This window comes from Arachis ipaensis, chromosome B7, assembly GCF_059453495.1.
Source record: "Arachis ipaensis isolate K30076 ecotype BB chromosome B7, ASM5945349v1, whole genome shotgun sequence".
In the NCBI taxonomy this organism is placed as follows: Eukaryota; Viridiplantae; Streptophyta; class Magnoliopsida; order Fabales; family Fabaceae; genus Arachis; species Arachis ipaensis.
Genome location: NC_142442.1, coordinates 8025396 through 8097484, shown reverse-complemented (window position 1 = coordinate 8097484; position 72089 = coordinate 8025396). Strand labels below are relative to the sequence as shown.

At 34.6% G+C, this 72089-nt stretch overlaps 3 protein-coding genes, 1 long non-coding RNA gene and 1 other non-coding gene across 5 annotated transcripts; 3 read left to right on the top strand and 2 right to left on the bottom strand.

The window, feature by feature from the left end:
* Nucleotides 1–7393: 7393 nt before the first annotated feature.
* LOC148550271 (small nucleolar RNA R71) lies at nucleotides 7394–7501 on the top strand. The gene has a single exon (XR_015893270.1). It is a non-coding gene; the product is annotated as a small nucleolar RNA R71 (small nucleolar RNA).
* Nucleotides 7502–32180: 24679 nt separating this feature from the next.
* On the top strand, nucleotides 32181–33487 carry LOC148550270 (uncharacterized). Its single transcript, XM_088492607.1, has 5 exons — nucleotides 32181–32279; nucleotides 32361–32576; nucleotides 32675–32767; nucleotides 32843–32944; nucleotides 33053–33487. The coding sequence occupies exons 1-5, from the start codon at nucleotides 32181–32183 to the stop codon at nucleotides 33485–33487; spliced, it is 945 nt and encodes a 314-aa protein (XP_088348733.1).
* Nucleotides 33488–35160: 1673 nt separating this feature from the next.
* Nucleotides 35161–36053, bottom strand: LOC107608557 (uncharacterized). Its single transcript, XM_016310320.3, has 2 exons — nucleotides 35915–36053; nucleotides 35161–35518 (listed from the first exon to the last, which is right to left on the bottom strand). Exons 1-2 carry the CDS (start codon nucleotides 36006–36008, stop codon nucleotides 35316–35318), a joined length of 297 nt encoding a protein of 98 aa, XP_016165806.1. The 5' UTR covers nucleotides 36009–36053; the 3' UTR covers nucleotides 35161–35315.
* Nucleotides 36054–46784: 10731 nt separating this feature from the next.
* On the bottom strand, nucleotides 46785–48309 carry LOC107610134 (uncharacterized). The gene is made up of 2 exons (XM_016312215.3): nucleotides 48113–48309; nucleotides 46785–47897 (listed from the first exon to the last, which is right to left on the bottom strand). Exons 1-2 carry the CDS (start codon nucleotides 48279–48281, stop codon nucleotides 46963–46965), a joined length of 1104 nt encoding a protein of 367 aa, XP_016167701.2. The 5' UTR covers nucleotides 48282–48309; the 3' UTR covers nucleotides 46785–46962.
* An 18595-nt stretch (nucleotides 48310–66904) lies between these two features.
* On the top strand, nucleotides 66905–68021 carry LOC107609829 (uncharacterized). Its single transcript, XR_001613282.3, has 5 exons — nucleotides 66905–66970; nucleotides 67077–67116; nucleotides 67202–67314; nucleotides 67421–67789; nucleotides 67891–68021. It is a non-coding gene; the product is annotated as an uncharacterized LOC107609829 (long non-coding RNA).
* Nucleotides 68022–72089: the final 4068 nt, after the last annotated feature.

The window sequence follows — 72089 nt, the reverse complement described above, 5'->3', positions numbered from 1 at the left end:
TTGAATTACAACATATGTCCTTCTCCTCTATTCTAAGTGGTTCTTGAAATTCTCATCCATTGGTACCTTTAAGATTAATTATGATTCTAGTTATCCTGATTTTGTTGATAGTGTTAGTTTTGCTTGCATTATTAGAGATTGTAAATTTGTAATGGGAGTTGGCAAAGGGGGAGTTTGGAAATGATTGAGAGTAATAGTATTTTTCAAGGAGAATTATTTGCTATTTGGAGAGGATATCTCTTGCCTAGAATGTGGATCAATAAGATGTTCTTTATGAGACGAATTGTGTGGAAGCGTTTAATCTTGTTACTAATCACCAAGATGATTTTGAGTTTATTGATCTGTTGGTGCTCAAAATAACGAATATCATGCATTGGAATTGGCGTGTTAACTTTCGTTTGATTATGAGAGATGCAAATATGGTGGCAAACACCATGGTAAAGATGGTGATGAGGTTACAACTTCATCAAGTGGAGCATCCTTCTCCTTGCGAAGAGTTCAAAAGTAATCTTAAACGGGACTGTCCCTCTATTTAAGCAGTTCTTTTGTTTTTCTTGATTTTTTTAGCTTATTTAAGTCACCAAAAAATAGGACAAGACAAGTAAATACTGAAAACAAGATACAAAAGACAGAGACACAAATGATACAAACATAAAAATTAGTATTGTATTTTATTCGGTGATAAATTAGAACAAATTACGAAAATTCAATTTATTCTCATTTTTTTTCATTCAAAAATTAAAAAAAAAAATTATAAAAAATTAACAAAAATATTTAAAAAATGAGTTGTATTTTTTGTTAGTATCTTTGTGTCTTTTCTGTTAAGATGAACACAAAATATACCAATTTAGTGTTTCTACTATCTATACACAATGTTTCTATTCATGTCTCATCTGTCAAATATGATTTTGTGTCTCTGTGTCTCTATTTTTATGTCCTGTAATGCAGTTTTAGATGACTATTCTCACATTACAATCTTAGATGACTATTTACATATTAATTGTTTAAAATAGTTATTTTTGCAGACATAATAATACTTATTTATATGTGTTGGTGGGTCCCCAACCAAGTGGGGCCCACAACTTTTAAAACAAAAAAAAATAAAATAAAGAATGAAAGAAAGTGGCGTATAAGCCACGGAAGAAGAGAGAACGAAAATCTTGCTCTCTCATTTACAAAACAAAAGAAAAAAAAAAGGGAACAGTGCGGCGTCGAAGAGAAGAGAAAATTGGGAGAAAAGAGCAAAGCTATTTTGATTCGATTGTACTGGTAAATTTGCTCCATTTCTTATGAAATTTTAGTATGTTATTCCTTGTATAGAGATGAACATTAGGATATAACATGCTAGTTGTATTGCCTTCTCTTTTGCTTGATTTGAGATACCCACTTTTGTGGAAGGTTTATGTTGATTCCATCAGTTTTGATGATGTATTTTGTTGATTATTGAGATGCCCTAGTGTCACTAGGAAGACTGTTTATGTACCCATTATTCTGATAGTGAAAATATTTTCTGGACTAGGTCCTGTGGGTTTTTTGTCCCTCTTTTGGGGGTTTTTCCACGTTAAAATTTTGGTGTCTGATTATTTAATTTCTGCCATTATAATTGTTGCTTGGAGTATCTTTTGGTATTGCCTATTTAATCGCACAGGTTGTGGGAAAATTATTTGTGGTACTTCCGCTGTTAGATAGGTTCTTATTTGAACCTTTATAGAGTTTTTCCCAATAAAGTGGTATCTAGAGTTTTGGTTGTTTATCTCTGTGCTGATTAAATGGAGGAAAATATTCATGGACCGAACATGGTCAAATTGAATTCCCAAAATTATTCAATTTGGAAGACTCTCATGGAAGATATGCTGTATAGAAAGGACTTGTATGATCCTGTGGAGGGAGATAAATCCAAAGGTACTAAATCCGATGCTGAATGGAAGAAGCTTAATCGGAAGGCAGTTGCATTGATTAGGCAATGGCTTGATCTTAGCGTGTATCCATGGTGTGCGAAATCGTGATCATTCCATTCCTTGGTAACGGTGCTAAAAACTCAATACGCACGTTCATGATCTTATATCTGTTTCACAACTTCGTACAACTAACCAGCAAGTGCACTGGGTCGTCCAAGTAATAAACCTTACGTGAGTAAGGGTCGATCCCACGGAGATTGTCGGCTTGAAGCAAGCTATGGTCACCTTGTAAATCTCAATCAGGCGGATTAAATTGTATTAAGAAATTATAGTGGATGAAAATAAATAAAATATAAAATAGGATAGTGGTACTTATGTAATTCATTGGTGAGAATTTCAGATAAGCGTATAGAGATGCTTTCGTTCCTCTAATCTCTGCTTTCCTGCTGTCTTCATCCAATCAATCCTACTCCTTTCCATGGCAAGCTTTATGTAGGGCATCACCGTTGTCAATGGCTACATCCCATCCTCCTGTGAAAATGGTCCAATGCGCTGTCACTGCATGGCTAATCATCTGTCGGTTCTCGATCATACTGGAATAGGATTTACTATCCTTTTGCGTCTGTCACTACGCCCAGCACTCGCGAGTTTGAAGTTCGTCATAGCCATCCCTTCCCAGATCCTACTCGGAATACCACAGACAAGGTTTAGACTTTTCGGATCTCAGGAATGGCCATCCATGGGTTCTAACTTATACCACGAAGATTCTAATATCTCGGATTCGGTCCTCTGTATTAGATATCCAAGAGATATCCATTAAATCTAAGGTAGAACGGAAGTGGTTGTCAGGCACGCGTTCATAAGTGAAAATGATGATGAGCGTCACATAATCATCACATTCATCATGTTCTTGGGAACGAATGGATATCTTAGAAGCGGAATAAGTTGAATTGAATAGAAAAACAGTAGTACTTTGCATTAATCTTTGAGGAACATCAGAGCTCCACACCTTAATCTATGGTGTGTAGAAACTCTATTGTTGAAAAATACATAAGTGAAAGGTTCAGGCATGGCCGAATGGCCAGCCCCCATGATCTAAGAACTAAACGTCCCAAGATGTAAACATAATAGTAAAAAGTCCTATTTATACTAAACTAGTTACTAGGGTTTACAGAATTGAGTAATGATGCAGAAATCCACTTCTGGGGCCCACTTGGTGTGTGCTTGGGCTGACCTTGAAGTTTACACGTGGAGAGGTCATTCTTGGAGTTGAACGCCAATTTACGTCGTCAATCCTTATTCAAAGTATAAACTATTATATATTGCTGGAAAGCCCTGGATGTCTACTTTCCAACGCAATTGAAAGCGCGCCATTTGGAGTTCTGTAGCTCTAGAAAATCCACTTTGAGTGCAGGGAGGTTAGAATCCAACAGCATCTGCAGTCCTTCTTCAACCTCTGAATCTGATTTTTGCTCAAGTCCCTCAATTTCAGCCAGAAAATACCTGAAATCACAGAAAAACACACAAACTCATAGTAAAGTCCAGAAATGTGATTTTTAATTAAAAACTAATAAAAATATACTAAAAGTAACTAGATTCTACTAAAAACATACTAAAAACAATGCCAAAAAGCGTATAAATTATCCACTCATCACAACACCAAACTTAAATTGTTGCTTGTCCCCAAGCAACTGAAAATCAAATAGGATAAAAAGAAGAGAATATACTATAAATTCCAAACTATCAATGAAACATAGCTCCAATCAGATGAGCAGGACTTGTAGCTTTTTGCCTCTTGAATAGTTTTGGCGTCTCACTTTATCCATTGAAGTTCAGAATGATTGGCATCTATAGGAACTCAGAGTTCAGATAGTGTTATTGATTCTCCTAGTTCAGTATGTTTATTCTTGAACACAGTTACTTTATGAGTCTTGGCCGTGGACCTAAGCACTTTGTTTTCTAGTATTACCACCGGATACATAAATGCCACAGACACATAATTGGGTGAACCTTTTCAGATTGTGACTCAGCTTTGCTAAAGTCCCCACTTAGAGGTGTCCAGGGTTCTTAAGCACACTCTTCTTTTGCTTTGGACCTTGACTTTAACCGCTTAGTCTCAAGTTTTCACTTGACACCTTCACGCCACAAGCACATGGTTAGGGACAGCTTGGTTTAGCCGCTTAGGCTAGGATTTTATTCCTTTAGGCCCTCCTATCCACTGATGCTCAAAGCCTTGGGATCCTTTTTATTTACCCTTGCCTTTTGGTTTTAAGGGCTACTGGCTTTTTGCTCTTGCCTTTTGGTTTAAAGAGATTTTGTCTTTTTCTGCTTGCTTTTTTCTTTTTCTTTCTATTATTTTTTTTTGCTATTTTTTTTCTTTTCTATTTTTTTTCTGCAAGCTTTTGTATTCACTGCTTTTTCTTGCTTCAAGAATCATTTTTATAATTTTTCAGATTATCAAATAACATGTCTCCTGTTCATCATTCTTTCAAGAGCCAACATATTTAACATTTATAAACAACAACTTCAAAAGACATATGCACTGTTCAAGCATTCATTCAGAAAACAAAAAGTATTGTCACCACATCAATATAATTAAACTAAGTTCAAGGATAAATTCGAAACTCATGTACTTCTTGTTCTTTTGAATTAAAACATTTTTCTTTTAAGAGAGGTGATGGATTCATAGGACATTCATAACTTTAAGACATAGTTACTAATGATCATGTAATAAGACACAAACATAGATAAGCACTTAACATAAGAAAACGAAAAACAGAGAATGTAAGAACAAGGAATGAGTCCACCTTAGTGATGGTGGCGTTTTCTTCTTGAGGAACCAATGATGTCCTTGAGCTCTTCTATGTCTCTTCTTTGTCTTTGTTGCTCCTCCCTCATTGCTCTTTCTCTAATTTCATGAAGGATGATGGAGTGCTCTTGATGTTCCACCCTTAATTGTCCCATGTTGGAACTTAATTCTCCTAGGGAGGTGTTGATTTGCTCCCAAAAGTTCTGTGGAGGAAAGTGCATCCCCTGAGGTATCTCAGGGATCTCTTGATTTGCAGTCAAATGTTCTACCACTGAGCTATAGACCCTTGATGGAAGCTTTTGTCTTCCCTTTCCTCTTTCTAGAGGTTTCTCTGGCCTTAGGTGCCATCAATAGTTATGAAAAAACAAAAAAGAACTATGCTTTTACCACACCAAACTTAGAATGTTGCTCGCCCTCGAGCAAAAGAAGAAAGAATAGAAGAAGAAGAAATGGATGTGAGTGGTGAAGGGGTGATGGGGAAGAGAGATATAGGATTATGAGGAGGGAAGGTGAGTGGAGGTATGTGGGGATCCTATGGGGTCCACAGATCTTGAGGTGTCAAGGATTTACATCCCTGCACCAATTAGGCATGTAAAATTCCTTTGCATGCATTTATGGCGTTTAAACGCCGAAGTGATGCTTGTTCTGGGCGTTCAACGCCCATATGCAGCATATTTCTGGCGTTGAACGCCAGCTCCATGCTTGTTTCTGGCGTTCAGCGCCAGCTCCATGCTCTGTTCTGGCGTTGAACGCCAGCCAGATGCTCCTTACTGGCGTTTAAACGCCAGTAAGTCCTTCCTCCAGGGTGTGATTTTTCTTCTGCTGTTTTTGATTCTGTTTTTAATTTTTTGATTTATTTTGTGACTCCACATGATCATGAACCTAATAAAACATGGAAGAACAATAAAAATAAAATTAGATAAATAAAAATTGGGTTGCCTCCCAACAAGCGCTTCTTTAATGTCAATAGCTTGACAGTGGGCTCTCATGGAGCCACACAGGTGATCAGGTCAATTTTGTAGACTCCCAACACCAAACTTAGAGTTTGGATATGGGAGTTCAACACCAAACTTAGAGTTTGGATGAGGCCTCCCAACACCAAACTTAGAGTTTGACTGTGGGGGCTTTAGTTGACTCTATACTAAGAGAAGCTTTTCATTCTTCCTCTCCATTGTTACAGACGGAGATTCTTGAGTTTTAAACACAAGGTTGTCCTCATTTAGTTGAAGGACTAATTCTCCTCTGTTAACATCTATCACAGCTCCTGCTGTGGCTAGGAAAGATCTTCCAAGGATGATGCATTCATCCTCATCCTTCCCAGTATCTAGGATTATGAAATCAGCAGGGATGTAAAGGCCTTCAACCTTTACTAGCACATCCTCTACTAGTCCATAAGTCATTTTCATAGATTTGTCTGCCATCTCTAATAAGAAATTGGCAGCCTGTACCCCAAGGATTCCCAGTTTCTCTATTACAGAGAGTGGCATGAGGTTTATCCCTGACCCAAGGTCACACAGAGCCTTCTCAAAGGTCATGGTGCCTATGGTACAAGGTATTAAGAACTTTCCAGGATCATGTTTCTTCTGAGGCAATGTCAGTTGATCCAGATCACTCAGTTCATTGATGAGCAAGGAAGGTTCATCTTCCCAAGTCTCATTACCAAATAATTTGGCATTCAGCTTCATGATTGCACCAAGGTACTTGGCAACTTGCTCTTCAGTAGCATCCTCATTCTCTTCAGAAGAAGAATACTCATCAAAGCTCATGAAGGGCATAAGGAGGTTCAATGGAATTTCTATGGTCTCTAGATGAGCCTCAGATTCCTTTGGTTCCTCAAAGGGAAACTCCTTATTGATCACTGGACGTCCCAGGAGGTCTTCCTCCTTGGGATTCACGTCCTCCCCTTCCTTGTGGGTTCGGCCATGATTGATATATCAATGGCCTTGCACTCTCTCTTTGGATTCTCTTCTGTATTGCTTGGGAGAGTACTAGGAGGCGTTTCAGTGATTTTCTTGCTCAGCTGGCCCACTTGTGCCTCCAAATTTCTTATGGAGGACCTTGTTTCACTCATAAAACTTAGAGTAGCCTTGGACAGATCAGAGACTAAGTTTGCTAAATTAGAGGTATTTTGTTCAGAGTTCTCTGTCTGTTGCTGAGAAGATGATGGAAAAGGCTTGCTATTGCTAAACCTATTTCTTCCACCATTATTAAAGCCTTGTTGAGGCTTTTGTTGATCCTTCCATGAGAAATTTGGGTGATTTCTCCATGACGGGTTATAGGTGTTTCCATAAGGTTCACCCATATAATTTACCTCTGCTATTGCAGGGTTCTCAGGATCATAAGCTTCTTCTTCAGAAGATGCCTCTTGAGTACTGTTGGATGCAGCTTGCATTCCATTCAGACTCTGAGAAATCATATTGACTTGCTGAGTCAATATTTTATTCTGAGCCAATATGGCATTCAGAGTATCAATTTCAAGAACTCCCTTCTTCTGAGGCGTCCCATTACTCACAGGATTCCTCTCAGAAGTGTACATGAACTGGTTATTAGCAACCATGTCAATGAGTTCTTGAGCTTCTGCAGGCGTTTTTTTTAGGTGAATGGATCCACCTGCAGAAGTATCCAATGACATCTTAGCTAATTCAGACAGACCATCATAGAATATATCCAGGATGGTCTATTCTGAAAGCATGTCAGAAGGACACTTTTTGGTCAGTTGCTTGTATCTCTCCCAAGCTTCATAGAGGGATTCACCTTCCTTCTGTCTGAATGTTTGAACATCCACTCTAAGCTTACTAAGCTTTTGAGGAGGAAAGAACTTGGCTAAGAAAGTCGTGACCAGCTTATCCCAAGAGTTCAGGCTATCTTTAGGTTGAGAATCCAACCATACTCTAGCTCTGTCTCTCACAGCAAAAGGGAAAAGCATGAGCCTGTAGACTTCAGGATCTACTCCATTAGTCTTAATAGTATCACAGATCTGCAAAAATTCAGTTAAGAACTGAAAAGGATCTTCAGATGGAAGTCAATGGAACTTGCAGTTCTACTGCATCAGAGAAACTAATTGAGGTTTAAGCTCAAAATTGTTTGCTCCAATGGCAGGAATGGAGATGCTTCTTCCATGTAAATTGGAATTAGGTGCAGTAAAGTCACCAAGCATCCTCCTTGCATTATTATTATTTTCAGCTGCCATCTCCTCTTCCTGTTCGAAAATTCCTGTAAGGTTGTCTCTGGATTGTTGTATTTTAGCTTCTCTTAGTTTTCTTTTTAGAGTCCTTTCAGGTTCAGGATCTGCTTCAACAAGAATGTTCTTGTCCTTGCTCCTGCTCATATGACAAAGAAGGGAATAACAAAGAAAATATGGAATCCTCTATGTCACAGTATAGAGATTCCTTTGTGTGAGTAGAAGAAAAGAAGAGTAGAAGAGAAAAGAAAGGAGAATCCAAACAAAAGGGTGAGGATAGGAGCAGTGATTTGAGATGAAGAGAAGTGTTAGTAAATAAATAAATAGAAGAAGATGAAAGAGAGAAGTTTTCGAAAATTAATTTTTTAAAAAAAAAGGGTTGATTATTTTCGAAAATTAAAGGATTAAAATTAAAAATTAAAACAATTAATTAATTAAAAAGAATTTTTGAAAAAGAGGGAGGTATTTTCGAAAATTAGAGAGAGAAGAGTAGTTAGGTAGTTTTTGAAAAAGATATGATTGAAACAAAAAGATAAGATTGATTGAAAAAGTTTTGAAATTTGTTTTTGAAAAAGATATGATTGAAATTTAAAAAGATATGATTGAAACAAAAAGATAAGATTTGAAAATTAAATTTGAAAAGATAAGAAGTTAGAAAAAGATTTTGAAATCAAAGTTTTGAAAAAGATTTGATTTTTAAAAATCAAAATTAATGACTTGATTCACAAGTAATCACAAGATATGATTCTAGAACTTAAAGTTTGAATCTTTCTTAACAAGCAAGTAACAAACTTGAAATTTTTGAATCAAAACATTAATTGTCGATAATATTTTCGAAAATTATGAGATAAAATTAAGAAAAAGATTTTTAAAAAATATTTTCAAAATTTTTGAAAATAAATAAGAAAAATGAAAAAGATTTGATTTTTGAAAAAGATTTTGAAAAAGGTAAGATTTTTAAATTGAAAATTTGATTTGACTCATAAGAAACAACTAAATTTAAAAACTTTTTGACTAAATCAAATCATATTTTCGAAAATTTTGAGTAAAATAAGGAAAAGATATTTTTTTTATTTTTGAATTTTTAATGAAGAAAGAGAAAAACATGAAAAAGACTCATAACATAAAAATTATGAATCAAAACACACAATGCATGCAAGAACACTATGAATATCAAGATGAACACCAAGAACACTTTGAAGATCAAGATGAACATCAAGACTTATTTTTGAAAATTTTTAATGAAAGAAGAACATGCAAGACACCAAACTTAGAAATTTTCAAACTTTAGAAACTAACAAATTAAAAATGCATATGAAAAACAAGAAATGACACAAAACAAGAAGATATGAAGATCAAACAAGAAGACTTACCAAGAACAACCTGAAGATCATGAAAAACACTATGAATGCATGAATTTTCGAAAAATGCATAAATTTTTAGAAAGAGAAAAAATGCAATTGACACCAAACTTAAAAATTGACTCTAGACTTAAACAAGAAACAAAAAATATTTTTGATTTTATGATTTTAGTAATTTTTTTTGGATTTTTGTATATTTTTTTTTTGAAAACATATAGGGAAAAGGAAGCAATGAATTCAAAGTCCTCAATCAAGATTCCAGGAATCATACCAGGTTAGTCTAAAGCTTGATGGCCAGCCAAACTTCAGCATACCATTTTAAAACTTTAGAATTCATTCTTAAAAATTTAGAATAATTTTCGAAAACAAAAGGAAAAGAAATTTTTTTGAAAGATTTTTGAAAACAAAATTATTTTTTGAAAATAAAACAAAAAAGAAAATTACCTAATCTGAGCAACAAGATGAACCGTCAGTTGTCCAAACTCGAACAATCCCCGGCAACGGCGCCAAAAACTTGGTATGCAAAATTGTTACTCTGAGGTTGTAAAATTTGTTGTTCGTTCTCTCCCCGGAAACGGCGCCAAAAACTTGGTGTGCGAAATCATGATCATTCCATTCCTTGGTAACGGCGCTAAAAACTCAATACGCACGTTCATGATCTTATATCTGTTTCACAACTTCGTACAACTAACCAGCAAGTGCACTAGGTCGTCCAAGTAATAAACCTTACGTGAGTAAGGGTCGATCCCACGGAGATTGTCGGCTTGAAGCAAGCTATGGTCACCTTGTAAATCTCAGTCAGGCGGATTAAATTGTATTAAGAAATTATAGTGGATGAAAATAAATAAAATATAAAATAGGATAGTGGTACTTATGTAATTCATTGGTGAGAATTTCAAATAAGCGTATAGAGATGCTTTCGTTCCTCTGATCTCTGCTTTCCTGCTGTCTTCATCCAATCAATCCTACTCCTTTCCATGACAAGCTTTATGTAGGGCATCACCGTTGTCAATGGCTACATCCCATCCTCCTGTGAAAATGGTCCAATGTGCTGTCACTGCATGGCTAATTATCTGTCGGTTCTCGATCATACTGGAATAGGATTTACTATCCTTTTGCGTCTGTCACTACGCCCAGCACTCGCAAGTTTGAAGTTCGTCATAGCCATCCCTTCCCAGATCCTACTCGAAATACCACAGACAAGGTTTAGACTTTCCGGATCTCAGGAATGGCCATCCATGGGTTCTAACTTATACCACGAAGATTCTAATATCTCGGACTCGGTCCTCTGTATTAGATATCCAAGAGATATCCATTAAATCTAAGGTAGAACGGAAGTGGTTGTCAGGCACGCGTTCATAAGTGAAAATGATGATGAGCGTCACATAATCATCACATTCATCATGTTCTTGGGAACGAATGGATATCTTAGAAGCGGAATAAGTTGAATTGAATAGAAAAACAGTAGTACTTTGCATTAATCTTTGAGGAACAGCAGAGCTCCACACCTTAATCTATGGTGTGTAGAAACTCAACCGTTGAAAAATACATAAGTGAAAGGTTCAGGCATGGCCGAATGGCCAGCCCCCATGATCTAAGAACTAAACGTCCCAAGATGTAAACATAATAGTAAAAAGTCCTATTTATACTAAACTAGTTACTAGGGTTTACAGAATTGAGTAAATGATGCAGAAATCCACTTCTGGGACCCACTTGGTGTGTGCTTGGGCTGAGCTTGAAGTTTACACGTGGAGAGGTCATTCTTGGAGTTGAACGCCAGTTTACGTCGTCAATCCTTATTCAAAGTATGGACTATTAAATATTGCTGGAAAGCCCTGGATGTCTACTTTCCAACGCAATTGGAAGCGCGCCATTTGGAGTTCTGTAGCTCTAGAAAATCCACTTTGAGTGCAGGGAGATCAGAATCCAACAGCATCTGCAGTCCTTCTTCAACCTCTGAATCTGATTTTTGCTCAAGTCCCTCAATTTCAGCCAAAAAATACCTAAAATCACAGAAAAACACACAAACTCATAGTAAAGTCCAGAAATGTGATTTTTAATTAAAAACTAATAAAAATATACTAAAAGTAACTAGATTCTACTAAAAATATACTAAAAACAATGCCAAAAAGCGTATAAATTATCCGCTCATCAATCCACATGTTGACACCGAAACGAATGCCGAGAATATGTGGAACAAATTGAAGGAGTTATATGAGAGAAAGAATGTGCAAAACAAAGCATTCTTGATTAGGAAGCTTGTCAATATGAAGTATGTTGAAGGTAAATCAATGCCGGAGCACTTGAGCATTTTTTAGGAGACAGTGAACCAACTGACAAATAATGAAATCACTTTGAATGATTAGTTGCAAGCCTTGTTGTTGTTGTTGAGCTCTTTGCCTGATAGTTGGGAAGTTCTGGTTGTGACACTGACTAACTCAGCTCCAAATGGGAAGTTGACGTTAGCAATGATTAAAGAGAGCATATTGAATGAAGAAGCTAGGAGAAGAGAGCGAGGTTTGACTAATGCCTCTTCCCAGTCAGAAACACCTGTTTCAGAGTCACGGGGGGAGAAGTCAAAGTAGAAAACCTCACAGTTCTGACAAGTCAGAGAGTCGAAGCAAGTCAAGAGGAAAGTACAAACCAAGAAAGGAGTTCATTTGTCACCATTGTGGCAAGCCGGGGCATATCAAGAGGTATTGTAAGTTCTTGAAAAGAGAACAATCAAGGGGAAGAAACAAAGACAAAGATAAAGATAGTGATAAAGAAACTGCTGCTATTGTTTATGAAGATGTTCTTATCACATATGATGAAAATTATGTGAATCTTGTCTGTGATGATTCCACTTGAATTATGGACTCTGGTGCCTCATGTCATGTCACTCCGAGGCGTGAATTTTTCACTTCTTATACTGCTGAAAATTTTGGCAAGATCAAATTGGGAGATAAAGGAGTGTGTGATATCATTGGTATGGGTGATATGTGGCTTGAAACTAACATGGGATGCAAGTTACAGTGAAGAATGTTAGGCATGAGCCAGATATGCGGTTCAATCTCATTTCAGTGAAGGCATTGGATCAAGAGGGGTATTGCACTTCCTTTGGTAGTGGGAAATGCAAGATTACCAAAGGAGCTCTCATTGTTGCTAGAGAAGACAATAGTCTCACTACTCTCTACCGGTTACAAGCAAATTTGTGCAAAGAAGATGTGAATGTAGCTGATGATTTCTCTTCTGATTTGTGGCACATATGTCTTGGTCACTTGAGCGAGAAAGGACTAAGCGTCTTGGCCAAGAAGCACTCACTTCCCGTGAAAGGTACAACTTTAAATACTTGCACTCATTGTTTTATTGGAAAGCATGTTAGAGTATCATTTCATAATTCTGAACCTCATAGGAGATCACATGTTCTAGATTTAGTTCACATTGATGTTTGCACTATGGATGCTAAGACACTAGGTGGTGCATCATATTTTGTTACTTTTATTGATGATTGTTCTCGAAAAGTGTGGGCTTTTATTTTGAAATCTAAAGACCAGGTGCTCGGTATCTTCAAACACTTTCATGCAAGTGTTGAAAGAGAAATAGGAAGGAAATTGAAATGTGTTCGAGCAGATAATGTTAGTTAATACAGGGGTCCGTTTGAAGAGTATTGTAAAGGACATGGGATCAAGCTTGAGAAGACGGTTCCTAAGACTCCTCAACATAATGGGGTTGCTGAGAGAATGAATCGTACTATCAATAATAGAGTCAGGTGTATAGTCTCTCATGCAAAGTTGTTTAAATCTTTTTGGGGTGAAGCGATGAGGACTGCAGTAGATCTGATCAACCTTTCTCCTTCAGTTACACTAAATGGTGATGTTCCAGAGAAAGTTTGGAGAGGGAAAGATGTCTCCTATAGTCACTTGCGAGTGTTTGGCTGCAGGGCTTTTGTTCACATTCCAAGAGATGAAAGGTCCAAATTGGATGAAAAGTCAAAGCAGTGTATCTTCATGGGTTATGATCACGAAGACTTTGGTTACATATTATGGGATCCGGTGAGAAAGAAGATAATTAGAAGCCGAGATGTGATTTTTCTTGAATACCAAACTATTGAATATCTTGAGAAGACAGATAAGCCAATAACTATTAGATGTTCTATTGATGACGAACCTAGTCCTTCCACTAGACCTCCTGTTGATAGGGGAGATGTACAAGTTGATAATGATGGTGATGATTTGCATGATGAACCTACATCTCAACCTAAGGTACCAGATGTTGAAGTTCCACCTGAACCACCAGTTGAGCCTGAATTGAGAAGGTCTACTAGAGAGCATCATCCTTCTCAAAAATACTCTCCTCATGAGTATGTGATGAACACTGAGACTGGGGAGCCAGAGAGCTACCAGGAAGCTATATCTGATGAGCATAAGGAAGATTGGTTGAAGGCCATGCAAGAAGAAATGAAATCCTTGCATGAGAATCATACGTTTGAATTGGTGAAGTTTCCGAAAGGTAAGAGAGCATTCAAGAATAAATGGATGTTCAAGTTGAAAGCGGATGAAAATGTCTCACGAGCAAGGTACAAAGCTCAATTGGTTGTGAACGTCTTTGAGCAAAAGAAAGGTATTGATTTTAAGGAGATTTTCTCTCCAGTTGTGAAGATGTCCTCTATTCGAGTTGTGCTTGGATTTGCAGCTAGCTTGAATTTAGAGGTTGAGCAGCTTGATGTGAAGACTACATTCCTTCACGGTGACATAGATAAAGAAATTTATATGGAGAAACCAGAGGGTTTCGAGGTCAAAAGAAAGGAGCACCTTGTATGCAAGTTGAAGAAGGGCTTATATGGGCTGAAGCAAGCGCCGAGGCAGTGGTACACGAAGTTTGATTCCTTCATGGAAGGTCATGGGTATAGTAAAACTTCTTCTGATCATTGTATATGTGTTAAGAAATTCTCTGATGGTGATTTTATAATTCTCTTGCTTTATGTTGATGACATATTGATTGTTGGTCATGACACTAAGAAGATTGAAAGTCTTAAGAAAGACTTGAACAAATCCTTTGCTATGAAGGATTTGGGGCCCACAACTTTTAAAACAAAAAAAATAAAATAAAGAATGAAAGAAAATGGCGTATAAGCCACAGAGGGAGAGAGAACGAGAGTCTTGCTCTCTCATTTACAAAACAAAAGAAAAAAAAGGGAACAGTGCAGCGTCGAAGAGAAGAGAAAATTGGGGGAAAAGAGCAAAGCTATTTTGATCCAATTGAACTGGTAAATTTGCTCCATTTCTTATGAAATTTTAGTATGTTATTCCTGGTGTAGAGATGAACATTAGGATATAACTTGCTAGTTGTATTGCCTTCTGTTTTGCCTGATTTGAGATACCCACTTTTGTGGAAGGTTTATGTTGATTCCATCAGTTTTGATGATGTATTTTATTGATTGTTGAGATACCCTAGTGTCACTAGGAAGACTGTTTGTGTACCTATTATTCTGATAGTGGAAGATTTTTCTGGACTAGGTTCCCTGGGTTTTTTGTTCCTCTTTTGGGGGTTTTCCCACGTTAAAATTCTGGTGTCTGATTATTTAATTTCTGCCATTATAATTGTTATTTGAAGTATCTTTTGGTATTGCCTATTTAATCGCATAGGTTGTGGGAAAATTATTTGTGGTACTTCTGCTGTTAGATAGGTTCTTATTTGAACCTTTATTGAATTTTTCCCAACAATATGTATATATAAATTTTTTTATCTGTTAGTGCAATAAAATTAAATGTAGATAACAACAACAACAAAGCCTTGTCTCACTAAGTGGGGTCGGCTACATGAATCAAACGACACCATTGTGCTCTGTCATGTGTCATGTCTACAGAGAGACCATTTACATGTAGATCTCATTTGACCACCTCATGGATGGTCTTCTTAGGTCTTCCTCTGCCTTTCGCCCCTTGTCCATCTTCCATCTCATCCATTCTCCTGACTGGATGTTCTATCGGTCTTCTTCTCACATGTCCAAACCACCTAAGACGCGATTCAACCATCTTTTCCACAATGGGTGCTACTCCGACTCTCTCCCTTATATCTTCATTCCTTATTTTATCCAATCGCGTATGACCACTCATCCATCTCAACATCTTCATCTCTGCCACACTCAGCTTATGTTCGTGCTCCCCTTTAGCCGCTCAACACTCCGTACCATAAAGCATAGCCGGTCTTATAGCGGTACCTTTAAGTTTTAAAGGCATTTTTTTGTCACATATAAAACCAGATGCACTCCGCCATTTTGACCACCCTGCTTGGATCCTATGATTTACATCCTGTTCAATCACTCCATTATCCTGTATGATGCACCCAAGATACCTAAAACTTTTAACTTTTCGTAAGGTGTTTTCTCCAATCTTCACCTCTATATTAGGGTTTTCCCTTCTCGGACTGAACTTACATTCCATATATTCCGTTATGCTACGGCTTATGCGCAGACCATACACTTCTAAAGCTTCTCTCCATAACTCCAACTTCTTATTTAGGTCTTTCCTTGACTCTTCCATAAGGACGATATCATCGAAAAAAAGCATGCACCATGACACAGGCTCTTGGATGTGCTCTGTGAGTACTTCCAAGACTAATGTGAAAAGGTATGGACTTAAGGATGATCCCTGGTGTAATCCTATACCAATAGGAAATTCCTCTCTCACACCACCTTGAGTCTTCACACTAGTTGTGGCCCCATCATACATGTCTTTAATTGCACGAATATATGCGATTCTTACCCTCATCTTTTCTAAAACCTTCCATAAAACCTCCCTTGGTACCCTATCATACGCTTTTTCCAAATCAATAAACATCATATGTAGATCCCTTTTATTACTACGATACCTCTCCATCATCCTTCTTAAAAGGTATACCGCTTCAGTGGTAGATCTGCCTGGCATGAATCTAAATTGGTTCTCTGTTACTTGTGTCTCTTTTCTCAACCTCTGTTTTATCACCCTTTCCCATAACTTCATGGTATGACTCATAAGCTTGATCCCTCTATAGTTTTCGTAACTTTGTATATCCCCCTTATTCTTGTAGATAGGTACCAAGGTGCTGTTTCTCCACTCATCATGCATCTTCTTTGACCTTAAAATCTCATTAAAAAGCTTCGTTAACCAGTTGATGCCTTTTTCTCCAAGACCCTTCCAAACCTCAATCGGGATATTATCAGGTCCTACTGCCCTGCCATTTTTCATCTTCTTTAGAGCCTCTTTTACCTCGAAGTCTCAAATTCTTCGATAGTAGTCAAAGTTTTGATCTTCTTCCCTTGTGCATAATCGACCAAGGCTCGGAAGAGTCTTCTGTCCCTCATTAAATAACTCGTAGAAGTAGCTCTTCCACCTTTCCTTAATCTTCTCCTCTTGAGCCAACACCTCTCCATCCTTATCCTTTATGCACTTAACCTGATCCAAATCTCTCGTTCTTCTTTCACGGATCTTTGCGATTCTATATATACATTTTTCTCCTTCTTTTGTGCCCAAAGACTGGTAGAGACCCTCATATGCTCGTGTTCTTGCTTCACTTACAGCCACTTTTGTCTCTTTCTTAGCCGCCTTATATTTTTCCCAATTATCTGCGTTGCGGCATAAAGACCACTCTTTAAAGCATTCCCTTTTTATCTTTATCTTTTCTTGTACACTGGCATTTCACCACCAGGACTCCTTGTCTCTTGGTCCTATTCCTTTAGATTCACCAAAGCTTTCTTTTGCTGTTCTTCTAATAACTTCTGCCATTTTCCTCCACATCTCTTCTGCACTTCCATTTCCATCCCACTTTGGCTCTTCTCCTACTCGTCTTAGGAAGCTTCTTTGTTCCTCACCTTTCATCCGCCACCACCTCGTCCTTGGGTTCTTCGTATAATGTCTTTTCCTCAACTTTTGTTCAACGCAAAAATCCATGACGAGCACCCTATGTTGTGTTGTCAAACTCTCTCCCGGGATAATTTTACAATTAATGCAAAATTTCCGGCCGACTCTCCTCAACAGGAAGAAGTCGATTTGAGAGCTTGTTATGCCACTCTTATAGGTTATAAGATGTTCGTCTCTCTTTTTAAAACATGTATTTGCGATAAGAAGATCAAAGGTTGAGGAAAAGTCCAAAATAGTTTTACCCTCGGCATTGATCACCCCGAAACCATGGCCTCCGTGAATACTCCCATATCCAGTCACTTATCTACCAACATGGCCATTTAAATCTCCTCCTAAGAAAATCTTATCTCTCAAAGGTATGTCTTGAACCAAACTCTCTAGATCCTCCCAAAACCTTATCTTGTGTTGTTCGTTCGAACCCACTTGCGGTGCATAGGTGCTAATCACATGGAAAGCACCTCCTTCCACCACAAGTTTGATAGAGATGATCCGATCTCCCACCCTCTTGAAATCCACTACGTCCTTCTTCCACTGCTTATCCACAATTATTCCAACCCCATTCCTATTCTTCACTTTTCCTGTATACCAAAGTTTGAAGCCAGAAGTATCCAACTCCCTAGCCTTCGCACCAACCCATTTTGTTTCTTGTAGGCACATAATGTTAATCTTCCTCCTTGTCATGGTGTCCACCACCTCCATGGATTTTCCTGTTAGAGTGTCTATGTTCCATGTCCCAAATCTCAACTTTCTGTCGCTCCGACCTTTACCTTTTACTTTGTGAACTAGCTTATTTACCCTCGTCCGTTCACGAAAACGCGAGAACCCTTGCTCATTTAACACTACATCCGGGCACTGATGCAGCGGCTCTTGCTCATTTGACACCGTACTCGAGTCATACAGCGCGTTACTTCCAGGCAACGACCTAGCTTTAGCGCAATAATGTCTTTGATTCATCATGGGGTTCGACTATATTTTTATGTTGGTTGTCGAAGACCTAACACAACCCTCCTCCTCCTCCTAAAACAATAAATTTAATTTTTAGTCATCAAGATATTAAAATTAAAAGACTTGGATCCACTCTTGGAATTGACAATTTTTTTCCTTATATTATATATATATGTAAAAATGAACGACATTTTAAAGGGAAAAAATACAAAATTTTTTATATCCCTATGATATATAGTAGAAATAGATATTTCAATCGCGCATGAATGGTAACAAAAATATGAATTATTAAGTTGAAGACAGTGTTGTACGAATCGGACCAAATCGGCCAGTTCAGCTGAAAAACTGGTAAACCGGTGGTTTGGCTGGTTCGATTAAAGCTTTGGACCGAATAAAGATTTAAACCACTTAAAATCGGGCGGTTCGTTACAAACTGGACGAAACCGATCAAAATCGACCGGTTCGATGCGATTCGTGAACTGGCCAGTCTTATGGTGCTCCCAACAAATGCAGGTCTTGGGTGCTCCAACAACATTAGAATATTGGATCCAATATTCAAAAATGCATGCAAGGAGTATCGAGTATCAAACCCAGCGCCACCAAGCTAATGTGTTTGTTTGTAAATCTATGTGCTAATTATTTTATAAATTATATACATACACAACTGAATTATTTTATATTTATTTAATTTAATTTTAGTTTTATACTCAATTTTTTTTAATTCTTTAGAATTTATAGAATTATAAAATAAGTATCAAATATTTTAATATTTACATTTACATATTAAAATATTAGTAAGGATATTTATTTTAAATTTTTTAGAGTATTGAGTTAGTAGGTCTTCGAAGATTTCGACTTAGGACTAATTAGTAGGGACATATAAGCATCACCACTAAATTTCACATGATAAATTAATGGAGGGACATAATGTGTTCATCGTTTACTATCTTGAAGGACCAAATTGGTACTTTATTTTTTTTTCAAGGGCTAATTAATTTGAAGTCGAAAATTTTAAGGACCTAATTGTCACTTTATTCAAATTTTTACTATTTTATATTTTTTATTTACGTACGACCGGTTCTATCGGTTCAACCAGTAATCCACCGGTTGAACCAGTAATTGAGTGACTCAGTAATCTGACCGGTTCAATCATCGGTTCGATTCTGACAACTATGGTTGAAGAGGCAAACTTTTGTCACAAACATAAAATAGAAAATTTTGTCCATATAGGTTGTTCCACCTTTAGGTACATTGGATTATACATTGTAATTATATTTAGTGTCTAGTTATGATGTATGGATACAGACACAGAATACGATACGATACCATACGATATAAGACACGTCAACACATGAATTTTAAAATATTATAAAATATAAGGACACACATATATATAAAATATAAAGTATTTTTTTAGATAAATCATAATGATATTTTGATATTTTATTAATATTAAAAATAATTAATTTTTTATTATTTTTAATATCTTATTTTAATTACATAAAATATTTAAAATATTTTTATTTTAATAAATAATAATATATATTATTTTTAAATTTATTTCAATAATACATATTAAAAATAAAACTGAACACATTGACATATAATAGTATTTAAGTATTTTAAACGTATTTAAAATATTTTTTATTTTTTAATTTTTATTAAGACATATTTAGACACAACAAAAAATATATATTACGGTTAAAAAACACTTGAACATTTAGTGTCAAAAAATTAGTGGGCCCACATAACTGTTTACATAAATAATAAAAGAACTTCCTTATTCATTGCATGAATCTTGGCTTTTTATCTCCTTATTTTCAGTTGACTTAGTTAAAAGTTTTTAACCTTTAGTACGTACTTTGCGGAGTGAACATATAATTCGATTTTTTTCTATCTTCACAAAACAAAATTAATGAGATCTTTTAATACAAAAAAAAAAAGTCACTTTAAAACCCTTAATCTTATTATATTAAGATAATGTGATCTTCCGTTAAAAAGTCTATCAAATTTTAATAGAAATTAATTTTGTAAATGATTTTAAATATAATAGTTGGGGTTTTAAAATTTAAATCCCATTTACTATTTCCGTTACATCTTTATCATCGTAACTTTATTTTTGAGTAAATAGTCAAAATCGTCCTTGAAAGATACTCCGATCTCCATTTTCGTCTCCAAAAGACAAAATTAATCAAAAGCGTCCCCGAAAGTTACTCATATTGATCGAGTTCGTCCTTCCGTCATCTCAGTTGCTGATGTGTCTAACGTTTGCTGAGCTGGAACGTTAAGTGCTAGTGTGACAGAGAACAAAATAGCGTAGTGTCAATCCTCCACCCCCAAATCAATGGAACGACGTCGTTTATTCAAACGTGGGATATTCAAACCTTCTTCCCATCACTCCTCTCATAACAACCCTCTTGAACTTTCGCTCCAAAACCCCTCGTCTTCTCTCTTCTCCGAGACTCTCTGCCCTGAGATACTTGCCTTTGATCAGAACCTCGTTGTGTACTTGACGATTTCTGTGCGTATCAAGGCTTGTGGAGGAGTTGGCGCTACTACATTGGAAGGTTGGAGGACCTCGCGGAGAACTTACGCTGTTGGAGGAAGGAACAGTAACTGCCATAGGGTAAGATTTAATTTTTTTGACAGTTTTTGTTGATTTTGCAATGTTGGTGTGCGTTGGTTTATGTTGACGTAGTTCTAAGAACCATCTATTGAGACTATGGTTCAGATTAGGAAGAACATGTTCTGTATGCGGTTGCTGTTAGGGGTTTCCTGGTTATTATGTCGTGGGTTATTCTGGTGTTTGGTTTTAATCGAGGGTTTGCGATGATTGTAAGACCCAGAACTTTTGAAAAGTCTTATTATGATCAAGTCTCAAATCATATGGTTATTTATAGCCTTAATTTCAGAAATTATTTTATTAAAGATAATCAAAGCAAGTTTTGATTTATTGAATTTGAAATAAGTTATAGTTATTATCCAATTTTACAATTATTGGATTAAATGAGTAATAATTTAAATATTATTACTGCTATTTTGGAAAATGAAGAAATTAAGTATATTATTTCTAATTATTTGATTTGAACGTTTTATTTGAAAATAATTTGCGAAAGTGATGAACAAATAGTATTTTCTATATATAATTAGGGTTGGATTTAATTGAGTTTTAATTACTATATTATTCTCAATTTTATGTGAAATTACTATAATACCCCTAACCCTAATTTTGCTAAACCCATTCCCTTCCATCCTCCCTCCACGCTGCGCAGCCCAACCCCTTTCCTCACTGCCTTTGCTGCGCAGCAACAACAACACACGCAGTTTCCTTTGTTCTCCAAGAAAGAAAGAAATAAAGAGAAAGAGAGATATGAGGGGGAGTAGAGGAGACCGGAAAAGAAAGGGGGAAGGAGGCCACGTTGCTGCCGCTGCTACCAATCCGCGCCGCCAGGGTCGTCCCGTCCACGGAGCCATGAGTCACGCCATGTCACTGAGAGGAGAAGGGAAACTCACCGCGTCGCTGTCACCTATAAGCCGCGCTGTTGCCCGTGCCGCCGCTAGTCCACCTTGGAGCCAACGTCGAGCTCGCGGGTGTGGGGGAGACACAGCGCCGCCGACTTCGCCAGTCTTTCGCCGTCAAATCCTCCTTGCCGCCGCCGTTCGAATCGCGATCCGGAGAGGGAGGAGATGCGAGCCATGGCCGGAGGAGAGAAGACACCGTGTCTGGAAGCCGCCGTCGTCCTCGGCACAGGGTCAGCCGCTGTCATGTATGGCAGAGCCAAAAAGAGAGAGTTCGGGAGCAGAGCAGGCGAAAGAGATCTGAGGCTGGGCTAGGAGTCCAACCACCGCGTCCAGCCGCCGGCGCTGCCTTCGCCGGAGCTGCCACCGTCAGAAAGGGGTTTTGACCGCCACAGGTGTCATTGCCGGAAAAAGGGAGCTGAGTCTCTGTGTTTCTGACCGCCGGGAGTGGTTCTATGACTTCCGGGAGCACCGTTGGAGCCTTTGGCTACTTTTGCTGTCGCCGAAAAATTCTATCGGTAAGGGTTTTACGTTGGTTCTCCTTTCCGTTGAGTTTCTGGGAACCTCGTTGTCACTGCATATGGTTCAGGTCATCGCTGCTGCTTGAGGTGGCTGTCGGGCTGCCGCCGAACCAGTTCGGAGACCGCCGCTGTTTCGGTTCAGCCGTCCCTTCTTCAGTTCGGTAAGCGTTTCAATTTGAAAGCCCTTTTAGTTACTGTTCTGTTATCTCACGCTGAGGTTTGTGGCATTAATTGCTATAAGATTGAGTCCTGATTATTGTATGTTGCGATTAGTGTTGCTATGGTTATTGCGAACGTGACTGGGAGCTAAGGTTTTGGTCGCCGTCAGTTCGGGTTGAAGCGGAAAGGACTCTGAGACGTTGGGTTATGGAATTGCGTTTTGAGGTAGGGGTGCTTTTCGAAAACTATAGTTTATTGTTGGAATTATTACATATGGATACTGATGTGAGATATTGTGTATTTGGTGATTGTAATTGTCTTATGTGTTATTTGACTGATTCGGATGATTATGGATGTTGGTTTGGCTGAATTGTTGCGCGGCTTTGTGAAATGTAATGTTTTGAAGTTGATTCTTTAAAAGATTTGAAATCTGAGTTTAATCCGTTGAGGATTGGTTTGAATTGAGTCAATTATTTTGATGATGTAAAAAATAGAATACACTCTTGAATTCAGTCTGGCTTGCTTTAAATGATCTGATTTTTGATAAATGATTGTTACTGAACCGTTTCTTTAAAGCTTTGGAAATGAGTTTATTCGGCTGATAACGATTTGATTTTTGAAACGGTTTCCTTGAAACATGGAATTGAGATGACTGTTGGATTTGGCTTGTCTTGAACTGATTTTGGATTTTGGGCTGTTGGAAAAGGATTGTGGAATAGTTTTGTTGGGACCCGAACCGGGTGGCAAAGTCCAAGTTTTAGGGGAGATGCTGCCGGAATTTCTATAAAATTCGAGTCTTTATTAAAATGTTGTTTGGAAAAATGATGAGTTAAAGACTTCTACTATTTTATTTGAATTATCAAGAAAAGGATGATTCATGCTTTTGAAATGAATTATTAAAGAGAAAATTGTGATTTAGTCTTGCTTCGTAAGAAAGGCATTGTATCTCTTTCAGGAGAAAGTTATTTAGATGAAACTTATGTTTTAAAGCTGTTTTAAATGTGACAAGAATAATGCCTTTGAATTTGACTTGAGGATTTCAATTAGAGGAGTTTCAATGACTTTGAAAGAACCTGAATGTCTATTGACAAGTTTCATTTTGAAATGTTTTGAGAAAGGTTTTAAGTACTCTTTGAATTCTGAACTTTTGCAAGACAAACAATTTTGAACAGTTGAAACGCTTTAGAATTTGTCATGGGGGTTGAAGCTGGTTTTGCCTAAGTAAAGGAAACGGCTTTGAAGGAAGTAAATGATTACGTGACTCGGTTTGGCTTAGATCTTATTTTATTACTCAAATCGGAAAGCCAAGGTTTTAATGATTTTAAATGAATTTGGCGAAATGAGTTATGCTATTCTCCCCTAAGGACTTGGGACTCTGCCGAGAAACTTTGGTTACAAAAATCCCATTGTTGGATGGGTGATTTTGACTGTTTCAAAAGGAATCTTTAACTTTCCATGGTTTTGGAAGTTTTGGAAAGAGGAAGCCGAGAGTGGCTTGTTTTAAAAAGGGAATTTTCCTTGAGTAAAAGTGGCTTATGAGCCTGAGATAATTTGAGAAAATGAGAGCTTTAAAGACAAAGCTGAGAAGAGCTGAAACTTGATTTCAAAGTGAAATGAATTGAGAAAATGATTTATGGCTTAAATGCCGATTTCATGAATTTGATGATTTTGAATGTGGAAGTGCTGTTTTGTTGACAGCCGGAATGGCTGTGTATGATTATGAATATTGGCTGGTTCTGGATTGAACCGTGAGCCGGATGGCTGAGATGGATGTTGATCCATGGCTGAGAATGAATGCATATATGCTGAGATATTGATAATTGTGAATGTTTGCACTTCCACTATCGGAGATGAGAGTTTCCCTGGGAGGAAGCAGTGGCTAGCCACCACGTGCTCCAGGTTGAGACTCGAAGCTCTTTTGACCCTATGTCGTAAGTGTGGCCAGGCACTGTAAAAGTCCCGGATGAGCTCGCCCCCGTAAATATTCACCAATGAGGGTGATGGATATGGATCATGATTATGATCAAGTTTATGATGAGTATAACTCGAGTTGGGGATGCGCGACAGAGGGACAGTCCAATGGTTAGCTACCAGGACTTGTCGGGTTGGCTTTATAACCGACAGATGATATCATCAACCACTAGGGACAGGCATGCATCATATGCATCTATGTGACATTGCTTGGGCGTGCATATCATACTTGGTTTTGCCTATGTGATTAATTGCTAATTGTTCTACTTGCAATAACTGTTTGCCTGTGCTTGCATCTTCCTATTTGTGTTTGCTACTGGGACTCTGTTGGACTGTGGTGATTGGTTGATGGTTGAATTGTTTGGGCCTAGGGCCGTGGTTGGAATGAGATGAACCGAGGGTTGATTTTGGTTTTGTATTTCTGGTTTGGAAGAAAATATGAAAGACTATTTTGTTTCAGCATAGATAAATCGTTTTGAAAGGCTTTTGAGTTTTTGAGAATTGAATGGTTCCTCTTTCAGAAAAGATTTTTGACTTTACTTTTATTGTAAACCATTGTTTTTGAAAAGAGGCATAAGACGGTTATTAGTCATTGGTACGGTTTATCTTCACGTATCCTATTACAGTAATCCCAAAAACCCTCTACTGAGAACCCTTTCGAAGATGATGTTCTCACCCCCTACATTTTTCCCCTTTCAGGATATGGCGCAGAAGTTATGAAGAGTTCATTTAGTTGTTGTTGAGATGCTCTGTATTGCTTTAGTATATTTTTGTTCCCTCGCCTTTATCTTGATACATTCTGTAAGAGGGATAGGAATTGTATTGGGTAATGCTTGTAATATATATATATATATATATATATATATATATATATATATATATATATATATATATATATGTATATATATATATATATATATATATATATATATATGTATATGTATATATATATGTATATGTATATGTATGGATGTACGTTGTATGGCAAAAGTATTTTTGGGAGCGGCTTTGCGGTTTAAAGTTTTAAACAGGCTCATATTTTAGTATTAAATAGTACAAGTGTCGTCGTAATGTCCGAGCTATCAGAGTTGCGCAGCCGGAAGCATGAGCTTTGGTAGTTAGGGTGTTACATTATGGTATCAGAGCAGTCCTTCCTGTAGAGCCTAAGGAATGGACCAACTATGCTTCAGTTGCATACTCTGAGCGTTTGTCATGTATTAGGTCTTGTCGAATGACGAGAATTAGAGCTTTATGCACATGACGATCTATTGATTAACGCTGTTAGTCTTGTATTGCATAATTTTTGGTATTAAGTTTGGCCGACTTAATACTAGTGAATTATGTATATGAAAGCACTGATGGCTTATCATAGATGATATACGAGTTGAGTAAAGCGAATCGCGGGTTTTGGGAACGTTAGAAACTTTTTCTCGAGGCTATTCAGTTGTGTGTCTTGATTTTTGTTCGAGTCGACCTGTTCTTTTATATCCTAACTTGAAGTTCTTGTTTGTTAGTCCTTTTGAAAAGTAGTTTGATTTTTCAACTCTATTCCTCTATCGATATACATCCTTGTTTGACCTTAAGTGCATATGCTGGTTTAAGATCCTTGTTGCATCTATCTTCCTCTGTTTGAGTTCTTCTTGATTCAAGTATTCTTTGATATAGCCTTGAACTTATCTTAATGTGCTGTGACTTTTAACTTCAGGTTCCGAGTTCATTTTTAGAGAACTTGTTGATTAAGTTTTTCTCCTGTTTAACAGTGATTACAGCTAATTTCGAGATTTTTATAAAAATTACTTTTGACTAGATATACACTTATCTATATGTGAAACTTTGAAGATTTCTTATACAGTTTAACAACTATTTATTTCTAATACCTCACCTGTACTTTTACTGGTTTGCGGAACTACATTTACTTCAAATACAATTTGACTTTCTAGTAATTTTACTATAGTTCCAATGCACATCTTCATTTGATTATGTATTTGGGGTATTTTTCAAAATTCTGGAAAGAAAGGGGATTTCTCGCTTTTATCCCGGTTGAGTTTCATTTGATAAGCTTTACTTAATTCATTTTGATTTGAGTCTGATTTAGCATACTACATGTTTATGCCATTATTGTTCTTTTGAAAATGTTGGACTCATAGCTTTCTTCTTATGAACGGACTCGTTCCTTCTTAAGCTTTTCACCTCTATGAATGTCATACGTGACTCTGTTTTTAACTAATCTTTTACATCTTTTGAACATTACCATTGATCTTGGTTTGTCCTCTCTTGTGAATCTCATCCTTACGTGAGTCAGTTTGATTCGTTTCAAGTTAGTGCATTGTTTATTCTCTCATTATCTCTACAAGAGTTTTTAGTCAAAGATTTATCCTTGAGAAATTACTAATGGTTGAGTTGTCTTTTTCTATGACTTTTGTATTCTTTTGAATCAATTGAAAGCTTGTTTGATGTCTCATGCCTAGTGGATCTTGTTTGAGCTATCTTGGTTTAAGATCCTTTCTTGCATAGCTTGACTTCTTTTTAGTACATCTTAAACTTCTTGAATGTTCTTCTGAGATGGTGATTTCAAGAACACTTTTGGAGCCTTGTTTTGAACTTTTTAAAGAAGTTTTGAATTCTCTTGAAGAAATATTAAACGGAATTTATTTTCTGTTGCTTGATTGAGATTGAAACCATTGTTCAATTTTGGCGAAGTTAATTTAAAGTTGGCATGCGCTATTTTAAATGAGGTTTTGAAAAGCTTCCTTGTTTAGTGAAAATCGGTTCGTTTGTAACGCACCACTTATTTCCTTTACCAAATTGTAAGCAAATTTTTACTTCGGGGTTTCTTTTCTAAGAAGAGTTTAACTTCCTCTTTCGTACTTGCTATAAATGTTATACACGCTTGTTTGAATATGGACTTTGGGAGTTTCTGAACAAGCATTTGATTTCTCTCCTGAGTTTTGTGAATTACTTTTGGTTAAGATTGTGCACTTAACTAATTTTCTAAAATATTTGATGAAAATATTTTAGCTCTTAGCCAAGCCGGTGTGCATCTTGTTTTTAAGACTCTACATGATCTATTTTAACATGAAATTGTATTGAAGTGAAGTCACGTTTATGCTTTTGCTACTCTCTTGAAGAATGTTTGTTGCTCAACTTTTCTTCTAGACTGCAAAGTGGTTTTTTTCGCAAGTTTTCGACTCTTTCATGAACAATGTATTCAAAAGTATTTTTAATCATGTTCTTGAGTTCTGTGAGCTTTGTCTTGGGTTTGAAATATTCTCTTCTGTAAACCTCATGCTTCCTCGACTCAGCTTGAGTTTGTTTCAAACTGATGCACTGGTTTTCTTCTTATTGATCCTATTGAACTTCTTTGATCTAAGGGTTATCTTTGAAGTTGTAAATTGAACATCCTTGTTTATCTGGAATTGGATATATTCTTTCAAATCTATGAGTATTGTCTTTGACATTTGTCTCTCCTTTCTAAGATCTCATATTCTTCTGAGTAGACTCGAGAATTATTTTGATATCACGTGCGATCTGTAGATATAGTAACGCGATGCGTTAGTTCTTTAAGACGTGATGTGTTCATATGAAAGTTGAAGCGGTAGGTGTGCAACGTTAAGAGTTGTGGGTGTTTTGTTCCTTGCGAATGGGTTTGCCGTCATTAGGCTTATGATCGGATATGGGGATTGTAAAGTGCTTGATGGAGTTGGAAAGTTGAAGCTTTGAGGTTGATACGAGACTAGTGTGTGAATGTTGAGCACGTCGTTTTAACCCCATCATGTTTTATAGCCTTCGATGCCTTACTTTACTATCACATGTTTGAGCCATGTCATCTTTGCTTTGTGAATGCCTATCTTGATTTGCACCGTATTTTGGCACCTCAAGTTTTGTAAGGCCTTGAGATTATATGACCTTGTGCATTGAGCCTATCTTGTAATGGTTGCTTTGCAATCACACCCTTACCTTTGTATCTTTATGCATACGACCATCCAAGTATTTGAAAACCCTATATATGTGTATATGTTAAGATATTTTTGCTTTTTCCTTAAATGTGTTCAAGGGTGAAGTGTTATGAGATTTCTTTCGTTTTGTATCAATTTTCGAGGGCGAAAATTTTTATAAGGTGGGTAGAATGTAAGACCCAGAACTTTTGAAAAGTCTTATTATGATCAAGTCTCAAATCATATGGTTATTTATAGCCTTAATTTCAGAAATTATTTTATTAAAGATAATCAAAGCAAGTTTTGATTTATTGAATTTGAAATAAGTTATAGTTATTATCCAATTTTATAATTATTGGATTAAATGAGTAATAATTTAAATATTATTACTGCTATTTTGGAAAATGAAGAAATTAAGTATATTATTTCTAATTATTTGATTTGAACATTTTATTTGAAAATAATTTGCGAAAGTGATGAACAAATAGTATTTTCTATATATAATTAGGGTTGGATTTAATTGAGTTTCAATTACTATATTATTCCCAATTTTATGTGAAATTACTATAATGCCCCTAACCCTAATTTTGCTAAACCCATTCCCTTCCATCCTCCCTTCACGCTGCGCAGCCCAACCCCTTTCCTCATTGCCTTTGCTGCGCAGCAACAACAACACATGCAGTTTCCTTTGTTCTCCAAGAAAGAAAGAAACAAAGAGAAAGAGAGATCTGAGGGGGAGTAGAGGAGACCGAAAAAGAAAGGGGGAAGGAGGCCACATTGCTGCCGCTGCTACCAATCCGCGCCGCCAGGGTCGTCTCGTCATGTCACTGAGAGGAGAAGGGGAACTCACCGCGTCGCTGTCACCTATAAGCCGCGCTGTTGCCCGTGCCGCCGCTAGTCCACCTTGGAGCTAACGTCGAGCTCGCGGGTGGGGGGGAGACACAGCGCCACCGACTTCGCCAGTCTTTCGCCGTCGAATCCTCCTTGCCGTCGCCGTTCGAATCGCGATCCGGAGAGGGAGGAGATGCGAGCCATGGCCGGAGGAGAGAAGACACCGTGTCTGGGAGCCACCGTCGTCCTCGACATAGGGTCAGCCGCTGTCATGTATGGCAGAGCCAGAAAGAGAGAGTTCGGGAGCAGAGCAGGCAAAAAAGATCTGAGGCTGGACTGGGAGTCCAACCACCGCGTCCAGCCGCCGTTTATGTCGCCGGCGCTGCCTTCGCCGGAGCTGCCACTGTCAGAAAGGGGTTTCGACCGCCACAGGTGTCGCTGCCAGAAAAAGGGAGCTGCGTCTCTGTGTTTCTGACCGTCGGGAGTGGTTCTGTGACTTTCGGGAGCACCGTTGGAGCCTTTGGCTACTTTTGCCGTCGCCGGAAAATTCTATCGGTAAGGGTTTTACGTTGGTTCTCCTTTCCGTTGAGTTTCTGGGAACCTCGTTGTCACTGCATATGGTTCAGGTCATCGCTGCCGCTTGAGGTGGCTGCCGCCGAACCGGTTTGGAGACCGCCGCTGTTTCGGTTCAGCCGTCCCTTCTTTGATTCGGTAAGCGTTTCGATTTGAAAGCCCTTTTGTTACTGTTTTGTTATCTCACGGTGAGGTTTGTGATGTTAATTGCTATAAGATTGAGTCCTGATTATTGTATGTTGCGATTAGTATTGCTATGGTTATTGCGAACGTGACTGGGAGCTGAGGTTTTGGTCGCCGTCAGTTCGGGTTGAAGCGGAAAGGACTCTGAGACGTTGGGTTATGGAATTGCGTTTTGAGGTAGGGGCGCTTTTCGAAAACTATAGTTTATTGTTGGAATTATTACATATGGATACTGATGTGAGATATTGTGTATTTGGTGATTGTAATTGCCTTATGTGTTATTTGACTGATTCGGATGATTATGGATGTTGGTTTGGCTGAATTGTTGCGCGGCTTTGTGAAATGTAATGTTTTGAAGTTGATTCTTTAAAAGATTTGAAATATGAGTTTAATCCGTTGAGGATTGGTTTAAATTGAGTCAATTATTTTGATGATGTGAAAAATAGAATACACTCTTGAATTCAGCCTGGCTTGCTTTAAATGATCTGGTTTTTGATAAATGATTATTACTGAACCGTTTCTTTAAAGCTTTGGAAATGAGTTTATTCGGCTGATAATGATTTGATTTTTGAAACGGTTTCCTTGAAATATGGAATTGAGATGACTGTTGGATTTGGCTTGCCTTGAACTGATTTTGGATTTTGGGCTGTTGGAAAAGGATTGTGGAATGGTTTTGTTGGGACCCAAACCGGGAGGCAAACTTCAAGTTTTAGGGGAGATGCTGCCGGAATTTTTATAAAATCCGAGTTTTTATTAAAATGTTGTTTGGAAAAATGATGAGTTAAAGACTTCTACTATTTTATTTGAATTATCAAGAAAAGGATGATTCATGCTTTTGAAATGAATTATTAAAGAGGAAATTGTGATTTAGTCTTGCTTCGTAAGAAAGGCATTGTATCTCTTTCAGGAGAAAGTTATTTAGATGAAACTTATGTTTTAAAGCTGTTTTAAATGTGACAAGGGCAATGCCTTTGAATTTGACTTGAGGGTTTCAATTAGAGGAGTTTCAATGACTTTGAAAGAACCTGAATGTCTATCGACAGGTTTCATTTTGAAATGTTTTGAGAAAGGTTTTAAGTACTCTTTGAACTCTGAACTTTTGCAAGACAAACAATTTTGAACAGTTGAAACGCTTTAGAATTTGTCATGGGGTTGAAGCTGGTTTTGCCTAAGTAAAGGAAACGGCTTTGAAGGAAGTAAATGATTACGTGACTCGGTTTGGCTTAGATATTATTTTATTACTCAAATCGGAAAGCCAAGGTTTTAATGATTTTAAATGAATTTGCCAAAATGAGTTATGCTATTCTCCCCTAAGGACTTGGGACTCTGCCGAGAAACTTTTGTTACAAAAATTTCATTTTTGGATGGGTGATTTTGAATGTTTCAAAAGGAATCTTTAACTTTCCATGGTTTTGGAAGTTTTGGAAAGAGGAAGCCGAGAGTGGCTTGTTTTAAAAAGGGAATTTTTCTTGAGTAAAAGTGGCTTATGAGCCTGAGATAATTTGAGAAAATGAGATCTTTAAAGCCAAAGCTGAGAAGAGCTGAAACTTGATTTCAAAGTGAAATGAATTGAGAAAATGATTTATGGCTTAAATGCCGATTTCATGAATTTGATGATTTTGAATGTGGAAGTGTTGTTTTGTTGAGAGCCGGAATGGCTGTGTATGATTATGAATATTGGCTGGTTCTGGATTGAACCGTGAGCCGGATGGCTGAGATGGATGTTGATCCATGGCTGAGAATGAATGCATATATGCTGAGATATTGATAATTGTGAATGTTTGCACTTCCACTATCGGAGATGAGAGTTTCCCTGGGAGGAAGCAGTGGCTAGCCACCACGTGCTCCAGGTTGAGACTCGAAGCTCTTTTGACCCTATGTCGTAAGTGTGGCCGGGCACTATGAAAGTCCCGGATGAGCTCGCCCCCGTAAATATTCACCAGTGAGGGTGATGGATATGGATCATGATTATGATCAAGTTTATGATGAGTATAACTCGAGTTGGGGATGCGCGACAGAGAGACAGTCCAATGGTTAGCTACCAGGACTTGTCGGGTTGGCTTTATAACTGACAGATGATGTCATTAGCCACTAGCGACAGGCATGCATCATATGCATCTATGTGACATTGCTTGGGCGTGCATATCATACTTGGCTTTGCCTATGTGATTAATTGCTAATTGTTCTACTTGCAATAACTGTTTGCTTGTGCTTGCATCTTCCTATTTGTGTTTGCTACTGGGACTCTGTTGGACTGTGGTGATTGGTTGATGGTTGAATTTTTTGGGCCTAGGGCCGTGGTCAAACTGAGTGTGAAGGAAGCTATGAAGCCACCTAACAGAAAAAAGGTCGTACTCAGGTTTAACAGTGCACTGCAACCAGTTGTGGATGAAGCAGGTCTACTGAGCGGCGTTATGGGACTGCTAGGATCTGACTACACCAAATTCCCAATCTGCGAGAGGGACTGGAGAAAGGTTCGCACCAGGGACAAGGTCTATAATGAAATAGTAAAGGTAAAATGTTATTTTTATTTCTTCGTACCATTCCAAACTCATACTTTGAACACTACTCACAGCTTAATTTTAATGTTGCAGGAAATGTTCCATTTTGAAGAAGATAGTAGAGGAATTATAAAGTCTATAATATTCAAAATGCTAGGAAGGGCTTGGAAGGAAACGAGGAACAGATTATACCATCACTTGTATGACCCCGAACTTTCACTTGCAGCAAATATTGAAAACCGCCCAGATGGAATTACTGCGGACCATTGGAGAAAGTTTCTCGATTATCGCAATAGCGAAGAGACACAGGTAATATAGTTTTGTTTCATAACAGACAAAGTCCATTTATGCTTCATTTAGTTCGTCAGAACTAGTGTCTAGTAACTCTTAATTTGATGGCATGACAGGAGAAGTGTAAGAAAAATGCCGAGAATCGATCAAAGCAGCTTTACACCCACACTGGCGGATCGAAAAGCTTGGTAAGGCTCGGAGAAGAAGAGGTAATCTAATTTTGGGAATGTTTTAGAACTATATGTTCCTCTACCTTATTCACTTTGTCGTCATTATTGGTACAGTCGGAACGACAAGGGAGGATAGTTAGTAGAGGAGAGTTGTATCTCTTAACGCACAAAAGAACTAATGGCTCCTATATCCATGATGCAGCTCGCGCTATTGGAGTAAGTAATGTGTTCAATCCTATGTTTTAGTTTTTAAAATTTTATTGGAAGTCTGTGCGGTTAGCGACTAGCTAATAAATGCTCTTAATTTCTTATCTATGTGTGTAGGAAAGAATTGAGGCTATTGAGCAAGGCGATAAATCTTCTAGACTGTTATCCCAGAATGATTCGCTTGCTCAAGCTCTCGGAAAAGAGCGCCCGGGTAGGGTGCGTGGCATGGGGTTGGGGCCGACTTCTAGTCAAGTCTTCGGTATGAATTCCCATCAGCCGAGCAATGGTTTTGAAAGGGAGGAGACCCAAAGGGTGCTGCTTGAACTACAAGTAGAGTTGGCAGCAGAGAAATTGAAAAGGAAGGCAGTGGAGGATGAAGTAGCAGCCGAGAAGACCAAAAGACAGGCGGTGGAGGATGAAGTAGCAGCTGGAAAGGTCAGGATGCAGGCAATGGAGAGTGCTTTGTTATGTCTACTTCAAGGGCAAGGTACGAAGCTGCCATCAGACGTCGCCACATGGATGAGTGCGTTGGATGGACAGAATAGAAAATAGATCTTAGGATTGTGGAACCTTTTCTTCTTTCAGATATACACTTTTATTTTGTTGATTATGCAACTCTTAGTAAGGAGTACACTTTGTTGATATTCGGATAATTATATTAATTAAATTAATGGTTTTGCTATTGTCGTTTACCCTGCAATTTATTTTTCGGGATTTTAAATAATTTAACTTACTAATATTAAGAACGATTAAAAAAAACGAAAAAAAAATGTACATTGAAATAAAAAACAGCGTGGATTGCTAGTGTACAAAATAGTATTTTTGCGGCCATTTAACCAGAAAATAGTGGCGGTTGCGTACTAGCCGTTAGAAATTTGAAAATTCAGGTTAGGAGATAGCGGCGGTTTTAAACCGCTGCCAGTTACATTTCAAAAAACATTGGCCGTTAAACCGCGACGTTTTCAAACCGCCGGTAAATGCATTAGTCTTTAAACCGTGGCCATTAAACGGCGGCGGTTTCAAACCGCCGAACACTTCGTGTCGATCACAGATTTTCAGATCGCGGCGGTTTTAAACCGCCGCTAAACATTGTGACGCTAATCTTGGGTTTTGCGGCGGTTGTGCCAGCAGTTCCTGAGAACTGCCGCAAAATCATATAACCACCCCTTAATAGGCGACGCTTAACAAACCGTTGGAATTCCGTTTCGTGGCGGTTTGAAACCGCCGCAAATTACTCCAGGAACCACCGCTATTTCCCGGTTCCCTTGTAGTGATATATATATATATATAAAAGACAGTCACAAAATCAATTTCTATTAGTATTTGACAAATCTTTTAACAAAAGAGTTACATTATCTTAAAATAATAAAATAATATGAAATAAGATTAGAAATCGTGTTGTCTTTTGTGAAGATGAAAAAATTAAATTGAATCTTCACTCTATTTTATACCTTGTGAAGATTAGTTTAACATTTCACATTAAATCATTACTATTGCAATTAACAAAGACACTAGCATACTTATTAATTTATTTTTTATTTATTAAATGTGTATAATAATAGATTAATAGTACTAAAATATAATTAGTTAAAATAGTAAGTTGCTTATAATATAATTAAAAGATCTTGAGTTTAAGTTTTGGAAATAACAAAAAACTTATGAATTAGATATAATGAAATAACTGATTTTTTATTTTATTTAATTTTGCGTTAAAAAAGAGTGAGACACGCACATATGCGCCCATGTACAAAAACTACACAATGAGTTTAAGAATGATCTTTTTTATTGTTAATTGTTAAATAAATTCGGTGATAAAAATATTTATATTTTTACACATTAAAAAGAAACTTTTTTAACAAATAAAGGTTTGAAAAAAAATGAAATACTTTTATTTTCTCCATAGAGGAGTAATAAGCATGCATCACATAAGTCCGTTTATAACATATACAAATTAAATTTTTTTTTTAAATGAATACATTGAAATTTTAAATGTTATGCATTTTTTATAATTTTTGTAATTGATATACTTTAATATAAATAAAATATCGAGATTAAACATTTCTTATCAAATCCGACCCTAATTAATGTGAGGACTTAGTAAAGTATTGACTACAAACATGATGTTAGTGCATTTTACAGTGAAAAAAATTATATAGTTTATTATCAACTACGAGTTTCTTAATATATGATCGATTATGCATTTATATCAAAGGATTCAAATCATGTATGAATGGCAACAAAAATATGAATTATCATGTTTAAGAGGGCAAGCTTTTGGCACAAACAAAACATTAAATCAATAGAAAATTTTGTTTATAGGCTGATCCTCCTTCAGTTAAATTGGATTATAGATTATTAATTACATATTTTTAGTGACAATTTAGTATTTGCCACCAGCACCACCGGGACCACCACCAGAACTTCCTACATCACCTCCTCCGCTTCCTCCACTTCCACTACTGTAACCACCACCCCAATAATAACCTCCACCATTGCTGTCACCTCCGCCGCCACCATAGCCACCTCCTCCACTTCCGCCGTAGCCGCCACCATAACCTCCACCGTAGCCGTCACCATGATGTCCTGATATGTACACATATTATTACATGATATAAAATCTCACATATAATGTATTTCAAAATAATGTGACTTTGGTAATTATATTAAAAGGAATTGAAATTGATTTTGCAAACTTCAAAGTTATAATTTAGTATGTATAATTAAAGGGTTATGCTACGTGTACATCAAAATTAGTCATCAAAATCAGTCACAGTATAAAATATATAATGAAATACAAATACACATTGAAAATAAATTAAACCACACATGTATTTATATATAAATATATTAGTGGCTAATTTTAGTGGCTGATTTTAGTGTACAAATAGCATTTTTCATAATTAAACTAAAAACGTGTTAAGTAAAAATTACCTAAAATTAAACATGAATTAATTGCTATTTTGAATCAAATTCATATACCTTGCACATCATCTCTAGATGACTTATCAGCAATCACAGCTGAGATGAGAGCCAATCCCAAAAGGCAACACAAGAGAACTGATTTGAGCCTCATTTTTGTTTTTCTTTTTTTTTTTTTTTAGTGGACACTGTAATTTCTTGAGAAGGATGAAGAAAAAGGATGCTTCCACACCCATATATATAGCGGTAAAAAAAAACACTAGAAATTTTGAATGTGAAAGAATTAGTGGGAATGTGGGACCCACCTAACTATTTACATAAATACGAGTAATAAAAACTTTCTCTTTTAATTGCGAGAATCCTGGCATTTTTTCTCCTCATTCTCAGATTTGACTTTTGGTTGGAAATTTTTCGCATTTAGTACCATTTTTCTTTTTGGTCCAGTGGTTATACTTATACAAGAATTGAAAATTTGAATCTTATATAATTTTTTATTTATCAGATTAAAAATATCATAAAAATAAAAAATTTATACATATATTTTTTATAATTATATATATATTTATTATATCTAATATTATTTAATTATTTTAATAATAATAAATTAATACAAAATAAAGTAATTTTAATTGAACAATTTTAAATTAATTTTTTATTATTTCCTAAATATTTTTGTAAACCATTATTATTACTCTACTATCGTAATTAACTGTTGCTTTCTAAATATTCCTCTAATTAAATTAGAAGGTGATCTATTATTGAAGTTATAAGAACTAATATATTAATATGCATTAATGAGTCTATTAATCTAATTTTTTTATAAATTAAATATGCATAATAATAACAAAATTGAGATTTGTTAAAATCGTAAATATGTTATATTAAAATCAAGACGTCACGAGTTTAATTCTTAGAATTAATAAAATAATTATGAAAGAAATTTTAATAAAAAAAATGTGTATACTAACTAATAACTATCTTCCGCATCCATATCCCTATTATATAATACTAGTGTAGTATTTATTGATTTATTTTCTTATTTATTAAATATGTATAAAAATAATAAAAGTGAAATTAGTTGAAATGATAAGTAGTTTATAACTTAATTAAAAGATTTTGTGTTCAAGTCTTAAAAATTAAAAAAAATTATAAATTATATATAATAAAAATTATTTTAGAAAAGAAAGTTCTACGTCAACCTTTTCATATTTCTATTATATATAGAGTATAAAAATATAAATGTAAAAGTATATAGAATTTATCAAGTACAAGTTGCTTCGTACTATAATTATATATTAATGTATTAATAGACACTAACATATTTATATATTAATCTATATTTTAATAAATTAAATATAAAAAATAACAAATTTAATTTTAATTAAGATTATAAATATATTATTATACTAAAATTAAAAGGCTATATATTCATATGTTCGAGTTAATAAAATATTTTTTTACAGATTATTTATGATAAACAACATCTAAAAAAATTATATATCAATTTTCTTTTATATACCTAGTAGAAGCAAATATTAAAAAGAGGAGTGCTAGGTGGTCAGTAATTTTTGTGTTTTGTAACCATCAATTGGTCATCAATAGTCTTTTTAATAGTGTGAGATTACATCTAATGGTGGGAGATCACTCACTTTTCTTTTGATGGTTAAGTGCTGGCCACAAAACACAAAAGTTGCTGCCCCCTAAACTTTTCCTATTAGGAACTAGCTAACACTACTGTTTTATCTTAACTTTAAAAAGTGCCACTAGGGTTTTGAGTGTTCTGCTATGATTTTGGAGTTAATCCTAATTTTTAAATATGTGAGTTGTTAATGTTTTATCTGATAGTCTCTAAACAGATGAATAATCACGCTGAACTTGTTAATCAGCTACAGAGAAGGTTACTGGAAAAAGAGAGGGATATTATTGGATTTGAAGACGCTGACATACAAACTGGAATTCATAAATGATCTCGTAGTCTCGTTAGAAGGGTGTTGGCGAGCAAGCTCTTTAGCTCATGAACTATGGAATCGGCATTATTGTATGCTATATATGGGGTCAACAGGTAAGACTTAAAGTGCAAAACTACGGAGGCAACATTTTTCAATTCTACTTTAATAATGAGGTGGATGTAATTAGAATTGAGATGGGGCACCATGGCTCTTTAAAAACTTCATTATCAACATAAGGAGATTGAAGATTGGAGAAAATGTGGAAGATAAAGACTTTGCTAATGTCCCGATCTAGATCCAATCCCTACAAGAAAAATGTTGAGTACCGTCGGATTTATAGTTGGAATTACCGTCGCAAAGTAGCAGTGGATTTACCGATGGAAAGAAAGAGAAATTCGTCGCCATAAAAAGTTACCGTCGGAATGGATTTTCCGCCGTTACCATCGAATTTTTCAGCCGTATAATCCGTCAGTATAATGGTTTAGTGAAATGCGTCGTTTTGATGATTTACTGTCGAAAAAATCCGACAATAAAGGTGGCTTAAAATTTAAATGCGAAACTCCTCTCTCTCACTTGTTTGAACCCTCTCTCTCTCTCTCTTCTTTCCCTCTCTTCGGGTGTGCTCTCTCCATCGCCGTCAAGAACTCACCATCGCCAATGCCGGTGGCACGTCGGAACGTCATCGTCATCTCTGTCACCTATTTTTTGCATATGATTCTATTTTATTCAGTAGAGCTACTGAAGATGACTGTCATAATTTAATGAACATTCTAAACACTTACTCATTAATTAGCAGTCAAGTCATCAACTTAGATAAATCTTCGGTATTTTTCAGTCACAACTCTCCGACAATGGTAACAGATCCTTTGGCTGTAATCCTTCAAGTGCCTCATGTAGGAAATCAAGACAAGTATCTAGGTTTGCCATCAGTGATTCCTAGGTATAAGAAAGCTACATTTACCTATATTAAAGACAAGGTTTCTAATAAACTTCAACAGTGGAAACGATCTCTATTATCGGCGAGTGGGCGGGAGGTACTTATCAAAGTAGTGGCAACATCAATACCTATCTATACACTCAGTTATTTTAAGCTTCCAGAGACTCTCATGGAAGAAATTCACAGAATGATCATCCGATTTTGGTGAGGCCAACGGGATGCGAAAAGAAGAATGCAATGGATAAGATGAAATATAGTATGCAGACCAAAGAACCAAGGATGTCTGAACTTCAAAGATCTCACAGCCTTCAATTTAGCTATGTTAGGAAAGTAAGGTTGACGGCTACAAACAAGAACAAACTCCCTAGTGCACGAAGTTTACAAAAGCAAATATTTTAAGTATTCTGATTTTTAAGAGCAGAGATTGAAAATAATCCCTCTTGAGGATGGAGGAGCTTATTAGAAGGCAGGAAGGTAGTCGAAAAAGGAGTTAAATGGAGGATTGGGGATGGGCAATCAGTACGTATCCTAGAAGACTCTTGGATTAAAAATTTTCCATCCTTGGTAACTTAGATAATTCCTTATAGTGTGACTCTCAATTAATTTGGGTTAACTAGCTCCAAACACAAAATAGATAATGGAACCAACAACTTATCACAAAACATCAATTTAGTCTCAATCCAGACATTATTCAAGCAATTTCGCAAACAAAAATTGTTGAAGGAGATGATTCGGTTACCTGGTCATAAGAAAAAAAGGGTAACTATACCGTTGCTTTAGGTTATACACTAGCTCATCAATTCTACCATCTGCCTCTTTATCTACTGCCGATTCAGTGCGAATAGAAAAGGATATGGATCTCCATTTGGAACCCAGAATGTTAGCCGAATATTAGGGTCTTCTTATAGAAGGTGGTGTACAATGAAATCCTAGTGAGTAAAAAGCTAAATGAAAGAATTCATTCTAACTCCCCTATTTGCAGAAGATGTCTTGCTGTAGAGGAGTCAATCCTCTATTGCTTGGTTTTCTGTAAGCAATCTTGGGCAATTTGGACCAATGCTTGAATTGAAGTTCCCGATTCGCAACAAATTCTAGAAGCATGGAAATGGTGGATGGAATTAGTCGTGAAGATGAAAAGAAGTAGAAATAAAACCCAAAAATTGAGAGGAGCAACAAACATACTTTGAGAGATTTGGAAGGCACGCAGCAAGTTTGTTTTTGAAGGTAAAACTTTTGAGGAACAACACATATTGGACATAGCAAGGAGTAACATGGCTGATTTCTTCGCCAGCTACAGGTCATAGTTGAAGAAGATGAAAACCTTCCCTGAACACCTTTAATTTTCTTATTTTCTTTTCTTTGTTTCGTTTGGTTTATTTTAGACATGTCTTTTGTTGGAAAGCCTAAATTTGGCCGTGTATATGGTCTAGCATAGACCCAAACTCTTCTATTTCATTAATGAAATCTTAACTTTGATAAAAATTAAAAAAGAAGAAGCAGATATTAAATCACGTAGGAATGGCAACAAAAATATGAATTATTAAGTTTGAAAGGCAAGCTTTGGACACATAATCTCTTCCTCTTTTTTTGTTTTTATTGTCACCACCACTTCCATAATCTCTTTCACCACTGTTATTACTATCGCTTTTATTGTTGTTGGCCACCGCCGAACACTCTCTAGTCATCGCCTTTGGCTATCTACCGTCGATCTTTTTAAAGAAGCAGAGTACATTGGAGTACATGATGTCTGAAAGCACCCTTTTCTTCGAAAGTGCGTCTATGGGTTCTAAAGAAAAAGAATATCAGATGAATCGAATCACTAAAAAAGTTAAACAACACGAGGAGATTGATCCAAACATACATAGTAGAACCATGGATATTTTGACTGAAGAAGTTTCATCGGCTCATACAAACAAGGCTGCCTCATATAAGGATATGCTTCTAACACCTTCTGAGTCATCTAAGAATGCGATTTCGGATTCTTTGGATGATGTACGTCAAGAGGACTCAAATCCAAAAGATAGGTGGTATAAAGAAGATGGAAACGTAATGAGGAAAACCGTACCGTTTGATTCTTGCCCTATCATTCCAGTCTCCAGGAAAGAATTTAATGAATGATGTAAACCTTGGCATGCATCCCTCATCGTTAAAGTCCTGGAAAAAAGGATCAGCTTGGGTTTCATGGAGTAAAGATTAAATAGAGACTGGGCAACAAAAGGTAAGCTCATTGTTATTGACATGGACTGTGACTACTTTTTTGTTCATTTTTCATATGAAGAGGACTACAACCATCCACTTATGGAAGGACCATGGATAATTGATGAAAATTACCTTATTGTTCAAAGATAGAGACCCTTATTTCTCACATAAGAACAAAATGTCAAAAAAATTACAGTTTGGATTAGGATTCCAAATCTACCTATTAAGCTATATAACCACCATTTTTCTGGCTGGTGGGATCAACTATTGGGAGTATGTTAAAGATCGATAAGGCCACATTTATTCACTTTCGAGGGCGGTTTGCCAGAATCTATGTGAAAATAGACCTATCTAAAAAACTTGTTCCTAGAATCTTGGTGCTTGGAATGATGCTCAACATTGAGTACGAATGGTTGCATCTCATCTACTTCACTTGTGGTAAATATGGGAATCGATCGGAGCTGTGTGGTGAGGGTGTTGTTGGAGAAAGTGATCCGGGGATAAAAGTTGCCACAGGTGGTCTGACGATATCAAAGTTGTCCCAGAATTCCGTCGATAATCATGATCAAGGAATTGGTAAGGAAAGTCCTAACGGGTAGTAAAATCCTCGGCCAAATCAGGAACCCCTCAAACTTCGGGCCGTGGATCATGGTTAGATGGCAGGTGAGAAGGAAGCACGAAAAGATTACGCCAAATCACAAGAGATCTCTTCATGGGAAAGAATCTCCAATGCTTAAGGAAGGAAATAATTCAGATATGGTCAAGAACACACTTTAGTGGCTCTAGGTTCGTTATCCTTAACGAGAAAACCCAAGATGTTGCCACCACGATTTTTATGCATAAAGATCCCTATCTTCACAAACCATGTATATTAGGCCTCCTAAACCTCAAGCCATAAGGAGATCCAACCCCTTAATCAGATCCAGAAAAAATTATAAAACCAGGAGTTGGGAAAAAACCTACAAGGCTTGAAAAAGAATGTCTCAATAAAAATTGGGTCTTCTAAGCCCAATAAAACCTCTAAAGCTAAACAAAAGGCCATCACAATGGCCCTAGAATCTCTAACTGCCGCCCTTCCTTTGGCTAAGACCGAGAGCATGTGTTTAAGGAATTCTGATGTGGTAGCAATGGAGTTAATCATGCTTGAGGAGATGAGAAAGCTGCAACACAAACATAATGAAGCTTATGAAGCGTCAAAGCTTGACAATTCATTTCTAGAGAACTATATGGTGAAGAATCAATTTTTAATCCAAGTTATGGGACACAACCTTGTGGCCTCAACTTCAGGTTCGTGTTAGAGCCCACGGTTATCTCCGGATAAAACTCCAGATACCTCTGAAAATGTTAGTGACACCAACCATAACAAAAAAAGTCTTTCTATTTATCAGAATGTGACTGGCAATAGGGGCCTGGCCCCGAAAGAACAATGTTAGGGTCTTTAGTGACCACCTCTTTCTTTTCCATTGTTATGATGAATTTAGTCGCTTGAAATTGTTGTGGTGCTGGAGCTAGAAATTTTCCTTCCTTTATCAAGGATCTAACAATAGAATATAATTCAAGCTTTCTGATTTTTTTTGGAAATACATATTAATGGGTCTAGAGGCAGAGTTGTGAGAGATAAATTGGGGTTTGATAACTATTTCATTGAAGAATCTAGGGGGTAAGCAGGTGGTATCTAATGTCTTTGACAATTAAACATCTAGAAAGTGGAAGTCCTTCATCATAACTAGTATTTTATTCATATGAAAGTGGAGTGTAATGGAGCTCCTCCCTGAATTCTCACAGCTATCTACAAATACCCACAGAGAGTACAACGAAAATTCTTTAGGATAAAATATGTGAAGTGTGTGCAGAAACAAGCCTCCTTTGGTGCTTAATTGGTTATTTCAACGCTTTCCTTCATAATGATGATCATAGAGGGGGCGCTATTTTGCATTGACTTCCAAAGGTGTGTTACTGGCTGTGGTATCATTGATTTAGGCTTCTCAGGCTGGCCTTTTACTAGGAAAAGGGCCAACCTGGCTAAAAGGCTGGATAGAAGGTTAAGCAATTTATATTGACAAATTCTTTTTCTAGAAGCCAGAATTAAGCACCTCCCCAGTTTTAAATCTGACCATTTTTCACTATGGCTGCAACTCTGCCCTACTCTCTCCCCCAATAGAAGAAGACACCCCTTTAGATTTCTTGTAGCTTGGATGGACCATCCAGATTTCAATAATTTGGTAACAACTATTAGAGATATAATCATTAATATTGTCTTCTCCCATCAACTTAAACTTTTGGGATTAGTGGTTTCATAACATAGTATTATAGCTCTATGTCCCAAAGGTTAAGAGTTCGATCCTTGGTGGACCCCACAAGTGAAAAAATAGCATAAGACAAATAAAAGACAAAAGAAGGCCTATGCAAAATCAAACAAACCCAAAAGAGGCTCTTATTTGAGGGGGAGTATTAGAGATATAACCATCAGTTTAACTTTTGGGATGAGTGATTTCATAATAACAACTACCTAGAAGATGGGAGATTCATGGACAATGGGTATCTTAGACTTCCAGAACTCTCTCAAGACATGGAATGAAAATATTTTTTTGTCACATCTTCAAGAAGAAAAGTACTATTATCAGAAGACTCCAAGGAATTCAAAATAGCCTTAACCACAATGGAAACAAGTTCCTGGAGAAGCTTCAAGTTGACCTCTGGAAGAAATACAAAAAGATACTTTACCAAAAAGAAATTTTTTGGTTCCAAAAATCAAGGTGCAAGTGGATTAAATTTGGGGACCGCAACACTAAATACTTCCATGACACTACTAAGGCAAGGCGTAGAAGGAACAACATTGATACCCTTCAAGATGATGACGGAAATTGGATATCCAACACAACCGACTTGAAAAAATTGGCCACAGATTTTTATTCTAAATTTTATTCTAATAATCTGTCAAATATTCCATTTATTCTTAGTAACTCTTTTCCTCCTTTAAATGATAATGACTTCTTTTTCTTGGGTTGCAGGGTATCTCCTCAAGAAATAAAGGAGTCTGTTTATGATATTGGCAGCTTGAAAACACTTGGAAAGGATGGTATTCAAGTTATTTTCTATCAAAATAAATGAGATGTAGTAGGAGCTGATCTATGTCGTTTGGTTGAGAATATTATTTTACTTCCAGCCGAGATGAAAGATATAAATGATACTCCCATAACTTTAATTCCTAAGGTGGAAGTGGTCATTAATATTAAACAAATGCGCCCTATTAGTTTGTTTAGCATTAGTTACAAGGTTGTTACAAAGATTTTAGTGAAAAAGTTTCGAAAAGTGATGGAAAAATTTGTTCAACCCACTCAATGTAGTTTTGTGCTTGGAAGACATAGTTCAGTCAACATCATCATATTGTCTAGACTCTCACGCCAGATGGTAGCTTTAGTCTAAAATTTGCTTACCAGGCGATTGCCCATAATTCTCCTAACCCGAATCAGATTTTTAAACTTGCATGGAACTGGAAGGACCTGAGAGGATTTGTACCTTCATTTGGTTGGTAGCAAACAATGCTATCCTTACGAGTTCAGAGAGGAAAAGACAGCATTTATCTACGGTTGCTAATTGTACTAGGTACAATAATGATGACGAGACAACCGAGCACACCCTTTGGAATTGTCCTTTTGCTCGGATTGTTTGGAATTACTTTATCCCCCAAGAGTTTTGTAACATGTTTTTCCAATCCAACTTTCGTGACTGGCTTATCCTAAACTTGTCTAAGAAAAATGATTTGTCTATTCTATTCGGAGTGATCTTATCATCCCTGAAGTTCTTTAGAAACAAATATATTTTTGAAGGAAAGATTACCTCTCTGAAAAAAGATAGTGAGGCTATTAAGGCTCAATATCATGGCATTCAAAGAGCTCTGAATACGAAGATATATCCCAAGCTTTGCAAGAAGAACTACGACCGGTTGATCAGATGATTCTCTCCCCCTGAGAATGGTATCAAAATTAACGTGGATGGGTCCTTTCATTCCCATAATAATAGTGTGGTATGTGGTGGAATATTTTGAGACCATCTTAAAAGGTTTGTCAAAAACTTTAGTGTAATTTGGGGAGCTGGTCGATCATGCATGCAAAACTGTGGGGCATGGTTAAGGGATTTTAAATTGTCGTCGCCAATAACATGCAGCATGTCATTGTTGAGTTTGATTCTTTAATGGCCATCAATATGATTAGGAAAAGCGTTCTAGCTAGCCACCCCTGCGCACCCTTGGTGGATAAAGTCATGATGCACGCTAGGCGTATTCAACAAGTGGCTTGGAACCATACTCTTCACAAAGCGAACACTGTTGCGGATATTCTAGCCAAGAAAGGACAATACCTTGTTCTTGGACTTCACTTATTTGATATAGCCACTCCAAACATCTTTCTAGTTATGTATTTCAATTATAATGGCTCTCCAAATATAAAGAAAGTTAGGTAGTTTTTTCTGTTTTTATTGTGTTTTATTTTTTGGGATCTCTAACATCTTTTTTTCTATCCAAAAAAACACACAAAAAAAATGCTAAAAGAATCTTAAAAATACTAGCAATTGAGGTAAAAAAATTTTACAAAGCTTTCCGCTTTTATACATTTTCTATACAATAATAGATGCTTTAGAAACTTGAAAAAATTTGAATTTTTTACAAATTTTTTACATTCTAAAATGTAGCCTTAAATACTTGTGAATTAAATTTATATAAAAAATAGTTAAAATTATAATTAACTAAGAGAGAGAAAATTAGTTTACGAGCGGTCTTAGGATCTATTTAAAAAGCTTCAAAAACTATTTTTTGAATTTTTGACTTGTAAAAAGTAGTAACATTAATATCTAATACTATTTTTAAAGCCAAATTATAACTTTTTAAAAAATTATTTAAATACTTATAAAAAATTAAAAAATATTTTTTTTATAATAAAAAAATTTTATCGTATTTTTTTAAAAATAAATACTTTTAAAACTAAAAATCAAATACAAAATAATTTATTTTTAAATTATTTTTAATATAAATATTTATTATTTAAATTATTTTTTTTAAAAATCTTAATTAAACTATTTATCCAAACTCACCCTTAATCGAAAAATTTAGTAACAAGAGCAGAAGCGGATATATGTGGAGGAGAAACGCTGATTTTAAAAAATATAGTTGAATTAGCTATAATAGTATATTAATAAACTCTTTTGCTGTAAGTATCAATTCTAGAAGCCTTTTATCCTTTTACTTATTAAATTGATTTTTATTTAATCATCAACCTTTTAGTAAAAGAGAAAAAAGGAAGGAACTGGTTTTTCATCATTTTATTTAATTTTCTGTTAAAAAAAGAGACACACATACATACGTATACAAAAACCACAAAATGAGTTTAAGAATAATCTTATTTTTATTGTTAATTATTAAATAAATTCATTGATTAAATATTTATGTTTTTACATACTTAGAAAAAAACTTGAAGAACAAATAAAGATTTAAAAAAAATTGAAATACTTTTTTCTCGAGAGAGTAATAATTAAGCATGCACCACAAAAGTCCGTTTATAACATGTATAAATTAAACTCTTACGTTAATAAATACATACTAAATATATTAAAACTTTAGTTTTATGTATTTTTTATAAAAAAGAAATTTAATTGATAATCTTTATTTTTTTAAAAAGTAAAATATCAAGATTAAACTTTTCTTATAAAATCATATGAAGGTCACCAAAAACTTTTCTTATAAAATCGAATCCTAATTGAGTCTAAACATCATGTTAGTGCGTTTAACTGTGGAAAAATTTATATAATTTATCAATTAGAGTTGCTTAATACTATTATATATTAAATCATGTATGAATAGAAACAAAAATATGATTATTAAGTTTAAGAGGCAAGCTAAGCTTTTGGCACAAACATGAAATAGAAAATTTTTATAGGCTGATCCGCCTTCAGTTACATTGGATTATAGATTATGAATTACATGATTTTAGTGACATTTTAACATTTGCCACCACTATAATGTCCTATTATTATATTCCACCTCCTCCACATTCACTATCACCTCCTCCCCCATAACCTCCTCCACCACCACTTCCGCCGCCACCGCTGTCACTTCCTCCACCACCATAACCACCTCCACTGCTTCCCCCACCGCCACCTCCTCCGCTTCCACTGCCGCCACTGCTTCCCCCACCGCTACTTCCACCGCCGCCACCATAACCACCTCCTCCGCTTCCACCGCCGCCGCTGCTTCCCCCACCACTTCCGCCGTCGCCATAACCACCTCCTCCGCTTCCACCGCCGCCACTGCTTCCCCCGCCACTTCCGCCACTGCTTCCCCCTCCACTTCCGCCGCCACCATAACCACCTCCTCCGCTTCCACCGCCGCCGCTGCTTCCCCCACCACTTCCGCCGCCACCATAACCACCTCCTCCGCTTCCACCGCCACCGCTGCTTCCCCCGGCACTTCCGCCGTCACCATAACCACCTCCTCCGCTTCCACCGCCGCCACTGCTTCCCCCACCACTTCCGCCACTGCTTCCCCCTCCACTTCCACCGCCACCATAACCACCTCCTCCGCTTCCACCACCGCCACTGCTTCCCCCACCACTTCCGCCGCCACCATAACCACCTCCTCCACTTCCACCACTGCCGCTTCCTCCACCGCCGCTTCCGCCACCGTTTCCACCGCCACCATTACCACCTCCGCTTCCTCCACCGCCGCTTCCGCCACCACCATAACCACCTCCTCCGCTTCCGCCACCACCACTTCCACCACCGCCACTTCCGCCACCACCGTAACCACCTCCTCCACTTCCACTGCCACTTCCGCCGCCACTTCCGCCGCCGCCGCCACTTCCACCGCCGCCGCTACTGCCGCCACCACCATCACCTCCACCGCCACAATTGATTGTAAAACCCAAGCATCTTACATTGGGATTATTTAGGTCTTCCATCGTTACAGCTGCATGATAAAATTACGTACATATATTATTACATGATTTAAAATTAAATCTCAAATATAATGTATCTCAAAATAATGTGGCTTTGATAATCATATTTAAAACGAACTGAAATTGATTTGCAAATTTTCAAATGTATAAATTAAACTAAAAACATAACGATTACCTAAAATTAAACATGAATGAATTAATTACTTTTTGGATCAAATTCACATACCTTGGACAGCATCTCTAGATGGCTTATCAGCAATTACAGCTGAGATAAGAACCAATCCCAAAAGGCAACACAAGAGAACTGATTTGAACCTCATTTTTGTTTTTCTTATTTTTAGTGGACACTGTAATTTCTTAAGAAGGATGAAGAAAACGGGTGCTTCCACACCCATATATATAGCAGTAAAAAAAACACTAAAAAACTTCAATATGAAAGAATTAGTGGGACCCACCTAACAATTTATATAAATACGTGTGATGATAACCTTTCAATGCGAGAATCCTGGCCTTTTTTCTCCTGTTTTCAGTTTCATTTAGTTGAAACTTTTCAACATTTAGTACGTATTTTGTGTCTAGTGGAGATCAGTTTCAGAACTTTCATCACATATCAAATTAAACCATTATATTCACCCAAAAGAAAAAAATTAAACCACTATCATTACTCTATTGTCTTCAATGAACTGTTGCTTTCTAAATATTAGTCTAGATTAAAAAAAAATTAAATTTTACCCAACTTCCTCTAAAATAATATGTATCCTTCATGATATGTCACATTTTAATGGATTATTATCTTAACCATAGTTGGGTTGTAATTTATTATTTGAGATGGATAATGGTATAATTTCTTAAAATATTAAAATTCCACTCTCGTTGAAACATATTTTCGTTCCTCCGTCTTTCTTCGTTATGTAGCTTCGGTCTTTTCAAGCATCACTATTGTGGTCGTGACAAAAAGCAGTGCGACACGCAATTTACTGTCTTCTCACGCAATCTCTCTTTATTCACGCCTTCCTCCCAGTATAGCCAGCGCACTGACGTCCTCTTTCTACCGTGGATCACTCCTTACTAATATAATGGTTAATTTGGTTATTAAATTTTTTATTAAAAAAATATATCTTTAATTTTTTGTGATTAAACATATCTTTATTTAATTACATAATGAAACATATATTCATATGTAAAATATAATATAATAAAATAAATCTATTCATAGTATTTAAAAGTATAATTAAAATTATGAAAATACAAATATAATAATAAAATTTGTACTCTAAATAACTAAACATATTTTTTTATCATACATAAATTATTTAAAAAATAAATATATTATTAAAATTAATAACATAAATTTAAAATGATAAAATCTAATTTTTTTACCGTATTTTTTATAGTATTTTTATTCTTTTAATTTTCAATTTATTAGTAATTTATTATTTAATTAATGATTAACTAAATTATTTTTATGATAAATCATTTCTTATATTATCTTAAAGAAGAGACCAATATAACAGTTTAAAAAATAACGTAAAAATGATATTTTAAATAAAAAATATTTAATATTAGAATTTTTAAATACAAAGATAAATTGTATAAACATTTAAGAGATAAATATGAAATACATGCTTAAAATAAATAAAATAGATAAAATGCGAGTACTCTTGGAAAATAGAGAATTATTTTTGTCTGTTTTATTTATTTTAGACATGTATTTCATATTTATCTCTTAAATATCTATATAATTTACTCTTGTATTTAAAAATTTTAATATTAACTATTTTTATTTAAAATATCATTTTCACATTATTTTTTAAATTGTTATATTCGTCTCTTCTTTAAGATAATACAAAAAATAATTTCTCATGAAAATAATTTATTCAATCATTAATTAAATAATAAAGTACTAATAAATTAAAAATTAAAAGAATAAAAATACTATAAAAAATATTTGTAAGAAAGTTAGATTTTATCATTTTAAACTTTGTGTATATTACTAATTTTAACAATTCATTTATTTTTTAAATAATTTATGTATGATAAAAAATATGTTTACTTGTTTAGAGTCTAAATTTTATTATTATATTTGTATGTTTATAATTTTAATTATATTTTTAAGTACTTTGAATAGATTTATTTATTATGTTATATTTTATATACGAATATATGTTCCATCATATAATTAAATAAAGATATGTTTTTTGAATAAAAAAATTTAATAATCAAACTCACCATTAATTATATTGGTAAGGAGTGATCCACCGCAGAAAGAGAGATCTACTACAAAAGATAAGGAATTTAGCCACAAAAAAATTTCAAAAAACTGTGGCAATTATGCTTTTGCAACAATGAACGGCTAAAGAGGGCAAAGCGTTTTTAATTAGTCACGCTTTTTACTCCAATAACCACGGTTTTAACACCGTCGATACTCCCGTTACTTTGTGTGCTCCAATAAAATCTGCTAAGCAAGATAGAGATCAGCTAAGAAATTAATAGGCCATGATTTGACTCTTTCAAAGATGATCAGAAAAAATAAGATACAACACTTACTTTTTGGATGTAATTTGCAGCTGCTTTGGAGCTGTCAGTTGCATAACATATTTTAAAATGTTAATCAGTAATTTAAAATCTATCTACAGTCAGCAACAAAAGAAAGAATGCATATTGAAATAACAAGAAAGAAAGGTCTAAAATTAATTTTTATTGTTGACTAAAAAAATATAAAAAATAAAATGATCCCATGAAAATTAACCTGAAGAAATGTCACTTTATCCAACTTTGGTGGTAGAATTCCAACGGTAACATCAGGACTTCTAGTACTGTCTTCTACATAGTTTAAATCTGTCCATATTCGTACAAGTTTCAATAATTACAAAACCATGAAACTAAATGGGTGCTATTAAGGTATCCGACACTAAAGTTATAACTTATAACATCATGCATGGAGATCTCAGTACCGACAAGAGCCAAAGGTTGCAGCATTGATACACGCAGATGCAGATCTAGTTCTTACACAAAAAATATTGGGGAAAAAAAAAGTTATCAAGCATACTTTCGAAAGAGTTCCTCAAATTCAGGTTATGCATCAGACAACGCACTCATCTCTACTAACAACAAGACAAGAAGAGAAAACGTAAATCTACCCAGGAGATTCGTATTACAGTGTTTTAAAGGCAAAATTCATAATACTACCTTCAAAGAGAGAGTGACTGTAAGGGAGGTGCAATGAAGCAACTTAGATTCCTTTTAAGTTTTCTTTGCGATTTGGGTTCGCCGATAGAATCAAATTCTGCCGATTTTGTTTGCTTCTTTGGCGACTCGAACTGAGGGTGCAAATCGTGGTCCCTACACTTTCGCAAAACGTTCGTTGTGATCGTACCCAGAACTTAAATAGGAACGGATTGAACGAAACAGATTTGCTCTAAAGGTTAGCTCGCTTGATCTAAGTGCAGGAGCTAAGAAATTACGATTTGGAGAAACTGAAGAAAACGTTACTAGCGAAAGGGATTGGTTGCATGTTATCAAACTTAAATGAGCAATCAGAGAATTTAGTTGGAGGGAGTTATTGTTAAAATTGGGTGAATGAGCTACTAAATATTATAAATGTTAATTTAAATTTTATTTAGTGAAATAACTATAATTTTTTAATTTAGAGTAAAATTTAATTTTAATAAAAAATATCAAATTGTAAAATTTATAATTTTAAACTATATTTCAAAAATTTCACATACTAATTAGAATTTAGAATTTTAACTCGTTCAATTAAAAAAAATATGGTATTAATAAAAGGGGAACACTTAAATAAAGATGCCTATTTCATTTTTTATTAAAGATGTTTTTGTATTACATTTTAATTGATTTTTGTATAATTTATTCAATGTTCCTCGTCACATATTATTAAATTCTTTAAAAGATTTTCTTTCTAAAAATAATAAAAAATATTTAGATTGGACTAAAACAAAAAAGATAATAGATTAACTATTAGAAAAATTTAAGAGACTTAAGCTTGTTTTATATATATATATTGATGAGTGTGACATATTTTTTTATATAAACAATTTTAGAAAAAATCTAATAGTTAATCTATTATATTTTTTGTTTTAGTCTAATTTAAATATTTTTTATTGTTTTTGGAAAGAAAATTTTTTAAAGAATTTAATAATATGTGACAAAGAATACCAAATAAATTATATAGAAACCAATTAAAATACAATACGTACATCTTTACTAAAAGATGAAATATGCATTTTTATTTAAGTGATCCCCTTAATAAAAATTAAAATAGATAAATTTAAAACTTAAAGAATTTGATACCTTTAGATTGAAAAAGAATAAAAATTTTGTACATGGTTAAAAAATGAACTTCCATAAAATTAATTTTATTTTTTTATTAAATTAATAAAATATAGGTGTAAAACTAATATTCTAAATTTTTAAAGTTAAGATTCTGTTCATTAATGTTGTCATAAATTAATAGAGAGTAATTAAATAATGAATAATTAAATTAGATATCATTCCAATCAATCATAATTAGTATTTTTTACTTCTTAAAATTAGTTAGAGCTGTTTTATCAAAGAGAAATATGTACTTTTTTTTGTACTTTTTTAATACTCTTTTTATAATTTTAATATTTATTTTTAATTGAATCATTTTATTCTATCATCAAAGTCTCTAAATTAATACCTACGATAAAATTGGACACCAAAATTGACCACCAAAAAAAACGCAGACAAAAAAATGTAACAACTAAAAAATATAAATAGTAAAATTATATGTATAAAAGATATTTTTTAAAAAATATTATGTAACAGCACTTCCATTATTTTTGTTAAATTCTGGCCCTTGCACTTAACCATCAAAAGGATATCTAATGATTCTATATTATTAGATACAATCTCACACCATTAAAAACATCGTTAATATCTAATTGATGGCTAAAAACCACAAAATCTGCTATCCCCTAGACTTTCTCGAAATATAATATAGATATAATGTAGATGAGGTTTTATTATTTTTGACATCAATACTTATTTTTTCTTTTACTACTTTATTCTCTCTTTATTGACGGGAGAGAACTCGATATTCTCATGTGCTAATGTGAGTTTTTTTTTTAATTTATACAAATATATAATGTAAAAAAAATCATGTAAAAAGTGACATTCTCAAAAATTAAGAGTATAAATTTTAACTATAAAATTTGAAAAATCTTTACCTTTAGCTATTTTATTTTATTTTGCATAAGAAGTGATATTCTCATTTTCATGTTCTGTCTAGAATATTATATTAATTTTCTAAAATTATGATTAAATATATGTATTTTAAGTTTACTATGTAAGTTATTAGATTTTTTTAAAATTTGAAATTGAAAAGTGATAAATGTTGAAAAATAAAAAGATTATTATTTTGGATTTATCTATTTCGTGCTCTTAGGACACACATGTTAAGATTATAAAATAATTTTTTTTATTAAAAATATAAAAAATTTAAATTTTTAATATATTTATTTTATATTTATTAAATAAAAATATTTAAAATTTTTTACTAGTATTAAATTTATTTTGTGCCTTTAAAATATATATTAGCTAAATCTAAATAGAATAAAATCCAAAATACTGCATTATGTTAAAAAATGAAGAGAGAGAAAATTAGTCAAAGATATATTTAATTGAGAGAGAGAAAATTAGTTCGTGAGCATTTACTCTTTCTGGTATTTCTTTGAAAAACTAATATATTTAATTTCTCATAAATCATTTTATTTGCAAAGTGACTTTTGAAAAAAAAATATTATGATAATTCACTCAAATTTGTAGAAACTTTTAAGATCATTCTAAATTTTGTTTAAAACTAGTATTTAACATAGATTTTTGGAGGAATACTAGTAAACTATGAAGTACGGATCTTTTGCCAAGTTAGTTGTTGTGCCTGCGTGTCAGATATATTTTGAATATGATATTTGTTCGATATGTGTATTTGATATCCGATCGTATTTTAATAAAAAAAAATGTATATTTTTTGACATATTTAAATACTATTATGTGTCAGCTTATTTAATTTTTTTTAAATATTTTATATAATTAAAAAATATTTTATATTATATATATATACATCGTATTTTTATATCCTATAAAATTTATATATTTATATATTTATATTGTATATCATATTTTGTCTTTATATTAGTGTCCGTGTATAATAGATAGTAGATTATTAGTAGAATACACCTCAAGCATAGAAATTTCAAAATTAAACCAAGAGCTATATAAAAGTGACCTAATTCATTCCCTATTATGCGGCACTCAAAATGTGAAGCTTTCTTCTCTAGCTATTTACCATAAATATATAAGAGGTCACACACACATGCAATTTAATGGCCTATATATTTGATGATGTAAGATGTATTGCCACCTGGGATTACAGATGTTCATCAAAGATAAAAATATGCATAAAATATAGGCACGTACGTATGAACTGGAAATTAATGAGAGTAGAAATCAAAGGAAAAGGACACAGAATAGACGCATCAAAGTGTAGAGCGCTTGCTCGCTTTCACACTTCAGTATAAGGATCCATGTGCATGATCTTGTTTTGACGTGATCAAGCCAATTTAACATTGTTCGTTGGAGTGTTTGTTTCAACTTTGAACATTTGGATTTTTGGATCAATCTTGATGATTATACTTAACCTTTTTTTTTTTAAGTTTGGCTGGGTGTTTGACGTAGAGCTTTATGTCATGCTAACCTCATCTTTGAATTTACAATTGCATAAAATACAGCAGTTAATATTAGTGCATGAAATACTAATTGTATCTGCGAATATTTAACCCGTTCTAACCTAGTGAAAATGCATGGATTGACAATCTTTGTTTGTTGGACTTTTATTTTTGAAAAATTTAAGATTTATAGTTATAATTTAAGGTTTTAAATTTTAATATTTAAAATATAAAAAAAAATTATTGATATTGACAAAAAAATTTGATTCTGTAATTGAACTTTTCTTTTTTTGGATCGGTATCCCTATTCCTATAGCTAGATCAATGCACTTTCACTACGTAGGCCCATTTCATAAACCAGGCTGAAACCACGATATTTCACTTAAATAGCAGGCCCTCAAAACACCCCAAGGTTGTTGTTCCTAACAAACAAATATTTTGATGCCCATTATATAATAAAGATGTACCATGATGAAGATATAAATTATTGGTTGATTAACCAATTTGGGTTGATCGAGTGGTCACCCTACTTATATGTTTAAGTAATGAGAAAATATAGGGAGCCAATGGTCTAAGTGTACAATGTGTATAATGGAGGTTTATTCAGTATTAGAGATATAACCATTAGTGTTACCTTTTTCTGTCAGGTTAAGCTTTTGGGATGAGTGGTTTCATGACATAGTAAAAGAATTCTAGATCCGAAAGGTCAAGAGTTCGATTTTCGGTGAATCCCAAAATCAGCTTAATATGCAACAATTCATTGGCCAGCGCCAAACCTTTAAATAGAACTCAAATCCTTGATGATTAATTATTGACTTATTAGACTGAAAAATACCATAGACAACAAAAAAATATTATTGATTCATTGCCAAACCAAAAAAAAAAAAAAAAAAGAAAAAAACTTGTCTATTGCCTACAAAAAGCTGATTAGGACCTTTGATTGTTCTCTGTTTGGGAGATTGGCACGCTTAGCATTGATGTGATGGCTTGCTTCTAAATCAGGTTGATAATGTAAGTTTTAGGATAATCAATTTGAATTGATTTAATGGTTAATTTACTATTTCGTTTAAACAAGTTTTGGACGTTTGAATCTTGTTTTGGGTATATAGTAACATATTGGTGAGCACAAACTTTTAATTGAAACTCTGATCCACGATGCATTAATCCTTAACATGTTGAGTTGGAAAATACCGCGAACAAAAAAAATATATAAGCTTTAGGTTGATGGAATGGCCTAGATGATAGTGATGGAGGGAATGAAAATGCATAAGGAATCCGCTGTTGTGGAGTTAAAGTAGAAGAAGAGGGCTGAAATTACTAATCAAGCCTATAGTAATTGACCACAACGTAACATGGCTAAGTCTGCCAAAGAGTTGGTACTGTAGTCTTAGCTTCTTCCAATTGGATCTTGTATCTCTTTCAATTACAGCCACCTCTGTCTCCCTTAACTATAAAGCCTCTTCACATACATGTCACCACTTAGTTTGAATGACATCAATAATCTCTCTCTACTACTTAATAGAATAACAAACTAATACCTGACGTAACTGTCTCGTAACAGAAATGGTTACACAATGACTAAACTAACAGAACTATTATAAACTTGTTTCTTAACAAGTAACAGTTTTTACTGCATTCTTATCTCAATAATTAGGATGTCACAAATCTTCATTCCTTAATCTAGACATATACATAAAATTTCTTTAATTATGTTATATTTTTATAATTATGTGAAATTTAATTATTTTAATTTATTATTAGATATATTTTAATGAAAATTAAAGATAATGATTATAAATACAATAGCTATTAAATACATTACTTATATACCGATTTATTTGTCATATTTAATTTCAATCATTTAAATTAATTCAATAGTTATAAATACATTTTTACATTCTCTTAAGATACATTCTCCCTTAGCATTTAGTTTAGCAACATTATCTTTAGCTTTGTGGTAAACTAGAGAGAGTTAAGATTTGCATCTCTCAAGTCCTGGGCATGTGGCTCATTTGGTTCGTGCAGGACCCTAAATGATAGTTGGTCCATTTTTCGTAAAAAAATTGGTGTTAATTAAATGAAACAAATAGCGATAAATTCTTAAATAGAGTTTCAATTAGCGATGGATTAGTCCTTAACCTACTGAATAATTGGGGGATACCATGAAAAAACAAAAAACAAAAAAACAAAAACTCATTTAGCAGGCCTTTTAAGTTAAATGAATCATGCACATTTTGAGTTTGCTTTTAGATCATGGTTTTTTGAGAATTATTTTTTTTAACTTATTTAAATAAAAAACCATCAAAATTCACATGTACAACAACTAATCAAAAGGCTTTGAAAAGATAGATAGATGTAGAACTTGGATGAAGCAACGACAAATACAAATCCGAGTTGGTGTTATGTGTTTGTGTTACACTATTTGTGTATGTAATGAAATGAAAACTTTAATTTGTCCATATGTCAAAATTTGAACATTCACTTTAATATGTTTTATGACGTTACCATATTTAAATTTTTCGGTTCAACCTTTTATTTAGTTTCTATAATCCTTGTGACAGATTAAATGTTATACATCATTGTAAAGTACCCATAATGAACATGTATGAACTTTAACCTTGTCAAATATTTTGAAGTTTTAGATTTTGAGTTTGTTTCTAGATTGGAATGAGTATATTTTTTTTTAACATATTTAGTGTTAGAAACTTAGAATTCATGATAATACGTAAATAACTCAAAAATGATAAACTTGATAATCAGATGCATTACCAATATGATATAAAATAATCATCTATTTATCGGTGATAAACAAATAAAAAATATAAAATGGAATTCAGTATTAAATTATTATAATTACTAGTTTTTTTTTTGTGACTATTATAATTACTAGTTTAATTGTGGTAGGAAATTTTTTAAATAAAAGTATTTTTATTTATCTACTTATTTTTTGAAAAGTATAAGTAAGCAATGAAAATACTAAATAATGGATATATCGGATATTCAATTCACTAGGTGTGCGAATCGTTATTATAATATTAAGATTTAGGTGAGTAATTTGGGAGTGTAGTGTATTTTTACTTTATTTGGCTAATTTTAGAGCCTATTGTTCACTAAAAGTCATTATCTATCTAGCAAAGTCCTTATCTATTTATTAATAAGCAAATAAAATTCTGTAACAATGTAATATGAATAAAAATTCACCACATTTATCTATAATGGTACGATATATATAATATATTTATATTTATATTACAATGTGTCATCATTAACTAGTAATATCAATATCTTTATTCTTTGTAGCACTTCGCCACTAATATATAGGTATATATATTTATATCTCCACCATATCAACTGGTAGTAGGTGGCTCCACTGGTGCTTCTCCTTCCGGGGGCCCAACTGGTGGTGTATCTGGCAAGCCCGGTGTCGATGGCGATGGTAACGGCAAGGAGGGTGGCGATGGGAATGGAAATGTGAATGGCGAACCGGGTGATAACGGAAATGGAGGGAATTGGAGTGGGGGGAGTTGACCGATTGGGGGGAATTTGAATGGGGGAAATTGACCGATTGGGGGGAATTGGCCGATTGGGGGGAGTTGGAGTGGGGGGAATAGGCCGATTGGGGGGAATGGGAATCGGAAAGTGTTAGTACCTGACATTTGAATCATTAAAAATTATTAGATCATGTGTGTTATCATATGAAAATTACATGCAACTTTTTCATTTAACACATGAAAAAATCGTAACTCAATCGAGGAAGTCCGTAAGCACTTTTATAATTTTTTTTAATAATTGAATGTTTAAAAAGAAGGCGGGTAGAAATTAATTAAAAAAAAAAATAAAAGGATGAACCTAATAATAACCTGATGATTTTGAGTCAGAAGATGTCTCGTCGGGAAAATTCCTAGCGGAGATAAGAACCACTCCGACAAAGAGAGTTAGGACGAGCAAGCTATTCTTAGAATTCATTTTTCACAAGAAAATTAAAACAATCGTATAGTGCGTGGATTTTTATGATATTGATGTTAAAAACTTGATAATAGGGCACTTTATATAGGATGTAAAATGCTTCACTTGACGATAGGTTAATAAAAGTTAATTTATTTGTTATTTTTTTCCTTATATTTAATCATGATCATTGTTTAATTTCCTTATTAATTTTTAGTAAAAAATTCATTCATAGTTAATCGTAATAAAATGCATTGGAGTGAGCATTCAATATTTTCAATATGGATTTAATTGTGATAAAAATTGTACTAATAGATATTGATGATGACTACCAAAAATATTTTATATATCTACCCCAATAAATTGTAGACGAAACAAGTGTATTTTAAATCAAGCTGGTAAGGAGGTCTTGATAAAAGCGGTAATACAGGCAATATCAATCTATGTTATGAATGTCTTTAATTTTTCAATATCCTTCTGCAAAAGAATCGAAGCAGCGACAGCCAGATTTTGGTGGTCGAATAATGAAAAGGAAAGAAACATTCATTGGAAGAGTTGGACAAAAATGACAAAGAGTAAAAAGAATGGAGGCTTGAGATTTAAAGACTTAGAATGTCAAAATATAGCACACTTGGCTAAACAAGCATGGAGGTTGCTAAAAGAGGAGGATGCTATATGGGCTCGGATTTTGAAGGCCATTTATTATCCTAATTGCAATCTATGGGAGGCAGAAGAAGGAAGAAACGCATCATGGATATGGAAAAGCATGTTGGAGGGAAGAGATTTTCTCAAAAGAAAGGGCTGGTGGAGTGTAGGAAGTGGAGTAGAAATAGATATTTAGGAAGATAACTGGGTGGCAGAAAAAGGAAAACTGGGAAGGTGTGTGGATTGTCAACTTCAAAAAGTGAGTGAGTTGATAAAAGAAGGAGAGAGATGGGATGCAAATAAAATTCGGGATTTATTTCCTGACAACATAACTGAGTTAATAATCAAAACACCAATTAGTCTAATCAATAGAAGGGATCATTTTGTCTGGCCGTATAGGAGCGATGGAGAGTACTCAGTTAGAACAGGCTACCACAACGCGAAGGAGAAAAAAGATGCCATAGAGGAGAACAGACTAAGCAAAGCATCAACAAGTCAGAAGCTGCGGAAGGTTTGGGAGACAATTTGGAGGCTACCAGTACCACAAAAGGTAAGAATGTTCTTATGGAAAGCAATGCATGGAATTCCGCTAGTGAATGCTAGCTTGTATCATAGGAAAATAGTAAAAACATTGTTATGCAGTATATGCCAGCAAGCAGATGAAACTGTTGAACATGCATTATTGTTATGCCCATGGACTAGAGTTGTGTGGTTCGGATCTAACTTACAAGTTTTGCCTACGGTTCATAATATGACATCTTTTGGGAGTTGGGTGATGGACACAATTGAAAAGATCAAGAGAAAGACTGGGAAGGACTAGGACAAAATTTTATGCAAATTGGGATGTGTGTGTTGGTGCATATGGAAAGAGAGAAACCAGCACATATTTCAGCAATCACAAGTCAAACAAGAAAAAGTAATATTCACTTCAGAACATCTAGCAGCAGAAGTTTGTAATGCAATTGAGAAAATTAACAATGAAAATATATCAGGAGCAGGCAGGAGCACAGAAAAGAAGAGAGTTACCTGGAGGCCTCCGCCCAAGGATTGGTTAAAGGTGAACACTGATGCGGATTTTTACAAGGAAACAGGCATGGCAGCTTCAGTAGTGGTAGCCAGAGACTGGCGAGAAAAAATTGTCTCAGGATTAACAACTTTCAAGTCAACATCATATTTAGCAGCAGAAGTTCAAGCATACAGAGAAGCACTCATTCTTATTAAAAATCTTCAGCTAGAAAAATGCATAATAGAAACAGATTGCTTACCTTTGGTTCAAGCAATTAAGGCAAAAACTTCTTTGGCAGAGGCAAACGCAATCATCAGAGACATTCTCCATTTGCTGAATAAGGCTCCAGATGTGGGAGTTACCTGGACTCCAAGAGACGGAAACAACTTAGCTCACCAACTGGCAGCAATGGCAGCGAGAATGGATTACAGAGGCAGTGGATCGTCAATCCACCTGCTCAAATTAAGAATACAATCAGAATAGAAGCAGGGTTCGCAACACTTTAGCAGGAGAAAAATATACAGAATCATACCAATTTGGTTCCAGTTTCAACAAGCCATCAAAGACAACACAGAGAAGAGATTTTACCTGGGAGGGTGGGTGTTGAACCAGGGGAGAGTGAAGAAGCTGGAGTGGATGATCAGACTCGAGCATTTGGAATGCTTGGGTCAGGAACTGGGATCTACAACGAACCAACAGAGACAGGGAGAAGGGCCCTTGGTAGAAGTCGCTGGCAGCCTCAATGAAACTTGGGAGGTGCCACGGGAGGGGACAACATGAGTTACCACAGGGCAGGAGTAGGACTTTCCTTAGAGAAATGGACAAAGCACCCCAGGGAGAACGGAACCACTTGCGCTTTAGAGCGAGGAAGCAACAAACCAGGCGAAGCACAAATCGCCACCATTGAAGACGAGGAGCAGCCTTCTTAAAGCAGAGGAGTCACAGCTTTGACGACCTTGAGAAATCAACACCTGCAGAATCCGACTGAAGCCACTGATGAGGGTCCGAGAGCTCGTTCCATCCACATGCAGCAATAGGCTCAAGCTTTCGAAGATCTATGGTCGAAGGTGAAGGAGAAGAAGAGAGGATCGGGGTCAATTTGGGGGTGGGTCTCTGTGTGGGTAGTTCTTCGGGTCGGGTTGAGTTCTGATTGTGTGGGTCGGGTCGTTTCTTTTGGCCTTAGGCCATGTCCAAAAAAAAGGATATAAATTACTGGTTGATTAACCAATTTGGGTTGGTCGAGTGGTCACCCTACTCATATGTTTAAGTAATTGTCGAAAGTTTGAATCTCACCTTGTATCAATAATGCATTGGCCAGCACCAAACCCTTAAATAGAACTCAGATCCTTGACGATTAGTTATTGACCTATTGGATTGAGAAATATCGTAGACAATAAAAAAATTTATTGATTCATTGTTATACCAAAGAAAAAGAAAAAATTTGTCTATTGCCTACAAAAAGTTGATTAGGACCTTCGATTGTTCTCTGATTTGGGAGATTGGCACGCTTAGCATTGATGTGATGACTTGCTCCTAAATCGGGGTGATAATGTAAGTTTTAAGATAATCAATTAGAATTAATTTAGTGTTTAGTTCACTATTTTTTTTAAGTAAGTTTTAAGGTCTGAATCTCATTTTGTGCATGTAGTAACATATTGGTCTGCGACAACTTTTAAATAAAGCTCTGATCCACAATGCATTAATCTTTAATAGGTTGAGTTGAAAAATATGGTAAACAAAAAAATTATAAGCTTTAGGTTGATGGAATGGCCTAGATGGTGGTGATCAAGGGGATGAGAATGCATAAGGAATCCGCAGTTGTGGAGTAAAGGTACAAGAAGAAGGCTGAATTACTAATCAAACCTATAGTAAGTGACCACAACGTAACATGGCTAAGTCTGCCAAAGAGTTGGTACTGTAGTCTTGCCTTCTTTCAATTGGATTTTGTACCTCTTTCAATTACGGCCACCTCTGTCTCTCTTAACTATGAATCCTCTTCACATGTCACCACTTAGTTTGAATGACATCAATAATCTCTCTCTGCTACTTAATAGAATAACAAACTAATACCTGACGTAACTGCCTAGTAACAGAAACGGTTACACAATGGTTGAACTAACAAAATTATTATAAACTTGTTCCTTAACAAGTAACAGTTCTTACTGCATTCTTACCTCAATAGTTAGGATGTTACAAATCTTCATTCCTTAATCTAGACATATACATGAAATTTCTTTAATTATGTTATATTTTTATAATTATATAAAATTTAATTATTTTAATTCATTATTAGATATATTTTAATAAAAATTAAAGATAATAATTACAAATACAATGGCTATTAAATATATTCTCTCTCATGAATTTAATGACTATATTAAATACATTACTTATATACGATTTATTTGTCATATTTAATTTCAATCATTTAAATTAATTCAATAGTTATAAATACATTTTTACATTCTCTTAAGATACATTCTCTCTTAGCATTTAGTTTAACAACATTATCTTTAGCTTTGTGGTAAACTCGAGAGAGTTAAGATTTGCATCTCTCAAGTCCTGGGCATGTGGTTCATTTGGTTTGTGCAGGACCCTAAATGATAGTTGGTCCATTTTTCGTAGAAAATTTGGTGTTAATTAAATGAAACAAATAGCGACAAATTTTTAAATGGAGTTTCAATTAACGACATATTAGTCCTTAATCTACTGGATTATTGGGGGATACCATGAAAAAAAAAAACAAAAACTCATTTCGCAGGCCTTTTAAGTTAAATGAATCATGCACATTTTGAGTTTGCTTTTAGATCATGGTTTTTTGAGAATTATTTTTTTTTAATTTATTTAAATAAAAAACCATCAAAATTCACATGTACAACAACTAATCAAAAGGCTTTGAAAAGATAGATAGATGTAGAACTTGGATGAAGCAACGACAAATACAAATCCGAGTTGGTGTTATGTGTTTGTGTTACACTATTTGTGTATGCAATGAAATGAAAACTTTAATTTGTCCATATGTCAAAATTTGAACATTCACTTTAATATGTTTTATGCCGTTACTCTATTTAAATTTTTCGGTTCAACCTTTTATTTAGTTTCTATAATCCTTGTGACAGATTAAATGTTATACATCATTGTAAAGTACCCATAATGAACATGTATGAACTTTAACCTTGTCAAATATTTTGAAGTTTTAGATTTTGAGTTTGTTTCTAGATTGGAATTTGTATATTTTTTTAACATATTGTGTTAGAAATCATGATAATAAGTAAATAACTCAAAAATGATAAATTTGATAATCAGATGCATTGCCAATATGATATAAAATATGATAAATTTGGAACTCAGGTGCAGTCAACTACTTCACATGAAGTTGATAGTTGAGAGTCATTAGATGAAAATTGAGTCAAATCAGTCAAATCATCTAACGGCTCTCAACTATCAACTTCACATGAAATCGACTTCACGTGAGTTTTCACCATTAAGTTATTATATATAATTACTAGTTTAATTGTGGTAGGAAATTTCTTAAATAAAAATATTTTTATTTATCTATTTATTTATTTATTAATAAGCAAATAAAATTCTGTAACAATGTAATATGAATAAAAATTCACTACATTTATCTATAATGGTACGATATATATAATATATTTATATTTTTATTACAATGTGTCATCATTAACTAGCAATATCAATATCTTTATTTTTTGTAGCGCTTCGCCACTAATATATATGTATATATATTTATATCTCCACCATATCAACTGGTAGTAGGTGGCTCCACTGGTGCTTCTCCTTCAGGAGGCCCAACTGGTGGTGTATCTGGCAAGCCGGGTGTCGATGGCGACGGTAACGGCAAGGAGGGTGGCGATGGGAATGGGAATGTGAATGGCGAACCGGGTGATAACGGCAATGGAGGGAATTGGAGTGGGGGGAGTTGACCGATTGGGGGGAATTGGAATGGGGGAAATTGACCGATTGGGGGGAATTGGCCGATTGGGGGGAGTTGGAGTGGGGGGAATTGGCCGATTGGGGGGAATTGGAATGGGGGGAATATGCCGAGTGGGGGGAATGGAAATCGGAAGGTGTTAGTGCCTGACATTTGAATCATGAAAAATTATTAGATCATGTGTGTTATCATATTAGTTAAAACATATGAAAATTACATGCAACTTTTTCATTTAACATATGAAAAGATCGTAACTCAACCGAGGAAGTCCATAAGCACTTTTATAATTTTTTTTAATAATTGAATTTTAAAAAGAAGGCGGGTAGAAATTAATTAAAAAAAATAAAAGGATGAACCTAATAATAACCTGATGATTTTGAGTCAGAAGATGTCTCATCGCCGGGAAAATTTCTAGCGGAGATAAGAACCATTCCGATAAAGAGGGTTAGGACGAGCAAGTTATTCTTAGAATTCATTTTTCACAAGAAAATTAAAACAATCCTATAGTACGTGAATTTTTGTGATATTGTTGTTAAAAACTTGATAATAGGGCACTTTATATAGGATGTAAAGTGCTTCACTTGGCGATTAAGTTGATAAGAGTTAATTTATTTGTTATTTTTTTTCCTTATATTTAATCGTGGTCATTGTTTAATTTCCTTATTAATTTTTAGTAAAAAATCCATTCATAGTTAATCGGAATAAAATGCATTGGAGTGAGTATTCAATATTTTTAATATAGATTTAATCGTGATAAAAATTGTATTAATAGATATTGATGATGACTACCAAAAATATTTTATATATCTACCACAATAAATTGTAGACGAAACAAGTGTATTTTAAATTTATCATGCATAATATGCATGTCAAATTGGAATCAACACTGAAATTTGAGAAGCATACTATATATTTCATTTTTTTTATTTTTTTTTTAAAATAAAAAATTGAAACCTTCAAAATTGATCAATCTTAGTCTAATATATATATATATATAAAGTTATACGTTAGAATTTACTCTTATACAAATGGACTACTACATATACATGAGTCATCATAATTTGATATGAAATATAATTTTTTTATTTAAATATAAAAAATGACTAATTTTTAAAATACATATGTTTTAAAAATAAATCCAAAATTTGCCAAATCTATTTCATTTAAAGGGCCTGTGATTTCATTCCATTTCTCACTTACCTACCATTTGGAACCTGCTCCTGCAAAATGGACCTACTATATATATATATGAAAATTGTATGGTGCTTACATAAAAAATTAACATATTATACTTTTAATAGGTGGCGTATCATAAAACTGCCACGTATATAGGTTTGGGCTTGGGGTGTCTTTGGGACGCCGCTTATAGTTCCAGCATGATGAGACTAAGGGTTATTTTCACTACAAGAAAAAGCGTATTTATCGACGCAAAAAATCGACGGCTATCTCTTTCGTCGATATTTTTCGACAGCTTGCTATCGATATTTTAAAAAAAATAAAAATAAAAATAAAATAATAAAATCGACGGCCTATTCGTCGATTTTTTTATGATGCATTAAATTCCTATTAACTATCGTCATATTGTCAACGAACCGGAAGGCGAAAATACTTTTATTTTAAAATCGACAGATATGGCGTCTATTTTTATATTTAAAATATCGACAACATTTTCGTCGATAAATTTAAACAGTTCAGATTTAATCTATAAAATAGATGCTAAAGGCGTTGCTTTTTTTTCAAATTAAAATCGACATGAACGCGTCGATTTTATATAATAATATCGACGGCACCGTTGTCGATTTCAGTAACAATGTAAAATTCTCAATCTCATATTATAGACAGAAACAATGTTGATCTTACTACAAGAAATTATTAAAAATAAAATATTAAAATCGACGACAATACTGTCTATTATTTTAGCAACTTTCAACACCTTCTCCCTACAATCACATTGCTGACAAAGGAACGGTTGATAATTATTTTTCTTTAAAATCGACGAATCTTTTGTCTATTTTAATAATTAAAATATCGACAATTTTTGCCGTCGATAAATTTTAACGATGGAGATCTTCTTTTACAATAAGATGAACGGTTTAAATTTATTATATAAAATTGATGGTTAATATGTTAATTTTTGTTTTAACTAAAATCGAAGAACTTGCCATCGATTTTTATCTAACAAAAAATTATGCCCGCGTTTATTACCCGCGTCCTTCGTTTCAATCAATTTCCCAAACATTAACCTCAAACCTTCAGAGACTCAAAGTTCGGAGTGAAGCTGCTGCTGCTTCTTCTTCTCCAACGCTTGAGAGTAGAGACCAGAGAGGAAGTCATCGTCACAGAGAGAGGCAGAGAGCAGATCAGTAGAGCTTCTTTTTCTCCGACGATTGAGAAAACCCGCCATCCTCCGTCGGAGAGCAGAGCTTCTTCTTCTTCTCCTCCTCCGCCGAGCCCGCCGCCACGCCCGCCGCCGCGCCATCCTGTTCATGTAAGTTCCTCTCAGTCTCTCTGATTATTATACTTATTTTTGCAGTTGTTGTATCTACTATTTTCATAATGAAATTCTGAATTTGCATTTGTTAATAACAATCGCATCACTGAAACCTAGTTAGCATAATCAATTCATCACATTTCATCAATCGCTTCATCTCTCTGTGCCGTTGTTGCTGCTGCCTTCAATTGACCGTGCTCAATCAAAATCAGTTACTCTCTCTCTTTCGTTCTTCAATTGATTTTTTTTCATCAATAAAAAATTTTTAGGGAAGAATCATCTCTTGCAGTCTGAGATTAATCAATAATTTTGTAGAAGAAAAGAAGATACCCGAGGTTCTTCTACTAAAATTATTTGTTACATCAGTGTCTTCTTACAAAGCATGATTTTTTATTAAATGTGATCAATCCTTTTCATATATTTATTTCTGAAACTTCTCAGCTATTGAAGACATTTCCAAATGCATCGAAGTTTCTCAAGAGTAAGTTTTCACTGATTCTTTACACAGGTTTCCTAAAATGTCTCTGTATTATAAAGAAGCAATCACATTTATTTCTTTTTTGTAGCACTTGTGGCTGGTTTTGAGGTATGCAATTCTCAATTTGGAAGTTATTCAAGCAGCAATCTCTTTGGCTGGTTTTGAGGTCTTCTTGTTTCTTTGGATTTGGCCAGTTTTGAGGTACTAACCACCACAATTTGTTTTTCTTCTTCTTTTATTATTCTCTTCTATGAAAAAATTAATGAAGTTAACTGTTTTCTAATACTTCTTTTCTTTGACAAGATAGTGAGGAAATTTAAGCCACCACTTATGAAGTTATTGGAGTCTGGAAATATAGACCTTTGTTTTGCCAATCAGGATGAAGCAACGAAACTTCAATTGTAATTTTTTCTGCTGGCTTCTTTCCCAATCTCATTCTCTTTTGCTTTGGTTGGAAAATGTGTAGTTGACTCTACTGTGAACTGTTTGCTGTTGTGCATTGATCACTTGGAGAACATGACTAACTATACAATGATGGTAGTTTGGTTCACACTGCAGAAATTTGTTCTCAAGCCATTGCCTCCCAATATAGTGCATATCAGGATCTGATTCATGAAGCTTTCTAAAGAAAGCTAGTGTTCTCATTGCTCTTGCAATGGCTGCTGGCACTGGAGGGGTACGATGCTTGCTATATTCAGAGTGCTATGTTTTGCTCATATTATTGTAGATTCTAGATTGGCATGTTGACATGTTGATGACCTTTCTCTTTGCTTACAGGTTGTGGCTGGAGAGCTTGAACTGAATCACGAATGCAGTTTGATGCACTGGTCGCCAGAGGATTTCGAATCTAAATTGCAGGTATTTTAAATGTTTTTCTTTGCTGAGAATATATTACCTATACAAATCACTCATCGTATATTTCGTTATGATGAGAATTTATGCTAGATGAAATTTTGACAAATAGCTGGTGTGGAAATTGTGAACTAGTTCATAACTCCGATTCCTAAGGAAACACAAGGATATTGAATTGTGCATTTTTAGGTAACAATATTAGGCTTATGACCTCTTTCCATCGCATTATCACTCGAATTGTGAGCTTAATTTTTTTTATTGATAATTTCTATGGTGTAAATAGTTGATGCATTACTAGTTTGTGATGAAGAAAATGCTCACAGTGTGTGTTGTGTCGTGTGATGTGATTGAAAGAGTTTATAAGCCTACTTTTGATACTTACAATGCTTTGATGTCTGAATGTTATTTGAAACTGTAATGTGAATAAGGCAAGAAAATTATATTGTAAAAGTGTTCAAGAGAGGTTGTTCCCTAATGCTAGGAGTTATAACTGATAACTGATTAGATATATGCCATTGGAGTTGGTGTTGAAGGAAACTGCAGTTAGTTAATCTCTGTTATGGTTTGTTCTGTCTTCTGTGAACATTGATGAATGTTGTGGAATGTGCTAATGATAGGGAACAATGATGGCGCTTGTTGACTGCAACTGGTGCCACAATGCCATGTTGCTGTCGAATTCAGTTATAGCCTATTGATATAATTTAAGATTCTGGTGTTTATACACATGTCATTTGAATTGTTTTTGTTATATTTTAGCTGCTAGATTGCTTGCAGGTTGCATTCTTTTCTATTACAGGTACATAAAGTTTCGGCTGAGGAAGGGTAATACTGGTCTTATTTCAAGGTAAGGGTTTATCTTCAGGTTCAATGAGTTCGTCCACTAATGGGAAAACCTAAGAGTCAAATCCAGTTGAGGGTGAAGTACAATTGGAATTTGGAAGGACCAAATTGCCGAAGTTTTACATTCTTTATCACCATCTTTCTCTTGCTGATTGTATCCTTCTTGGTTTGTGTTTATATTAAGGCTCTGGAAGTCATATAACAGCATTAAAGCAAGATGAGTGCCATCTCAAATTTTGCATTTGGCTTTCCTATTGAAGAGGGTTATACCTGCTAATGAGATTGTCATCTATTGATGTCATAATAAAAGATTAAAAGTACAAGCATATGTATGAAATGCTTAAAAAACACACATTATTTGATTGCATTTGGAAGACTATTAAGATGGTAGGAGCTAGAGTCAAATACTTTTGCTAATGTAGTTGAATGTCTATATAATTTGTATTAGCCGTACTATGGTAGTTTTAGCCCCATTTGTTTAGGCTGTAACTAAAAAGTTGTAACTTTATGTTTCCAGAACTAACCTGTGTATTAATCCTTGGTTTATTTCCTTGTGGTCCATTTCTGCAACTTGAACTAACCTGTGTATTAATCCTTGGTTTATATTTTCCAGTGATTTGGTTGTAGCTTCTCCTGTGGAGGATTACTTTTTATACATTGATGATCAGAAAAATCCTGAAAAGGTTAGAATTTTGTTTAAATTACTTTTCTACTTTATCTCCAAAGAAAGAAACTCTTTTGACTCAATTCCTTTCCTCGTCATTGTTAATGGTAGGAAGAAGCTGAGAAAATTACACAACCAATTTTAGATGCTCTTGGTGAAGACTGAAGACTATTCTGTTTGTTGCCAAGGTAATGAATGGATCACAGTTAGTGTTAGTCTACTGATTATTGGAATTATGCAGTTTTATTTGTAATTATACCTGAATCCTTTTAAATTTTACTGTAGGAGCTGCTTTTTTTCCTTTGCAAAGCTGCATGAACCATTCTTGTTAATTTTTAGATAAATTAATCTCATTAATTTTCTGTCTTACCTTCTAATACAATATTGAGAAGCAGCCCCCACATCAAAAAATTTGAAAAGCTGGAATAAATATGGTTGTTTGAGACGGAGATTGCGATCGTGGCCGTGGCCGAGGCCGAGGCCGAGGCCGAAAGGGGAGGCCGAAAGGGGAGGCCTAGGTTATTTAGACTCGAATGATTCTGACGATCTTGATGACTTGGATGATTATTTAGACGAGTATGAGTAGGTTATTTAATTACTTTACTTTGAATATTTTGCATTATTAGTGGATTGCAATTTAAACGGATATAAGTTTAAGTTTAGTTATTTATCTTGTCTTGATTCTTTTATGTTAGAGGATTATTTATTATTTTGATAAGTTTGTAAATTTACTATCTAATATTTAGTATAAATTTTATTTTTATATTTAAAAGTTTATTTGTCTTGTTATTTATATTCTATATAAATTTTATTTCTATATTTATTTGCATTAATTGTTTACTATTTTTCAAATAGAAAAAATAATTAAAACATATCTATTAAAATCGACGGAATGATTGTCGCTTTTTAATTTTAAAATAGACAAGAAAAATTAAATATAGACAAAGAATTTGTCGGTATCTAAATAATAAAATCGACAGCAACTGTGTCGATTTTATTGGATCAAATATCGACAGTCACGTTGTCGATTTTAGTAAGCATATAATGAACGAAAACACTGTCAATTTTATTGAATCAAATATCGACAAAAATGACGTCGATTTTATATAATAATATCGACGGCAACCTTGTCGATTTTAGTAAGAATGTAAAATTCTCAAACTCATATTATAGACAGTAACGCCGTCGATTTTATTAAATTATTATTGACGGCTAGGCAAGCCGTCGATTTTATTAGAATTTTGACAAATCGACAAGCTTTATAGCGACTACCTCCGCCGTTCATTTTGCCGTCGAAAATTAGCCATCGATTTGGCCATCGATTTTAACGATATTTTTTGTAGTGTTTTGTTGTGAGATAAATAAAAAAAATATATAAAATATAGAAATATAATAGATCATTTTAGTATTAATATTTTTTAATATTAGTATTTTAATATAACTGAGATAGAATATATGTATTTTAATATATAAAGAGAAAGAGAAAAGTATTGTATGTAGGAGTGATTTTTATTTGCTGTGTCATGTTTTAGGTTAAGAAGTTTTATTTATACATATATGAATTTATTATTTTTAAATTTTATTAAAGGTTGGTCTTGTTTTGTTAACGATACAATAAGTATTAAAAGCTTAAGAAGTGAATTCACTCGCATTATCAAGACCAATTACTTTAAATAGATTTTCTGAAAATTATGCTTTTAATCGAATAATTTGAGCAAGTAATCTTGCAAATATTATGTTGCGAGAAGACAATAAACATATTTGTGACCATCTCAAAGATGCGTCTATTAGAACCATAAAATACTTAAAAGATTCACATGGTAGATGAATAGATCCACATATATTCCCTTGAATCCTTTCAAGAAATTCAGGAGACTCAAATCCAATTTTTATTGGTAATGACCTTAGAATTAGTTTTCCCTGAGAACATACAACACAATAAAATTCACTAGATTTAAGAATCTTTTGGTTCTTTAGTGCATACATGTCCATGATAGTTTTCAATAATTCTCCGCATTACTGTTGTTTCAAGATGACCTAATTGATCATGCCAAATTATAAATTCATTTGGGTTAGTAAACTTTTGGTTTACAATGGCATGTGATTCAAATTGCACTAATTTTAGCATAATATAACCCAGATGAAAGTGAGAGTAACTTTTCTAATATATAAGTACTCATGATTTTTCTCATTCATTGTTTCAATATGATATCTATTTCGGCGACTATTCTTAAAACTCAACAAGTTCTTTAGAGACTTGGTAGACAATAGTGTATTATTTATTATGAATTTTGTTCCTCCGGAAAATAAATTAAAATTATAACTCTTTCGGAGCCTTCTGTCACGTTGCCTGAGCCAATAATAGTATTAACATATTCTTCTTTTGGTACAAGATGTAGGGCCATTAAAATAGGCCAAACCCATCGGGTCAGCCTGTTTACCTATTTAAATGGGAGGGCTTTGCCTCCAAAATTAAGCCCATTTAAATTTTGGGCTAAACGGGCTGAACCTGATTAACCCGAAAAAAATGACGGGATAAACGGATTACCCCGTGGATTAAACGGGTGGCCCGTTTAATTTTTTTTACATTTAAAAAAAAGCACTTTTAGTTGATATTTTC

Excerpts from the sequence above, each read along its gene's own strand:
- LOC148550270 (XM_088492607.1), top strand. The coding sequence starts at position 32,181 with ATGGGACTGCTAGGATCTGACTACACCAAATTCCCAATCTGCGAGAGG. Across the intron at positions 32,280-32,360 it reads TCTATAATGAAATAGTAAAG|GAAATGTTCCATTTTGAAGA; the intron begins GTAAAATGTTAT and ends TTAATGTTGCAG. Across the intron at positions 32,577-32,674 it reads GCAATAGCGAAGAGACACAG|GAGAAGTGTAAGAAAAATGC; the intron begins GTAATATAGTTT and ends ATGGCATGACAG.
- LOC107608557 (XM_016310320.3), bottom strand. The coding sequence starts at position 36,008 with ATGAGGCTCAAATCAGTTCTCTTGTGTTGCCTTTTGGGATTGGCTCTC. Across the intron at positions 35,519-35,914 it reads ATCTAGAGATGATGTGCAAG|GACATCATGGTGACGGCTAC; the intron begins GTATATGAATTT and ends TGTACATATCAG.
- LOC107610134 (XM_016312215.3), bottom strand. The coding sequence starts at position 48,281 with ATGGGTGTGGAAGCACCCGTTTTCTTCATCCTTCTTAAGAAATTACAG. Across the intron at positions 47,898-48,112 it reads ATCTAGAGATGCTGTCCAAG|CTGTAACGATGGAAGACCTA; the intron begins GTATGTGAATTT and ends TTTATCATGCAG.